This window comes from Vicia villosa, unplaced genomic scaffold (genome assembly GCF_029867415.1).
Source record: "Vicia villosa cultivar HV-30 ecotype Madison, WI unplaced genomic scaffold, Vvil1.0 ctg.005364F_1_1, whole genome shotgun sequence".
In the NCBI taxonomy this organism is placed as follows: domain Eukaryota; kingdom Viridiplantae; phylum Streptophyta; class Magnoliopsida; order Fabales; family Fabaceae; genus Vicia; species Vicia villosa.
The window spans coordinates 16332-88420 of NW_026706610.1; the positions used below are offsets into that span (position 1 = coordinate 16332).

The window sequence follows — 72089 nt, forward strand, 5'->3', positions numbered from 1 at the left end:
CATCAAAGAATGAAGTTTTAACATTGTAACCATCTCTTTCATGAGTGTAAGCAGCAGCAACCATAGAAGTTTTCTCACACTTGACCTTTCTACACGGTTAAGTGTTTGATATGAAAATCAACAATAGAACCAGGCTCTGATGCCAATCGAAGTTAGATAAAAACACAAGAAAGGGGGGCTTGAATTTGGTTTTCTAAAAAATTTTTCTTTTAGAAACATTATTCATCACAATCAATGAGATAGATTAGAAATGAAGAGAGATTGACACGTTTGGTTTATACAAGTTCACCCTAGAAAAGGTTAATCTTGTCCACCCTCCAAGGTGATTTGGACTAAGAAAAGAACTTAACCTACTAATATTGAAAGATTACAAACAATCTCTAAGAGTCTAAAAAGAAACCTTAGCCTCTCAAGTATACAGACTAACAACCTAGTCACTTGAGAAATACAAATCTCAACAGATTTACAAATGAAGTTGTTTACAAGATATTGCTTCTAAATAAGTAGATTGAAACAAAAGCTTAAGAATAAATGATAACACAATCTAATGAGCAATAACTCATGTGTTCTAAATATTCTTAGAAAATAGACTTCTCACAATGGAGTGTTTAGAACAATTTCTCTAAGATATTTCCTTCTCTTTTTGTCTTTGAAGTTTGTTTAGTGAGTTTGAAACTTTAACTTGAGTAGCGTATATTAGCTTCAGTAGTGAATTCGCTTCTTCGTAAAATCTGTAGCTTCTTCAAAGGATAGTGTCTCATATGTATAGTCCTATAAAAAGACTATTGAGAAGGACAAGTTGAAACTTTCCTTGCAGCTTGATGTAACGGCTCCAAAATGGTCGTGGGAGACAAAGAGCACACCAAAGGTGGATTCGTACAATATGTCCTTGCAGTAGTGGAAAAGATGATGTATTATTGTCCCATATTACTTCTAGTGCTAGTTTTCAGATCATTCTTCTTTTTAAAAGTACTCATGTTCTGAAGTAACGAAAGCATGGAAAAGATCAGGTAACGTAGACGTTCCAAGAGAATTAAGTCTTCACAGTTAGAATGAAGTCTTCGGAGTTGTAGCAGCAGCTTATCTGAATGATGCATCTTGATTTCTGAGCTAGAAGTAAAAGCTTATTTGAGCCATGAAATCTTAATTTCTGATCTGATAGAATTGCTTAGATTTAGAAACATTTGCAAATCCTTTATGTGATGAGTCATTCAACATTCATCAAAACTGCTGATGTTACTTCAGAAAAAGATGAATAGTTCTTCAAATGTGTGTTGACATTGATTCTAATGATCTTCTGGACAACAGTCCTTAAGCAATCAAAATAGTGAATCTTCACACTTAAGAAACTATTAGAGTACAAAATTGTTACATAAAAAATAAATGTATTATTATCATCAAAACTTTAAGATTAAATGCATAACCAAATCTTGTTCTAACATGTCATTGTGTTCGACTAGGTGTGCCTGGAGACCGGGGAGATGGAGAAATGGTGGGACTTGAAGAGACAACGATTCGTCTTTTTGAGCCACACATGATGGATTTTAAATGATTCATCATTAGGGTCTACGCATAGGAGTAATTATGAGCCACAACGGAGAAACCTTACCCCAAGCTGTAATGCCTGATTTTAATTAAATTGTTGTTCATATTTTAATTATGTGTTGATGTGCATCATATGTTTTTTGGGTGTTTTGAAGTGTTGCAATATCCTTAGAGTAGGGTAGTTGCAATATCCTTAGAGTAGGGTAGTTGCCTTAGAAAAAGAAAGATTTAGACGTTGAGGAGACTAAGTGATTATTAGCATTATTTAATCAAAATTAGATAAATTAAATAAATGTTAGTAGTAGTAAAATATTAGTAGAATATTTAATTAATTGGTAGAAAGACATTATTATTATAGAGTAATAATAATTCAAATAGAATAATATTTGTGTAGATATGTGGAGGGCTTAATAGTAATCTTAAGCGGTTAAGTGAGAGCATAATGAGAAGATCATATTAGAGGTCTAAGGGCCATATTTGGGAAAAAAAGGAAAAGTGAAAACATGATTTTGCTGAACCGATCGTACAAGTGAGAAGAGGAGAGAAGAGGCTAGGGCATAGAGAGGAAGATGATCAATCAGTAGAACACGGAGAAGCAGAGTTTTCGCTGAAATTACTAAGGTAAGGGTGGAGTTCCAACCTTCTAATAGGTGGTATAATTATGGGTATGTGGGGATAATTATAGGTTAGGTTTTAGTGAGGATTGTTAATGGGAATTTGCCCAAATAGTAATTGAAATCTGAAGGTTTGATGTGATGATATTGTTGTGAATGTTGAATTATACGTATCAATGCATAAAAAATATTTTTGAATGACTTTATGATGGAAAAAAGATTGAATTTTGGGGTAAAAGGGAAGGATTATCGTAGCAATGAAATCTGCAGAAGTTTTGGAACTGAAACAACATGAACCGGTTCTCAGATTTGGGAAACCGGGTATCTGAAACCTTTGTTGCGTGAAAAATTGATTTTTGAATAGGGGAACCGGTTCCCAGATTTGGGGAACCGAGTTCCCAAACCCTCTGCCATGTTGAATCTTGAAAATTATTGATGGGAACCAATTCCCATATTTGGGGAACCGGGTTCCCAAACCCTCTACCACGTGAAAAATTGAAGTTTTAATATGGGAACCGGTTCCCATATTTGGGGAGCCGGGTTCCACTTAGTGAATTTTCCAAAAATTTTCTAAAAACCATATCTTGAGATCTGGGTATCCGTTTGACGCGCCGTTACGAACCAAAAGTTAAGTGTGATGAACTGATTAACGTAGTGTTTGACGATGTTGATGATATATACATATGATGAATGAATGTTTCTACATTATAACAATTGTTGTTAGCCTTTATTGGCATTTGATGAAGGCTTATGCCTTGCTGTTTTATGATGATGATGTTGTTGGCCCGATTCGGCACATTGTAGAGGGCTTATGCCTTGGAAAATATGTAAGTTGTTGTTGCATTTTCGACATTGCATGCATTCATGGTTGAAGGTGTATGCCTTGTTGTTGGCCTGCATTGGCACATTGTTAAGGGCTTATGCCCTATTGTTGAAGGCTTATGCCTTGTTATTACCCATTATTGGCACTTTGGAGAGGGCTTATTCCCTGATGGTACCACATGCATGAAGTCGAGTCAGCTTCATGACATGAAAGTGTTTGTTGCATAATGATTGAATGTGCTGGTGTATGTTGTTGTATATGTGGATTAACGAGTATAATATGAACAGTGGAAGTATAAATTTGATTAACTTATATGACATATCTGTGGCATATTTACCATTATATGATTTATTAGATTGTTGTGATATCTCACCCCTTCTGTTTGAATGTTACCTCTACGTAGGTAACATGCAGGTGACAAGGATTAGAGTAGCTGAGGTATGGAGCGTCGCCTAGTATCGCGTAGATAGAGTCGGGTCTTGCTCTGATACGTAACACCGGGGATGAACGCTTGATTGACATAATGTTTTGAATTGTTTGTTTTGGATATTTTGGGGGCATTGAGTACTCTCTTGTAGTTGTTGAAAACTTATTATTTTTCTGAATTGCATGAGATGATAATTACCTTATGTTGAATTCATTTCCAGTGTTTTAATAAAGTGAAGTTGAAATTATATGATGCGTTTATTGTTAGAACAAGATTTGTTCTGATCAATATTCTTAGTTTTGATGATAACAAGGATATGAATTTTGTATGAGATAATGTGGTACTCTAATACTATGCAATTTCCATTTCAGGAATTATACAAAGAGTATGCACAAAATCAGCGCAAGAAGCAACTGACTCAGAAGGTTCAGCATGCAACATCAGAACATGGTCTGGCAAGACATCAGAAGATGGTAAAGCAGAATCAGAACATGGGTCTATGGAAGCATCAGAAGAACTTGAGATCAGAAGCAGAAGCACTGAAGTTCTCATGGTATCACGCTCAGAAGCTCTTCAAGGTCAAAAGACAAGAAGATGCTCTGCACCAAGCTGTTTGACTCTGATGACATTCAAACGTTGTTTACACAAACATCAGATCAGAAGCAAGTACTAGACTGGCAGGCTACGCTGACTGACAAAAGGAACGTTAGAAGCTATTAAAGGAAGCGTCAGTAGACACAATGGAAACAAGGCTCGAGGTAGTTGACAAAAGAGTGAAACATTAAATGCAATGCTGTACGGATTACGCAAAGCATTAAATGCTCCCAATGGTCATCTTCTCAAGTGCCTATATATATGAAGTTCTGATGAGAAGCTCCATACAACACTTGCGCATTAAACTGAAACGCTGTCAAATTCAAAAGCTCTCAAACTTCGTCATCAAGCTCACTACATTGCTGTTGTAATATCTTAGTGAGATTTAAGCTTAAACTTTAAGAGAAATATCACAGTTGTGATTAAAGCTTTTCAGAAGCATTGTAATACTCTTAGAATTTATTTACATTAAGTTGTAAGAACTAGAGTGATCAGGTAGATCAGAATACTCTAGAAAAGTCTTAGAGGTTGTCTAAGCAGTTTGTTCCTAGAGTGATCAGGTTGTGATCAGGATACTCTAGAAGACTTAGCAGTTGGCTAAGTGGAAAACCATTGTAATCAAGTGTGATTAGTGGATTAAATCCTCAGGTGAGGTAAATCACTCCAAGGGGGTGGACTGGAGTAGTTTAGTTAACAACGAACCAGGATAAAAATCATTGTGCAAATTGTTTTTATCTTACAAGTTTTAAAGCTACACTTATTCAAACCCCCCCCTTTCTAAGTGTTTTTCTATCCTTCAATTGGCATCAGAGCGCCGGTTCTAAGGTGCAAGCACTTAACCGTGTTTAGAAAAGATTCAGGAAGAGAAAAATGCTTCAGTAAGAGATGGCTGGTGAAATTCCAACAAACACATCTACATCTACATCTGGCTCTGCTGAGCAATACAATGGTAACAATGGTTATACTAGACCACCAGTATTTGACGGTGAAAACTTTGAATACTGGAAAGATAAACTGGAAAGTTACTTCCTTGGTCTAGACTGTGACTTATGGGATCTTCTGGTGGATGGTTACAAACATCCAGTAAAAGCTACAGGCGTAAGGCTTACCAGACAAGAAATGAATGATGATCAAAAGAAGCTTTTCAAAAATCATCATAAATGTAGGACTGTTTTGCTGAATGCTATCTCTCATGCTGAGTATGAGAAGATATCTAACAGGGAAACTGCCCATGATATATATGAGTCATTGAAAATGACCCATGAAGGAAATGCTCAAGTCAAGGAGACCAAAGCTCTTGCTCTAATCCAGAAATATGAAGCCTTCAAGATGGAGGACGATGAAGACATTGAGAAGATGTTCTCAAGATTTCAAACGCTAACTGCTGGATTAAGAGTTCTGGACAAAGGCTACACCAAGGCTGATCATGTAAAGAAAATCATCAGAAGCTTACCCAGAAGATGGGGTCCAATGGTGACTTCATTCAAGATTGCAAAGAATCTGAATGAGGTTTCTTTGGAAGAGCTAATCAGTGCCTTGAGAAGCCATGAGATAGAGCTGGATGCAAATGAGCCTCAGAAGAAAGGTAAGTCTATTGCATTAAAATCTAATATTAAAAAATGCACTAACGCTTTTCAGGCTGAAGAAGTAGATTCTGAAGAATCAGTATCAGAAGAAGAAGATGAACTCTCCATGATCTCCAGAAGGGTAAACCAACTCTTGAAAAGCAAACAAAGGAAGTTCAAAAGCTTCAGAAGTTCAAAGAAATTTGAACGAGGAGAATCTTCTGGTGGCAGAAGATCTGACAAGAAGAAAGTTGTCTGTTATGAGTGCAATGAGCCTGGACACTTCAAGAATGAATGTCCAAAACTTCAGAAGGAGAATCCCAAGAAGAAGTTTCCTAAGAAGAAAGGTCTTATGGCAACATGGGATGATTCTGAATCAGAATCAGAATCAGACTCTGAAGGAGAGCAAGCCAACTTTGCACTGATGGCCACAGTGGATGATGGATCAGAATCTACATCAGAATCAGATTCTGAAGAGGTATTTTCTGAACTATCTAGAGATGAATTAGTTTCCAGCTTGACTGAACTTTTGGAACTCAAGGCTCACCTTAGTATCAAATACAAAAAGCTGAAAAAGCAATTTGAATTTGAAACTAAGAAGCTGGAAGTGGAAAATTCTGAACTGAAGGAAAAAGTTTTAAAATTATCCAAAGATAGTGGATCTCCTTCTGAATCAGAAAAATCCATTCCTAGTCTCAATCATATTCTGAAAGAATATGACTCGAGCTTCAGAAAGTTCCTATCTAGAAGTATTGGCAGAAGTCATCTTGCTTCTATGATATTTGGTGTTTCTGGAAACAGAAGGTTTGGATTTGGCTATGAGGGTGATACCTCACATAAATTTGAACCTGTTGATGATCTAAAAATCACATACAAGCCATTGTATGATCAGTTCAAATATGGCCATGCACATGATATTAGGCTCACTTCACATGCACAGAGTTTTAACACTGTACACACCAAGAAGCATGTGACACAACCTAAGAAATATCATGCTGTCAAACCTAAAGAATATCATGCTGTTCCTCCTGTTAATTATCATGCTAAACCCAAGTTCAATCAGAACTTGAGGAAAACTAACAAGAAAGGACCCAAGAAATTGTGGGTACCTAAGGAGAAGATAATTTCTGTTACAGATATCCTTAGCTGCAAAGAGGACAAAGCACAAAATGTCATGGTACCTGGACTTTGGGTGCTCGCGACACATGACGGGAAGAAGGTCTACGTTCCAAAACCTGGTGCTTAAACCAGGTGGAGAAGTCAAGTTTGGAGGAGATCAGAAGAGCAAGATTATTGGCTCTGGAACCATAAGTTTTGGTAACTCTCCTTCCATAACTAATGTACTTCTTGTAGAAGGATTAACGCATAACTTATTGTCCATAAGTCAATTAAGTGACAATGGTTATGATATAATATTCAATCAAAAGTCTTGCAAGGCTGTAAGTCAGAAGTATTGCTCAATCCTATTTATAGGCAAGAGAAAGAACAACATCTATAAGATTGATCTTTCAAATCTTGAGAAGCAGAAGGTGACTTGCCTTATGTCTGTTTCTGAAGAGCAATGGGTCTGGCATAGAAGATTAGGACATGCTAGTTTGAGAAAGATTTCTCAGATTAACAAACTAAATCAGGTCAGAGGTCTCCCAAATCTGAAATATAAATCAGATGCTCTTTGTGAAGCATGTCAGAAGGGCAAGTTCTCCAAACCTGCATTCAAATCTAAGAATGTTGTCTCTTCCTCAAAGCCATTAGAACTTCTGCACATTGATCTATTTGGACCAGTCAAAACAGCATCTGTCAGAGGGAAGAAATATGGATTAGTCATCGTAGATGATTATAGCCGCTGGACATGGGTAAAGTTCTTAAAACACATGGGTATTGCCCATGATTTTTCTTGCCCTAGAACTCCACAACAAAATGGAGTTGTAGAGCGAAAGAATAGGACTCTGCAGGAAATGGCCAGAACCATGATCAATGAGACCAATATGGCTAAGCACTTCTGGGCAGAAGCAATAAACACTGCATGTTATATTCAGAATAGAATCTCTATAAGACCTATTCTAAATAAGACTCCTTATGAATTGTGGAAGAACAGAAATCCCAACATTTCATATTTTCATCCTTTTGGATGTGTGTGCTTTATTCTGAATACTAAAGATCATCTTGGTAAGTTTGATTCTAAGGCACAAAAATGTTTTCTTCTTGGATATTCTGAACGCTCTAAAGGCTACAGAGTATACAATACTGAAACATTGGTTGTAGAAGAATCAATCAATATCAGTTTTGATGATAAGCTTGGTCTTGGAAAACCAAACCAGTTTGAGAATTGTGCAGATATAGATATTGACATATCAGAAGCTGTAGAACCAAGAAGCAAAGCTCCAGAAGCTGAAAATCTCAGAAGCAATGGATCAGAAGATCAAGTTGCTGCATCTTTAGAGAATCTGAGGATTTCTGAAGAGCCAACAATCAGAAGATCTTCTAGACTCACCTCTGCTCACTCAGAAGATGTGATTCTTGGAAAGAAAGACGATCCCATCAGAACAAGAGCATTCCTTAAGAACAATGCAGAATGTCAATTAGGTCTTGTCTCTTTGATCGAGCCAACTTCTGTTGATCAAGCTCTAGAAGATCCAGACTAGATAATTTCCATGCAAGAAGAACTAAATCAGTTTACAAGGAATGATGTATGGGATTTGGTTCCTAGACCAAAAGGATTCAACATCATTGGTACTAAGTGGGTGTTCAGAAACAAGCTCAGTGAAAAGGGAGAAGTGGTAAGAAACAAAGCCAGACTGGTGGCTCAGGGATATAGTCAGCAAGAAGGGATTGACTATACAGAAACCTTTGCACCAGTGGCCAGGTTAGAATCTATTCGCTTACTGATCTCTTTTGCCACTCAACATAACATCACTCTGTATCAGATGGATGTTAAGAGCGCCTTCTTAAATGGTTATATAGATGAAGAAGTCTATGTCCACCAACCTCCTGGTTTTGAAGACTTTAAGTCTCCAGAACATGTTTTCAAACTTAAGAAATCATTGTATGGTTTGAAGCAAGATCCCAGAGCTTGGTATGAAAGATTAAGTTCTTTCCTTCTGGACAATGGTTTCACTAGAGGTCAAGTGGACACAACTCTTTTCTGTAAAACATCTAAGAAGGATATTTTAATTTGTCAAATTTATGTTGATGATATTATATTTGGAACATCTAATGCTTCACTTGGAAAGGAGTTTGCTAAGTCTATGCAGGCTGAATTTGAAATGAGCATGATGGGTGAACTCAAGTATTTCCTTGGGATTCAAATCAATCAAACTTCTGATGGAACCTATGTTCATCAAACGAAGTATGCGAAAGAACTCCTGAAGAAGTTTAATCTTTCTGAAAGCAAAGAATCCAAAACTCCTATGCATCCAACATGTGTTCTAGGTAAGGATGAGGTAAGTAAGAAGGTAGATCAGAAGTTGTACAGAGGTATGATTGGATCTCTTCTATACTTAACTGCTTCTAGACCTGACATTCTATTCAGTGTTTGTTTGTGTGCTAGATTCGAATCAGATCCTAGAGAATCTCACTTAACTACTGCTATGGATGAAGAGTCAGCTATAAGATTATCAGATATATGAGAGTAACATTCCTATTTTCTGTGATAATACTTCCGTTATATGTTTATCTAAGAATCCTATCTTACATTCCAAAGCTAAACATATTGAGATTAAACATCATTTTATGAGGGACTATGTTCAGAAGGATGTTCTTTCTTTGAACTTTGTGGATACAGACCATCAATGGGCTGACATCTTTACAAAACCCCTTGCTGAAGATAGGTTTAAGTACATTCTGAAGAATATCAGTATGGACTTATGCCCAGAATGAGAAGATGAGAAGATCTTTGTATGAATACCTTCTGAAATGTGTTAGGACTAGGCAGCTATAAGAAGTTCTGATACTAATCAATTAGAAGTTCTGATTCTGTTATTACTAACTTTTCGTTATCTAATTTGATTCAGAAGCTCTTTTAAAGCAAAACAGCTGTTACCAGTCTTTCCAGAAAATGAACACGTGTTCACTATTTTTGGACAAGCATGCGTGCAGTTGAGGAGACGCCGCCCTAGGTAACTGTGCAAATCATTTCACTTTGTCACATTATCTCTCCTAACGTCATTTCTCATTAAATGCATATTGATGTCATTTTTTTTGTAATCATTTCTTTTAAACAGTTTTCTTTTTACTTTATTTTATTTTCTTTTTCAAACCGTTTAAATAACCCGCTTCATCTTCATTTCATCTTTCTCTCTCTCTCTCTCTATTTGTGTATCTCTCTCTTTGCATTCGTCTCTTTCAAACTCTAGTTTGTGATATGAAACCAAGCAACATCATCATGAATTCTTCCTCTCAACTGGTATACAACAAGCACAGATACGCTCCTCTGAAGACTTGCTCCATTCCTCAGTCAGAACTGGAAGTTCTCTGTGAGTCCTCTGTGGACTTTGAAAATTTGAAAGCATATGGTTTCAAACCTGATGCTAAACTCATGGCACAGGGATGGTCAAACTATCTGGCTATATTGGCTAGACCAATTTACCCTGAACTAGTGAAAGATTTCTGGGTTCATGCAATTGTCACTCCAACCGCCATTATCTCCTTCGTACTAGGGCATGAAGTTGTGATAACTGAGAAGTTAATCAGGAAGCTGAACAACTTGGCCGATGAAGAAGGAGTCACTGGTCCCCTTCCTGGCAGAGTTGATTGGTTCCAGGTTGAGAAGCTGATTTCGTGTGTTACCGGTACTGATTCAAGTCTAACTGGTACCTTGAAGCCGTTTTATCAAGTTTGGGCTGAGATTATTCTGGGCTCTCTTCATCACAGAAAGAAATTCTTCTCTTCATCTTACATCAGTCCTGACCACAAGTACACTCTCTTCTGCGTCGGAAGAAGAATTGAAATCAACATCTCCAACATCATTTTTGAGAATCTGAAGTTGGCTATTGAAGAGTCAAGAGATGAAGAACGTGCAGAGTATCCTCATCTCCAAAGAAATGCTGTTCCTTTCACCAGAATGATCTTAGACATTCTGATTGAGAGTGACCTAATGGACTCCCTAAGGGCTATTGGAACACCTAACTTCTTTAGAGTCACCCGGGGTTCTATCTTCAATGGTCTTGACTTGCTGAGAATGGAACTTGTCAAGGAAATAACTGCTGTTCCCTTTGACATTGAACACAGAAGAATTCCTATTGCAGGTTTCTCTACTTTATTTCAAGCAGAACTTTGCCAGGCGGTTAAATTCTATTTGGAGGCTTCTGCGAGAAATAAATCTTCTATTGATTCTGCATGGATTCGTGGAAGAGTGCTTCCCTCTCAAGCTGACCTCAAGAAGGAGGATAAGAAGAAGCGAGACAAAAGGCTAAAGAGAAAGGCTGCAGAAGAAGCTCCCAAGAGAGAAACAAGGCAGAAGGTCACTTATGACCCTCTTAAGGTTGATTCCTTTGAGGCAATCAGAACAGGTAACTTCTCCAGGCAAGTGAACCAACCTCCACCTATCCAATCTTCTCCTTCTGAACCTCAAAACATCCTTACCTCTACAAATATTCCTCAATCACCTCCTTCTGCACAAACTCCTACCCCCATATCACCTTTACCTAATAGCTTGCAAACACCATCATCCTCTCAAGTTCTCAACCCTACCCCCTTAACTACCATCCTTTCCACACCCACAGATATACCTTCTTCATCAACCCCCTTCACTGATATTCCACCCTCTTCAAACACTGCACCTCCATCTTCTCTATCCCATCCCCTAACTACCAGAAAATCCAACCCTTACTGCCTTCTCTACCCAGACTACAAATTCACCTTCAACCCTCCTGAACCTGAACCTATCATTTGTCTGGAGTTGTTCAGAAGTGAAGTGATCAGTAGGCTGGACCTCTTGAGAGATGCTTTCCTCAATGGTCTTGATGATGTTTCTACGAGAAACCTCTGGAAAAGCTTTCGCCAGGATTTTCAAGTAGGAGCAATGGGAGTACAGAAGAGACTAGTGGCTGCTGCCCCTGGTTATGCTGGTTACCTTCTGGAGGGTGACAATGGTATCTACTATCATCCCCTCAGAAACAGGGTTGCTGTTGAGGAGAAGAAGTTTGTGGATGAGCTGGAAGAAGCAAGAATTGCTGCTGCCATGGAAGCTAACCCTTGCAGGGAAATTGTGGTCTGGAGACCTCAATATCCTGTTCTGCTTGGAGACTTCAGGATGCTCTTTGAATTTCTGAGGGAAATTCCTTCTAAGGAAGACCCAAGCTTGGTCATTCCAGAAGTTGTTGACCCACCAGAAGTTGAAGGTCCTTCTGCTCCTAGGAATCTTGCTGCCATTCTTCAGGCACTTGAGAATGGAGATTCTGAGGTTCCTGCTGCAGAGTATGGAGTTGCTTCTACGCAAGAAGCAGATGCTGATCATGTTGCTGAAACAATTCCTGTTGAGGAAAATCCTGCAAATGATCTGACCATGGAAGCTGCATATCAGAATGCCATCCCTTTGGAAAGAAGTTGTGAAGCTTCTTCTGATGAACCTTCCCGTCTTGCAAGGACTTTGGAAGTCATTCAGAAGAACCAGGATGAGCAGAGATCAATCAACGCTGAGTTTCGTGCTTTCATGGAAAGGCAGAATGAGAGCAACAGTGGGATTCATGATATGCTGGCCAAGATGATGTCGAAGCTAGGGTCATCTTAGATTGAGTCTTAGACTGTTTCCTTTTGCTTTGCTGCATCTGTTTTTCTTTGCATCTTCTCTTGCCCTTCCTCTTGTACTTCTGAACCTTTTCTTCGTGCTTAATGAAATTTATCCTTTTCTTCTATGTGTTTGTCGTGTTTTTCATCTGAATATTTTATGTTTTTGATGTTATGACAAAAAGGGGGAGAAAAATGTGATAAATGATCTGATTTACTTTATCAGTTGCTGGGAGAATGGCTCCACATTTCTAACAGAACTTGCAAAGTTCTATGCCTTTAAGTGTTGTCTTGCAGGAATTGGAGATCCTCTTTAAAGCTCAACATGAGAAGCAAAGAGATGGGGAAAAGCAATTCTATAAAGAATCAAGCTCTTGGAAACTGAAGCAAGCTGAGTGCTATAAAGCTTCAAGAATCAGAAGCAAGAAGGAAGAATGTTCTGATATTCTGATGATAGAATAAACTTTCATTCTTATTCTTTATATGTTCTGATGCATGTTTTAGTTATAAAATATGCTCTGAAACATTTTATGTTTGTATGCTCTGATACATAATTATATGTTCTGATACATATTTTATGTTCTGATTCATTCATGCTGACTTTTGTCGTTTAGTTTGTTCTGTAACATTTCAGGATGTAGAGATGCTCTGATGATGCTCTAGTACATTCAACAATGTTCTGATACAATCTAGCATGTAATGACTCGAGAAGATATTCAATCTCTGAAGCTGTCCAATGGAAGCAAGAATCAGAAGCTATGAATATTCTGAAGATCTAGGAAATTCAAGTTCTGAAGCTGTCCTGTGAAAGCAAGAATCAGAAGCTGTGAATGTTCTGAAGATCTAAGCATATGTGAAAGTCTCTACTGAAATACTCAGGGAAGTCTTTTATTTATAAAAAATTCTTCTAGTATTTATTTCAGGGGGAGATTATTTATCTCAGGGGGAGATTGTTAATCTCAGGGGGAGACATATTCACACATTGTCTATATGCTTGTGCTATAGCTGTGTAATTGTCTTTAGCTGTCTGATATTCTGATCGCAAATTCATATCATTTATGTATGTTTTTGTCATCATCAAAAAGGGGGAGATTGTTAGAACAAGATTTGTTCTGATCAATATTCTTAGTTTTGATGATAACATAGATATGAATTTTGTATGAGATAATGTGGTACTCTAATACTATGCAATTTCCATTTCAGGAATTATACAAAGAGTATGCACAAAATCAGCGCAAGAAGCAACTGACTCAGAAGGTTCAGCATGCAACATCAGAACATGGTCTGGCAAGACATCAGAAGATGGTCAAGCAGAATCAGAACATGGGTCTATGGAAGCATCAGAAGAACTTGAGATCAGAAGCAGAAGCACTGAAGTTCTCATAGTATCACGCTCAGAAGCTCTTCAAGGTCAGAAGACAAGAAGATGCTCTGCACCAAGCTGTTTGACTCTGATGACATTCAAACGTTGTTTACACAAACATCAGATCAGAAGCAAGTACTAGACTGGCAGGCTACGCTGACTGACAAAAGGAACGTTAGAAGCTATTAAAGGAAGCGTCAGTAGACACAATGGAAACAAGGCTCGAGGTAGTTGACAAAAGAGTGAAACATTAAATGCAATGCTGTACGGATTACGCAAAGCATTAAATGCTCCCAACGGTCATCTTCTCAAGTGCCTATATATATGAAGTTCTGATGAGAAGCTCCATACAACACTTGCGCATTAAACTGAAACGCTGTCAAATTCAAAAGCTCTCAAACTTCGTCATCAAGCTCACTACATTGCTGTTGTAATATCTTAGTGAGATTTAAGCTTAAACTTTAAGAGAAATATCACAGTTGTGATTAAAGCTTTTCAGAATCATTATAATACTCTTATAATTTATTTACATTAAGTTGTAAGAACTAGAGTGATCAGGTAGATCAGAATACTCTAGAAAAGTCTTAGAGGTTGTCTAAGCAGTTTGTTCCTAGAGTGATCAGGTTGTGATCGGGATACTCTAGAAGACTTAGCAGTTGGCTAAGTGGAAAACCGTTGTAATCAAGTGTGATTAGTGGATTAAATCCTCAGGTGAGGTAAATCACTCCAAGGGGGTGGACTGGAGTAGTTTAGTTAACAACGAACCAGGATAAAAATCATTGTGCAAATTGTTTTTATCTTACAAGTTTTAAAGCTACACTTATTCAACCCCCCCCCCCCTTTCTAAGTGTTTTTCTATCCTTCATTTATGTCGGTTCATCCGAATATCTGTGTTATGTATCTTTGATTATAAATCTGAGAAAACTTGTATGATGTTTCGATGTAGCATCCCATTTGTTAATGATTGGCATGCTTTATTTACTCTGATTATTTATGTAAATTCACGATGGGGAAATAGGGTGTTACAGAGGCAACATCTCAATTCCCGCGCTGGGACTTAAATTATAAATGAGACAAAGATGGAGTCATTTGTAATTTTCGCCATCCCCTCCATCACCATTTCTTTCTCTGAGTTGCACAGTATTCCCCTTGTCCTTTTGTTTTTGTTACTTTCTTACCAGAGTTCTTTACTTCCTCGAGACAATCAAGTAGGTTCTCATTTACTTATTTCTTTTTGGTTTTTTTTTCTCCAACTAGTTTGTACGTGGAACTCCGAGGAATATTGGTATTTGGCGGTGGCCTAGCCACTTCCACATACCGACGCCAATATGTAGAGTTAGTTTTTTACGATAGTTTTTGGTTTGGCGCCACCGATGTGAAGGTGAAATAGATTTTGCACCATTAGGATTTATGAATTTGCGATGAAGTTCTTCGGCCGAGGAGCATGTTATCTGTGAAACTCATGAATTTAAGATGAAGTTCATGTGTCGGGGAGCATTCTCTCCTTGATATTCATGAATTTAAGATGAGGTTCATGTGTCAGGGAGCATTTTCTCTGTGATATTCATGAATTTAATATGAACTTCATGCGTCGGGGAGGTACTCTCCGCGGGGTTCGTGAAATGCATCACAAATTTTATGGAATGAGGAAACTCTCCTCGCGGTACCTATGAATTTTAATCATGAGTCCTCCGCCGAGGACAATGTTCCCGTGAGTATCTCTCTTGTCATTGAGTAAGGGCTTTGGCCGGGGAAATGTCCCCGTGCCTTTCTTCGCACTTTCACATGATTTGCAGTGTAAAGGTGGATTTGATTTGAGCGTCGAATTCACTATTGTCCTCTGTATTTTAGGTACGATGGCTCACAATGCTGAAGGTCTTAATCTGGTAGACACGATCACCGATTCAAAGATGGATTCGGTCGGGCCAAAACCCCTAGGAATAACGTCACCTTACGCCGATTCCCCGAGGGAGGTATTTACGATCATCGAGGGAAGTCCCTAGGAATTGGGTAGTTTACCAACCTACCCAGGAAGATTAGATTTGTTCGCATTTCCCGATGAATCATTTCCTTATGTACGAATACATTTTCAAAGATATGGGCCTTCGGTTTCCATTCAACAATTTTAAAATCGGCGCCTTTACTCGGCCGGAGCCGACGCCCTCCCAATTACACCTGAATTTGACTGCCTTCATCCAGGCGTTTGAGATTGTATGCTAATACCTCCAAATCAACGCTACTCTCCCCCTTTTCTTTCGTTGTTTCCACCTCCAACGACAATCCCCCAACTGGAAACATAGATAGGTGTCCCTTAAGCATCCAAAGAAGTTGTTTTAAGCGTTCACGTGCTCCGGTCGCACCTTCATAAATAGGTATTATTTGGTCGTTCCCGTGAGCCAAGCACATACTGACTCCTTGTTTGAGTCGAGGGTTGTGATCAAGGAGGACGAGAGTGTACATCAAAATGAGGGTGTGATCTAAGTAACGAAATTGGTCGCGAAAATCCCACTTCGCTGAAGTAGGGCACATTTTGATCAGAGCACAAATTTCTACAACACCAAGCCTGGCGAGTTGGAACCCGAGGACCAACGTAGCTATGATAAGTTGGTGAAGTTTATCGACGGTTTTACCATTTCTCAGTGGGTAAATAGGACCGGGGAGGATATCCTTGACGATCAGGGCCAAGCCATCTATGAGACTCAGTTTATCAACACCAAAGGCCTCCCCGTGTGTAGTATCTTCGAGGACGCTAAACTGCTTTTAGGTAGTTGTTTTTCTTTTAACATCTCTATATGCTTTTCTTCCTCGGTATACTAAATTTTGCTCGTTATTTGTTACGGAGAACATGTCGAGTCTTCAAGATCGTATTATGAAGATGGCTTCTAGTCAAGGGAAGGTTGGAAAGAAGCACCCAAAAACTGAGTAGTGTAGCTCTAGAACGAGCCCATGGATGATGGCTCAAGTGGCTCCAGCAATCAATTATCTTCTTCTCTGATGGGAAACAACTCTCCTCCTCAACACGAAAGCCCGAGGAAGAAAAGGAAACACATAAAGGGAGACGTGAATGTACATGTAGATCTTATGAGAGAAGCCCCACAGGTCCAGTTTTTGCTGCAGACTTGCTTTCTCAACCGGGGCTCTTTGAGGGAAGCACTTATCTGTCTGTGCCTCAGGCGGAGTCATTGGCCATCGCGAACCTCGACATGGAAGGCAGGAGGAAGGTGCTTGTAACACCCCTTTTCTAACCCCAAATATATCATACAATCAAACAGAGTAAGCATGCATAAAGGAAAAGGGCGTCACATGTTATTTTCATTGCAATGAAAACCTAAAACAAAACATCCAACATTCTTGATATGCAAAGATCATTTTTTTTTGTAACACAATGTAAATCTCATGCTTTCATACATTATGCATAAACGCTTGCGGAAAACAATTGAATTGCTATTAAAGATTTCAATGAATATATCCCATACTATATTCATCTACCAAATTCAACCAACATCTATATCTTTGTTACTTGAAAATCACAATCATAGGCTACAACGACCTTTAAATAAACATATCCAAATGTTATCACATACATCCAGTGTTCAACAAACCATATAAAATAGCAATATTCAAACATGAACATAAGTCTAAGAAAACCCCCAAGTGTTACATGATCAGAGCATATGACTCTCTACCTAATCAAAACGAAACCTCGGAGCTCTCTGGCTAAGTCACGAATCAAGCAACTACTCTTCTGAACCTGCACGTTACCAACCAAGGGTAACATTCAAACAGAAGGGTGAGAATTCAAATTCTAAATAGAAAATATAATAATGGGAAATGCAACATAAGTAAGCATACATTTCAGGAATTCATCACTCTTCACAAAACATGTATTTATCTTCGATATAAAGTTAACATGTTCCATACCATTAAGCATCGCAATCAAATTCACAACCTCACATATTGACGATTCTACATATATACACATATATCACTCACACATATAAATATATTCCACATTTCACATCAAATATGTATTAATCACATATATCTCATTCTCATCACATTCTCTAATTCATATAAAATGATTCATCATTCCACATATATGCATATCAATCAAACTCACATCCACACATTCATACCACATAATTGTAGCGGGGAAAATCTGAGATCGAAGCCATTAAATTGACTCGACTCAATATTTCAGTGAAAGTCGCCACCGCGCTTTATTATTTCCAAAGGAAAAGGGAAAAGAACGAAAAAAACCCAAAGTTTAAAACAAGAAAGAGATCTTAGGTACGGGTGTTGATTATACAAGGGGAAGGTTTTAAGCACCCCTCATATCTGTGGTACTCCACAGGAACCTTTTTTAAAATCTGTGTTTTATAAAAGATATCGTGTGCAAAAGAGACGGTTTGTTTGATTTTTAAAATAAGCTCGGCAAGACATTAAGCCTTGTGCCTACATACCTCCTCGGTGCAATGGAGAAGTCAGAGCTAATGTAGTTCCGCTTTTAAAATGGGAAAAAAACGTTTAAAAGGAATAAACACGTTTACCATCGTCGGGGCAAATACTCAGCCATTGATTTTAAATATGAGAACGAACAAATTCTTTGCGTCACTAATGAGAGAAGGGCGCCAACTCGGATAAAATCGACAAGTATGCCACTAGCTCTCTCACATGGAAAAGATTTCGTCGTACCAATCAATATTAAAATCGTGGGGTATCGCAACTAATGACAATGATTAATCGTGCTTACTTTTGAAAGAAAATGCCAACAAGGGCTAAGTATAGTTTTAAAGAAGATTTTAAAAGGGATTTCAAACATAAGAAGGTTTTGGAAAAAAGGGAGAAGATTTTGAAAATTTAAGAAGTGGGAGGAGATGAAGAGGCTATCCTAGTGCGGGAAAATATAAGTTTAGGGAAAAAACAATCTGACCAAAATAAGAAGTCGACACTTGACACGTTGAGTCAAGGAAGAATTCCCATCCTTTGGATTACCAACACAAAACCAAAATTACCACTTAGGGAGCCAAATGAACTTGCAAATCTTCGAAGAATCACATAAGTTTCTGATGGAAATCGGGCAGAGTAACGGTTGCAAATGGGCGAAATCCTTATCTTAGTGCTTTTGAGTTAACCTTCAAAGACTTTTCGAGGACATACCTACACACATCACAACAGCAATCCGACCAGACAAAAATAGCGGGCAAAATAACAGTAAAATAGTAATCCACAGTCCATTTGTCCTTAAGCGTTTTTTAGGTTTCATCTTGTTTATTAATGTTTTAGCATAAAATTAAAGCACGGTCCAAGTGGACAAAAGAAAAATAGCGGAGAATAAATATGACGTCCAAATGGACAAAATAAAAATAGCAGAAAGTAAATATGATGATATGATAAATATAAGAGCGGTAAATATAAAGGACCATATAATTAAATGCGGAAATTATAATTAGTCGTTAGTTGTTAAAGATAACCATCTTGAAAACTTGTCAAGTATGTTATCAAAGTTAGTAAATAAAGATTAATAATGGAGGAAGGATGAATTCGGATTCAAATCAACCGCATACGACTTCCTCTCATTTTTAATCTTTTATTGATTCAGGACAAAGAAAAAAAAAAGAAGGATAGATGAAGAAGAAAGAGTAAAATTAAAAGAAAACACAAGGTATAAAATAATAAGACATATAATAATAATGGAGGAAGGATGAATTCGGATTCAAATCAACCACATACAACTTCCTCTCATTTTTTTGCTCTTTTATCGATTCGGGTCAAAGAAAGAAAAGGAAAGATAGATGAAGAAAAAGAGAAAAAATAACATAATAAACTAATAAAAAATACAAGGTGTAAAATAATAAGACATATTTTTGTGAATTTTTTTCATAATTTTTGGACTAAAAATAGAATTAATATAAATTTCTAAAGTTAGAAACTAATTAAAATAAAATAGTAACATAAAATAAAGCAGAATAAATTCCATCCATCTGATTTAGTCCATTGACTAATTTTATGTAGGATCTAAGATCCAGAACTAAAGTGCATAATAAAAATAAAAGCTAGTGTGTAGAGAATCCCATTTCTGGTTATCTTCTCAGATGAAGACAAGTGGCTCCGATGGCCACTTGTCACACAGTCACCAACTGGCTCAAATCACTAGGAGATAAGGAAGGAAAAAATAAAAAATAAAAACAAGATGTTGTTGGCCACTGTTTCACGTGGGGAAAGAGAGATAGCTAAGCAAACATCATCATCATTACTAATTACTGATATTATTAAAGAAAACATTCATTTCCTTTTTCATTTTATGAACCAAGAGAATAAAAACAAAATAAAGGGCTTAGGATCCTCTCGATTTTTCTCTTTCTCCATTATTATAGTTTTATATATAAATAACACGTATTTTCATGACATGTGACATTTATTTCATATTTATTTAATTTTATATACTCAAAACTATAGTAATGGAGTCTTCAATTTCTTTTAAGAAATGGAGAGGATCTCTACCCAAAATAAAGTATCATTAAAGCAAAACAGAAACTGTGAATCATCAAGCAATTCGCGGCGGAGAGGATGAAGACTCGTGGTGGCGCATGTATCACCCCAAATTCTACCCGAAAATATCATGCGTGAAATCAGAGTATTTTAAAAACTATCAACAAGTATTTGGGATATCACATTTACTTCATATTAACAACTCATAAACAGATACATAGCACTTTAATCTCAGATAAGCACAAAACAACTTATAACAGCTCTTAGACAAACCAACTTCATTTTAATATGCAGTGGAATCATAACATTTAGCTTTATAAACAAATCATCTTATTTAATCGGAAACAAATTCAAACATCATAGTACTTCTCATTATCCAATTTGGAAATCAACAACTAAAACATGAACAACATAGAAACAACAATATAGACAACCCCCGAGTGCTACGTATCAGAGCGACACACCAACCAGATACGATGAATCTACAAACTTCCACAGTTATACTTGAGTACCTGCCCATTTCCCATGGTAGGGGAAACATCAGCAGAAGGGGTGAGATATCAAACATTATAAAGGAAAGTATGATAATACATATAGCAAAGATAAAATCATACACAATTCACCACTTCTCAATATAAGCAATTTGCATCACAACAATAATGTTAACTATCAACTATAACAATGTATTCAAGTTTACAAGTATGTCATTCAAGCACATAATAATATATACTTCATAATCACAACGTAAATTAATACAACTATCAACAATGGCAAAACATGGTTCATATATTCCACATATATACATATATCATTAATACATATATATATTTGCATTCTCATCATATACGTTTCATTTACATATATCACCAAAATCATGTATCAAATATCACCAAATTTAATTATCACATCTCATGCACACATAACAATCACCTAATCACATAATTACATATATTCAAACATCACATAACTCCAATGTAACTCAATGCAAGACATGTGACTCTATGCATGTGGTACCCAATATGGACCCAAAGTTCCACCGCTTCCGATTCATATAGAATCTAGCCACGCTTCAGATCCGGACAAGACCAAAGCCACCAAATGTAAACATATAGTTTACCGCTTTCCGATTCACTCTAGAATCCAAGCCACGCTTGTGTTTCAAAGCAATTCCACCTATGTTTCAAGGCACACTATGATATGAATGTATGTACAATCTCACAAATATATGCAATTAAGATCATCTCTACCATCTTAACTTTCCACATATCACAATAATTCAACTCTATGAATTATCCACCAATTGTACACAACATTCACAACACAAACACATCATTCACATATGAGAGGCCAATTAATCAATTACGAGTCACACAATCCAATTAACACTAGTAATCATACTACCTCATGTTAATTCTCATTTTTGTCAATTATACATGAACACACATTTTCAACATCAAGCAATTAATCATTAGAATTAATGCTAACCAACTAACCATAAAGAATCAATATCAAAACAACATCATTGGCATGACAATATATATTTCTCAACATACATATTCAAGCCAAAACACAATTACAAACAATTTCTCAAAATACCGTAATTTACCGATAAACCGAATAATTGGTCCAAGTCCAAGTATATTCCAATCACATAGACTTATTGGAATCAATTCAACTAATAATTTAAATATCCAATTAATAATTAAACTATATTAATTTCAATTCAACTATTATATTTCTATTCCATTATTTTCCAATTCTATAACAAAACCCATTATTTCACTATCAATGGTTTACTCACAACAAACATAACAATCTAATACACATAGATTATCAATTGCACACAACTTATCACATTTATATCATCACATTCCAACAAATCATCAAATACCCAAAATTGCAACATAGAAGAACATGGATATCAAAGTATAGAATTAAACCCACTATAACATACTATCATACAACCCTTTAGCATGAAAGAACCCCACCCTTACCTTGGCAAATATGAACTCTTTCACCATAGCTCTAAGCTTTTCTCCAAAATAAATCCTTCAAACATAATTTGGAGACACACCTAAAAACCAGTTCGGAAATCAGCTTATCAGACGAACTTAAAATCCTCAAAATCAAAATCGCTCCGGTCAGAACTTACCTCTATGAGTCAGGAACGTTGTGTCAAAACCACGCGACGATCCAACGGTTGGATTGAGAGATACATCCGTTTTGCTAAGGTGACTCAATGCTGAAACTTGCTGCGAAAATGAGGTTTCTTCTAGCTTTTCTCTTCCACCATTGTTCTCTTCCCTTTTGCCTCTTTTCTCTTCTTCCTATTTTTTCCCCCAAATGAAAATAGTAACCTCTAAAACCCTAACCTTCTCTTACTATTTCACTTATGTCAATTGGGCTTAACCCATCAATCCATCCATTATGTTTCTATCACTTAGGCCCATTTAGTTATATCTCTCTAATAACTCAATTAAGTCAAACAACACAAACACTCACATAATTAAATACTTAAATAATTATTATATCACATAATAACTAAATAAATAAGTTATTATTAAAAACACCAAACAATATAATTACTAATATAATTAATAAAAATATTAATAAAAATCGGGATGTTACAACTCTCCCCCACTTAGAATATTTTCGTCCTCGAAAATACCATCGACGCAACCATCTCATCTCCAAAACTACACTTACTCTCCCCAGAACCACACGAACACAAAGGCGTTCCACACCTTCGACCATACAAAGCTTCAAAATACAAGCTCTCAAAAGATCCTCAAGTTACTGAATCGTCTTCTCCGTTTGACCATCAGCTTGCAGATGATAAACAAAACTCAAACACAACTTAATAATCAAAGTACTCTACAAAACTTTCCAAAATCTAGAAGTAAACTTCGGATCTCTATCAGAAACAACACTCGATGGAATACCATGCCAACTCACAATCTTTTCAAAATACAACTTTGCAAGTCTCTCCATCGGATAATCCCTGCTTATCGAAATAGAGTGAGCAAAATTCGTCAATCCATCTACAATGACCCAAATTGCCTCACAATTAATCGATTTCCTAGAAAAACCCAAAACAAATCCATAGAAATGCTATCTCACTTCCACTCAGGAATGGACAACGGTTGCATCAAACCAGACGGTTTCTGATGTTCAATCTTTGACTTCTGACAAGTCAAACACGAATGCACAAATTCCGCAATATCCTTCTTCATATCGCGCCACCAAAATAACTTTCTCAAGTCTTGATACATCTTAGTAGCACCAGGATAATTACTCAACCACTTTGATGCCCTTCATCCCAAAAATTCTCTTTTTCAAATCCGAAACATCAGGAATACAAATTCAATCACGACATCTCATGACACCGTTCTCATCAATCCGAAAATTATCACCTTATCCTCGATCAATCAATTTCATCTCGTCAACCAATTTCAAATCCGATTTCTGACCTTCTCTAATCTCATCAAGAATACCACAAGTAAGCTTCAACATACCAAACTCAAATCTCGAAATTATTCCAACAATTCCAATTCTTGAATCATCAACATAGACATATGCAATTATTTCCTACTCAATTCATTTGCTACAAAGTTCGCTTTTCCCGGATGGTTATTCAAACCAAAATCATAGTCCTTCAAGAATTACAACCATATTCTTTTCCTCATTATCAACTCATTCTGATCAAACAACTACTTCAAACTCTTGTGTTCCCTATATACCTCGAATCTCGATCCAAACAAGTAGTGCCTTCAAAGTTTCAAAACAAAAACAACGGCGGCCAACTCTAAATCTTGCGTCAGATAATTCCTCTCATGAATCTTAAGTTGCCTTGAAGCATAAGCTACAACTTTTCCTTTTTGCTTCAACACAAAGCCTTGCGAAACCTTCCTTCTTCTTAACCAACAAAACAGATGCACCTCTAGACGACACACTCGAACGAATCAACCTCTCCTCAAACAAATCTTCAAGTTGACTCTTCAACTCTTTCAACATCATAAGCAGACATCCTATATGGAGCCCTCGATACAAGACTAGTTCCAGGAACTAAATCGATCGAAAACTCAACTTTTCTTTCTGACGGTAAATCACTTACATCTTCAGGAAACACTTATGCAAATGCGCCAACTATCAATAATCCTCCAATCGTTATTTCCTCACGAACATCCAAAGTTGCAAACAACCTAAACAACATCGCACCATCTTGCACAGACTTATTCACTTCCAATATTATCAAGCTGGTAAGACAAGTCTATCTCATTCCAATACGATTCCGTCTACTATCAACAAGAGATTAAGGGTGATCAGTTCCTCAATTTGTCAATAGATAGCCGACAACCATAATGGTAGCGTAAACCATCGTTACTTAACTGCAATAGAATCCTTTACGTCACCAAAAATACCATACTTCATTAACTCCCAAAATCATCTGAACATGCTAACACACACCTTGTGATAACATTAGAACATAATTCCTTTACACCACTATCAACACTTTTTATTCTTGGAATCATACTCGTCCCTTCACATTTCTAACTCCGACTTGAACGTTCCAACAACTTCGACAACTTTTCCAATCTCTTGCCAAGGATCCCTTGACAAGGTCTGCCGTAATCCGTCGCTTAATCATTATTCTTAAGTCAACATCCTACGCAACGATTACTTAAATTGATAACTTCACTGTCCACTAATAATGCTGAATATGGCAACTTCCTAAATTCCATCTTATAACAATTGTCCTTATTCCAAGACGTTCCGACTTGTTAAACAAACAAAATCTTAAATCCATGTTACCTTCGAATTCGGAACCAACAAACTTCTACATTGATTGTTCTGTCTCCTTAAGCAATATATTACACCAATAACTTACAACTGAAACATATCCGAGAAGCACAGCTTCTCCCCTACTTCGCTTAAACTAACCCTGCAACAAAACGAACAAGTACCAACAGTGTTTCACACACATGTCGCGTACTAAGGAATAAAACACTGACAGCATTCAACTATCACACAACTCAACTGACTCGACAACTTGGCCGGACGGACCGACCTGCTATGATACCACTAATGTAACACCCCAAATTCTACCCGAAAATATCATGCGTGAAATCAGAGTATTTTAAAAACTATCAACAAGTATTTGGGATATCACATTTACTTCATATTAACAACTCATAAACAGATACATAGCACTTTAATCTCAGATAAGCACAAAACAACTTATAACAGCTCTTAGACAAACCAACTTCATTTTAATATGCAGCGGAATCATAACATTTAGCTTTATAAACAAATCATCTTATTTAATCGGAAACAAATTCAAACATCATAGTACTTCTCATTATCCAATTTGGAACTCAACAACTAAAACATGAACAACATAGAAACAACAATATAGACAACCCCCGAGTGCTACGTATCAGAGCGACACACCAACCAGATACGATGAATCTACAAACTTCCACAGTTATACTTGAGTACCTGCCCATTTCCCATGGTAGGGGAAACATCAGCAGAAGGGGTGAGATATCAAACATTATAAAGGAAAGTATGATAATACATATAGCAAAGATAAAATCATACACAATTCACCACTTTTCAATATAAGCAATTTGCATCACAACAATAATGTTAACTATCAACTATAACAATGTATTCAAGTTTACAAGTATGTCATTCAAGCACATAATAATATATACTTCATAATCACAACGTAAATTAATACAACTATCAACAATGGCAAAACATGGTTCATATATTCCACATATATACATATATCATTAATACATATATATATTTGCATTCTCATCATATACGTTTCATTTACATATATCACCAAAATCATGTATCAAATATCACCAAATTTAATTATCACATCTCATGCACACATAACAATCACCTAATCACATAATTACATATATTCAAACATCACATAACTCCAATGTAACTCAATGCAAGACATGTGACTCTATGCATGTGGTACCCAATATGGACCCAAAGTTCCACCGCTTCCGATTCATATAGAATCTAGCCACGCTTCAGATCCGGACAAGACCAAAGCCACCAAATGTAAACATATAGTTTACCGCTTTCCGATTCACTCTAGAATCCAAGCCACGCTTGTGTTTCAAAGCAATTCCACCTATGTTTCAAGGCACACTATGATATGAATGTATGTACAATCTCACAAATATATGCAATTAAGATCATCTCTACCATCTTAACTTTCCACATATCACAATAATTCAACTCTATGAATTATCCACCAATTGTACACAACATTCACAACACAAACACATCATTCACATATGAGAGGCCAATTAATCAATTACGATTCACACAATCCAATTAACACTAGTAATCATACTACCTCATGTTAATTCTCATTTTTGTCAATTATACATGAACACACATTTTCAACATCAAGCAATTAATCATTAGAATTAATGCTAACCAACTAACCATAAAGAATCAATATCAAAACAACATCATTGGCATGACAATATATATTTCTCAACATACATATTCAAGCCAAAACACAATTACAAACAATTTCTCAAAATACCGTAATTTACCGATAAACCGAATAATTGGTCCAAGTCCAAGTATATTCCAATCACATAGACTTATTGGAATCAATTCAACTAATAATTTAAATATCCAATTAATAATTAAACTATATTAATTTCAATTCAACTATTATATTTCTATTCCATTATTTTCCAATTCTATAACAAAACCCATTATTTCACTATCAATGGTTTACTCACAACAAACATAACAATCTAATACACATAGATTATCAATTGCACACAACTTATCACATTTATATCATCACATTCCAACAAATCATCAAATACCCAAAATTGCAACATAGAAGAACATGGATATCAAAGTATAGAATTAAACCCACTATAACATACTATCATACAACCCTTTAGCATGAAAGAACCCCACCCTTACCTTGGCAAATATGAACTCTTTCACCATAGCTCTAAGCTTTTCTCCAAAATAAATCCTTCAAACATAATTTGGAGACACACCTAAAAACCAGTTGGGAAATCAGCTTATCAGACGAACTTAAAATCCTCAAAATCAAAATCGCTCCGGTCAGAACTTACCTCTATGAGTCAGGAACGTTGTGTCAAAACCACGCGACGATCCAACGGTTGGATTGAAAGATACATCCGTTTTGCTAAGGTGACTCAATGCTGAAACTTGCTGCGAAAATGAGGTTTCTTCTAGCTTTTCTCTTCCACCATTGTTCTCTTCCCTTTTGCCTCTTTTCTCTTCTTCCTATTTTTCCCCCAAATGAAAATAGTAACCTCTAAAACCCTAACCTTCTCTTACTATTTCACTTATGTCAATTGGGCTTAACCCATCAATCCATCCATTATGTTTCTATCACTTAGGCCCATTTAGTTATATCTCTCTAATAACTCAATTAAGTCAAACAACACAAACACTCACATAATTAAATACTTAAATAATTATTATATCACATAATAACTAAATAAATAAGTTATTATTAAAAACACCAAACAATATAATTACTAATATAATTAATAAAAATATTAATAAAAATCGGGATGTTACAGCGCACGGCGGCCTGAGGTGGTCCGACACGACGGCCACCACGAAACTTTTCCAGAATTAATTTTTTTTACGTGATTCTACTCGGTTACTTCTCCTTTCCACGAATCCAAGGTTAGTTTTCTAAAAAAGGTTACCACAATTTGTAGATCTTGAAAATAAGTATAGAAACAAAAAGTCTAATATCAACTCTACATCACAAAAAACTCAAGAAATGAAGACGGATTCGGTATCAGAGAGGTATTATCAACCTTCAGGCGCAAAGAAGTCAAGGAACGGTGGCAGTTTGGAACTCCGGTGCGGCGGTTTTGGAATTCCGGCGGTGGTTTTCGGTCAAGCTCGGTTCAGGTGAGTTTTTTCTGATTTTTGTTTTGAGTAAGTCTGAAAAGTTCTGAGCAAAAGGTCCCTGTGTCAGTGAAAATGAATGTTTATATACTGCTCAGATTCAGGGTTTTGGATGAACAAAATGGGCTCAGAAATGATTTTGATGAAATGTTGCATTCTTCTATCAAGCCCAATCCGAAAATGATTTATTGTTGCTCCGAAATATCATTTTTGTTTGCAATGTGTGGTGTGAATTCATGATAAATGGGCCTGAATTGTTTCATGTATTTGGACTGATCTTGTAGAATTTGAAACAGATTTGTTATTGTTGCTTTTGGAATAAATATTTCTAACTTTCTTTTTCTTCTCTTTTCATGTATTGATGGAGAATGAGATAATTGTGAGATAAAGTTTTGTATCTTGAAAGAAACTTGCAACATGATGTGAACTCAAGAATTTGGAGCTTACTTTCTTAGAAAGAAATTCTACGGATTGCACTTGAATGATGGATCTTGAAGTTTAGATATAGGACTTTAATTAATCATGATGAACATCTCACAACCTTCCTTGTAATAATGTCTTGAATAATATTATTGAGATTTGAACTTTGAAAAAGTCTTGCCAACCTTTTAAAACTTAGACTTGAATTCCAAACAATTCCATTTTCACGATCTCTTTATCTTGAATCAAATTCTTGAACAAAATAAATGTTCAAAAATTCAATATCATTTAATTGAACATGAACACATCACCATAATAAGAAATTCTTGATTCAAACCTCTGAACCCTGATTAGAAACATCACCTGAACTTCTTGATCCTTAAACCCTATCTAATAAAGAAACAAAAAATAAAAAAATACATATTTTTTGAATTTTGATTAATGGTTAGTGAAACATAATAACTAAAAATGAATAGAAATATGAACAAAGATGCGCCTGGTGATTCCCCTGTAGGTGAGCTCAAAATAAGAGAAGCGCAAGAGAACCTCACACATGATCTTGATGTGATTTAAACAAAGCCTGAGATGTGGGATCTTAGGGTCAAAAATTGGGGTATGACATTAATCACACATAACAACATTTCACACCGACACGTGCGACTCAAGTGTGACTCTATGCGATATGCATGTGGATCCCTCTGTTATCATTTCCGGTCATGCCGATTGTCATTCTCTCAAGACTAGATAACCACCTCAAAGCCCCATACTCGTTAAGCTTTCAAACCCCGTACTCCTTAGGTTTGGGACAAGTAAATAACCTCTGCGAGATTACCCAACATTGCCACTTTCAAAGACTCATGCTTGTGTACGTGTGCAACAAAACAAGACTCATGCATTTAAGACGATCTCTCTATCTCTTAAACTACACAATCACATCTTTCCAACTTTGCACAACATTACTCAACATGTAATTCAATCCAATCTCAACATAATTATCATTTAGCACTCCATTACATAATACATTCAATTACACCTCACACATGTTATTTAATCAATTAATAACACATAATGAACATATAGAAGTAATAGGTATGCAAGTCAAGTCTTAAGCAAACAAGAAAATATTTTTGAATACAGTTCGCGCCGCCAACCCTTGGTCGCGCCGCGAAGTAACAAATAGAAACAATATATTTCAAAATGCATTCAGTTCGCGCCGCATCCACGTGTGCGTGCCACGAAGTACGAGGCAGAACCAATCATTCTAGAATTCATTCAGTTCGCGCCGCCACCTTTCGCTCGCGTCGCGAACACAACGCAGAAGTGAATTTTCTGTGTAAAATCAGCACAGTTTCCTCTTTTCATTTCATAACTCAATTCACAGTTCAGTTCATTATTTGCACACGAATTTCACATACATATCATACTCATAACCCATATGTATCCTTAGATTCATCAAAGTTTCATTAATTATGCAAGTCTATGAATTTCACCCAAATCCCAAAGTTAGGTTTTTACATTCTTTTCATCCAACATGTTACAAATCAAAACCCACTCATAGAATCAAGTAAAGAATCAGGAGTTACATATTATTTCTACCCATTCCAAGCATAAACAACATCAAACAACACAAATCTCATGGATTATGAAAATACTCAAAGTGAAATCCCATGTTTTAGCACATACAACATTACCCAATCATAGATTCTACAAGAATTTGTATTCAAACCCTTACCTCTTGAATTTCTCCTTCTAACTTCAAGAAATCTACAATCCTCTCCTCTTCTCTCTTATACTCTTTCGCCTCTTTCCTCTTCTCTACTTTTCTTTCTATCTTTCTATCTCATTTAGGTTAACTCATAAAATTCTCTTCTAACTCTCATTATTTCATTGGGCTTAACCCACCTAATACTCTTTCTCACTCAACTAAGCCCATTTAACTAATTTCAAATAAAATTCTACCATTTATTAATTAGCTAAATAACATATTACCACCCAATTAAATAATTATCACACAAACAATAATTAAATAAAACACAAACAATTATCAAATATCAAATACTCATAATTAAATAAGATCTAATAAAAATAGGATGTTACAACTCTCCCCCACTTAAAAGATTTTCGGCCTCGAAAATTACCTCAAACAAACAACTCCGGATACGATTCCTTCATCTTATCCTCGAGTTCCCAAGTGATATTACCATCGGCGACTCCACCCCATATCACTTTCACCAAAGCAATCTCCTTACCACGAAGCTTCTTCACCTCTCAATCTTCGATTCACATTGGTGATGTATCAACCGTCAAATTATCTCTCACTTGAACATCTTCTAATTAAACCACATGCGATGGATCCGGAATGTACCTCCTCAATTGAGACACATGGAACACTTCGTGAAGATTAGAAAGAGACGGTGGCAATGCAATCTGATATGCCATTTCACCTACTCTCTCTGAAATCTGATAAGGACCAATGAAACGCGGCGTCAACTTACGTGACTTCAACGCTCTACCAACACCCGTTATTGGCGTAACTCAAAGAAACACATGTTCATCCTTCTCAAACTCAAGAGCCTTCCTCCTCTTATCATGGTAACTCTTCTGACGACTTTGAGAAGCCTTCATCTTCTCTTGAATCATCTTAATCTTATCCGTAGTCTCTTGAATTAACTCGGGTTCAACCACAACTCTCTCTCCCGATTCATACCAACACAAAGGAGTTCTACACCTTCTACCATAAAGAGCCTCAAAAGGTGTCATTCCAATACTAGAATGGAAACTGTTGTTATTGTTGCACCCCAAAATTTGCCCTCTTTATTTGAGCTATAAGTTAATAATGACGTTTATTTCGTCATTCAAAAATTGAAGAAAAATAATAAAGAGTTTTCATGGGTTTAAGAAGATACGGTGTAAAAAATGGTTTAAACAGTGTAAGTACGAGAAAATTCACAAATACTATCTGGAAGATGATATGGACTGAGTTCCCGCGTGACCCCGACTGTTTCGACGATATCTACAACTTTCGTGTTCGGCTCAAAAGCCAATTCTTTGAGGAAGGTTGTCAGATTTATAAATTTATGGAGATTTCACAGTAAGAAATGGTGCTGAACCGCAGGTTTTCGGACAATAAAAAATTCATATCTCCTAATCCACCAGTCGGATTCGCTTGAAAATTTAACTGGAGCTCCGAGTCATCATTACCAAGATTTTATATGTTCGGACCGAAGACCAATTATGCACCAAAAATTCCCAGCATTTTGAAGAACGCCTTGATTTTTCAGTGAAAAGTGTGCTTTCGGGTATGTCGCGGCGAGTTTGAAAATTCATAACTTCTTCGATTTTTATCGTATGAGGTCCATTCCGGCGGCATTCACTCGGAAATTTCGTTATCTTCGATTCTTCGTCACACGTGCTAAGTCAGATTTCGAGCCGAAGTTTGAGTTTTATCACGTTCTTTGAGCGGTACTCGCAAAATTCTGCACAGTCGTACCAGATGAACCGATTTTTCTCGTCATTCAAACACGCATAATTTTCTCACCGTTTGTCGGATTGAGACGATTCTCGCGGCCACGAGTCACAAATTTGGTCACCTTCACAGTGATGTTCGTTTTATTTTCGAATTTCGCACCGATTCACGTTTCCCCGAAAATAAGCAAAAAGAGATACGTCGGGGGCGTTTTTGACATTTCACCACTTACACTATATAAACAATTTTCCCTCCTTTTCTCTTAATAATTCCAATTCACCAAAAAAATTTCTCAAAAAACATTTTCTCTCATCTTCTCACAATTTTCTCAAAATCAAAAACTACAAAAATCCGGAAAAATTCCAACAACTTCAAGAACTCTATCAAGCTTCAAGAACAATGAACACCTCATGGCTCTCGGATGAATCTTCCTACGCGAGTTCACTCTGATCGCAGCCTCCCTCCGTCGCGTCAATCTTATTCTGGTCCTATTTCTGCCGGTGACCGCCACGTATAGCCGCAAGTCCAAGCCAAGCCACTGTCGCGCCTTCTCCGATCACCGTAATTTCGCCAACACTGCTCCTTGCTGTAGCGATTCCGGAGCTGCAACTTTTTTCCATCTTCGCATCACGTTCGAGTTTCAATCGGTAAGTTCGCTTGTTCTTGATGCTTGCTACTTAGATTTGTTAATTGATAACAGTTATCTGTGGTTCAAATTGAGTTGCGGTAATTGTTTGAGAAGGATATTGTTGAATGCCTAAGTGATAATGTTGCTGGGAATTGATAAGAGTTATAGTTTGTATGGAGATTTGAGTTTTTGATTAGGATTATTCTCGTAAGAAAGTGATATTCGAATTGTGCACGTTAGATGTTCGAATTTATGCTTATGCTGTGAAGTTTTGTTGACATATAGTTGTTGTTGAGGATTGTTGTGGAAAATGTGACGAAGAGTATTTGTTTGTTCAAGAAGTGGCTTCATGAATAATGGTTGTTTGAGTCATGTTGTTGTTAATTGAAGATTGACAATAAAATTGGTGTGCTTGCTAAGGTGATGGCGCTGATGATTTCTTGTAGTGGTGTCTATGCTTGTAGAACTAATTGTAGTGAATTCCGAAGCTTAATATGAATTGTTGATAATAGTATGTTGCTAAACCATAATTGTTGGAATTACTTATTTGTTGAGATTTTTCATTGAAGACATGAGTTGGATCGAGTTCGTGAAGGATGGATTATATGAATCATGAATAATTGTTTTGGTTTCATTTTCATGACAATATATATGCTGTCCCATGTGAATTTACACTTTAGATATCTCTTTTTATGGTGAGCATGTTTTGTTCTTGCATAGTTTTGGATATTAAAGAATTGCGAGAGTTAATTTGTGAATTCTGAAATCAATTCGGTGAGACTTTTTTTGATGTTTTGTTGCTGTACTGAAAGTTAAAATACATGTTAATTGGCTCGCCTAATTTCATTCAATGTTCATTCATGCTTGCTTGAGTGTTAAAGGTTGAATCGTATGCTTAAATTCCAATTTCGGTGCGTGTTTCCATGAGTTCTAACATGAGTGTGTGTTGCTGTCCCATTTAGTCTCTAACATGTGAATTGTGCTTTAATTTTCCTATCATGCATGTTTGCATATAATTGCTCGATGGTGAACCACTCGGTATTGTGTTTGTGCGTTTTTAAGCCAATTCTCTTGAGATTTCGCAAGTTGTGACGTTGCTGTCCCGTGAGGTTCATAACACACAATTTTCGAAACAATGCTGAAAGTTAGATGAATAATTGATAATTGTGTTGTTTTGTGTGACTTGTTAAAGCATGAAAATTAGAAATGATTTTGGTTGTTTTGTGGCTGTTTGAACAAAGGGATAGGGCTGGAAAATTTCATGAGGTATTGCTATTGATAGTGTATGTTAATAACGTTGTTCCTTTAATCAAGTTTGGTGTCGGAAGTTAATGGTTAACATGTTGCAGCTTTTGTTGTTGTTCAAGAAAAACTACAAGAAGTGTGTTGATGTGAATAGAGTGATGCTGGATTCTATTTGGTGACAATGCTTTAGGTTGTTAAGAATGGCCTCATTTTGTTTGTTTGAAAGAAATTGCTTGAATATAAGTGTTGTAACTTGCTGTTAGATGAGAATAAGAGTATAGACAGTACACTGTTGTTAATGGTTGCACTAACATGAAGTTAGAAACATGAGTCACTGTTGTTGTTTTTGTATGAGAGGGATGATCCAAGTATGCTTCATGAGATGCCATTGATGTTGATATTCAAAAATTGAAGTTTTTTTTTATATACTTATTGCTGATGCTAAAATGTTTACATGAAACTTGAAGTTTGAAGTGTATAATTCTTGAGGGAATAATTCTTAGTTATTGATATGATGTTGTGTTGTGTGCTGGATCCTGATTGTTACTTGCTGCATATGACATGATTTTAGTGTACTCGGGGCTGTTTCGAACTTTAAAGATGCAGAATTTTAATTGAGTGATTGTTGTGGTTTTCTTCTTTTGACTTGTAGAAATTTAGTTTTTGAGGAGAAGTTTACACTAGCATTTGATGTTTTAATTGTGGATTGTTTCTAAGTGATAATAAGTCTTGCTTGTAAGATAATTGATGCTCCTAAGTGCTGAATGTTTCTCTTCGTTTTTTTTTTCTTAACTTTGCACAGGGAAGCGGTACATCGGGTTAAATGAAAATACCATATCTTTTGATTTAGGAAAAGTTTTTGAGCGTGTGAATAATGTTTTTCATACGTAATAATATTTTCGGAGCTATTTAAACAGTATTTTCGGTTTCGGCTGAATTTTTTTACCGTTTTCGCTACTGCCCCTGTTCCGAAAGTCGTGCCTCCGGACCGATTTTGTAAATTCTAATCGCATATTTGACTTCTTTAGCATGTTTTAACCTTGCAATAAAATTTTGGTTTAACTCTGACGAGTTTAGTTTTCACTGTTTTTACCCGGTTTTGCCGTTTCGGTGTACCGTTGTGCATGTAAATACTTGTGTTGGCTTCCGTAGTTTTAGTGTACATATTTGATTTGCTTTTGAATACTATCCCATGTTTCTTTTTATTCGCTTTTGTTATGTTTTCACTTTCTATTCCGTTATCCATTTCCGATTCAGCTTATAATGCAATAACGCAATTCCGATTGCGGTGTCTTGTTATCTCTAACGTGTGTGCTAGTATGCAAGGCAACATGGAGGCTCTGGTCGATGCCCGCTCTCGTGTTCCGCTTTATTTGCGGGACACGACATTTATCCTCTCTCTGATTCGCGTTTCTACACGCATCCTTTATCATTATTCTTGCTTGTCCGGATTTCTGTTTCCCTTGCAGGTGTATGGTATTCGTTGTGCCCGATGCACACGTTGGCGCGTGATTTACTTTCATCGCGCCGATTCTTGATTGCTTATGCGGATTTTAATCGGAGTGCTGACATGTTTGCTGTTGCTTTTGCTAGCTCGCTCGCGGGATCCTAGTTTACTCGCTCTCTTCGCTTCAGTTTACGGATCATCATCCGTTTGGTATTGATTCCGTTTCATTTTACTTCTTTCTGTACTTTATCGCTTTCTCGCATCATCCCTTAACATGAGAAGTAGGACCTAGACATGCATCTGGCCAAGCCCTCGAAAGAGGCTCTGTTTTTGTTGGTGTGTTTATATTTGTGCTTTGCGGCAGGGAGTCACGGTGTAATAAGTCCTATATGGCACTCCGTTAAGTCCTCATAGAAGGCATGCGGAAAGGGTTAGCAATCAACCCCCGCCTAGTCTCATCGAGTCTATTCAGTATGCGCACGCTACGTGTTGCTCGCTTCTGAACCTGCACAAGATCTTGTTATCGAGTATGTCAGGAAAAGGGTTCATGCAGCCGGACCCCCGCCTTTCCTATAGCCCGCGTCGCTCGACGTTGATGCTCGGTGTACGCACGCACCGTTTTCCTTTATGATCCGTGACGGCTTGGTTGCTGAGAGGGGTCCGCCCTCTTGTCTATGGCCCGATCATTTTCACGAGGTCTAATGCTTGGTTGACTTGGGTTGAGCTGCTCCCCTTGGCTATGGCGGGACCGCTTTTCTACCATTCGGTCAGTACCGTTGGTTTGTTTGCTTTACGAGCGGATGCTCGTTTGTGTGCTCATTGTTTGCTTCCCTTTTCCCTCCTAGGTTGATTAGTTTAGTTTAGACTGATATCCTTTGTATGATAACATTAGGTAGCAAGCTTTCCCCCTTAGCTTAGGTCTTCCTCATGCATTCTTTAAAACACAAACCACACTCTTTGATTTTCTTTTCTTAAGAGCTTGTTATTTCCGCTCCATTCCCAAGCATAAGTCTCCAAAGGTCGAGCAGCGGAACAGATACGTAGGCAGCGGGGTAGGGCCCGTGCGAGCATAATCCTTTCTTTTCCCTACATTCTGCATTCATTTTAGTCCAGATTAGCATAGATTTGTTACACACCCATAGTTTTAGACACAAGTGTGGATACCATCGAGTACGATGGGCGCGAGGGGTGCTAATACCTTCCCCTCGCGTAACCGACTCCCTTACCCTTTTCTCTGGTCGTGAGACCGTTGTTTTGTTTTGTGGTTTGCTGGCATTCCCTTCCTTTTCAGGATAAATATGTTAGTGGCGACTCTGTTAATTTTCGCGGTAGCGACTGCTGGCGACTCTGCTGGGGACGTCTCGACCTGTTGCTGGTCCGGACCTAGCGAGTCGATCCTAGCGCTTGTGTGTTTATCTTTGGGTGTTTTTATCGCTTTGCATATTTATCTGTTTGCATTGCATTCTATGTGCGCTTTTACTTTTCTGCATCATATTCTGGACTGTCTGGATTTCTATCTGTGGGTGGGTGTTTCAAGAGGTAAAAGGCCCAATACCCAGCTATGAGTGATACCATAGGAACTAGGAATAGAGTGGCCGTGACGGACAGAAGGCGTATGCCTGATTGATCTGATCACGTATCCACGGGCAGAGCTTGGTGGAATGAGGCAATATCGTATGATAGCGCCTACATTCGATCCTCTGTTGGCTTTTCGACCTACCTTGGCCTAGATTTTACCCGTGAGTGGGGCGGGAATCAATGATCATATTAACAGGTACATTGTTGGTGACCGCTGTTCTCGTTCGTGGGTTACCGCTGTTCTTGTTCGTGGGTTACCGCTGTTCTTGTTCGAGGGTTACCGCTGTTCTTGTTCGAGTGTACTGTTGGTTCCTGTTCGTGGGGTACTATGGTTCTTGTTCGAGTGGTAGTCTGTGTTCTGTTCCAGTGTGTTGTTGACTACGGGCTTTGGTTCTGTAGATTGACATTCCGTGTTCCGTATGGTATACCATTTGGGGGCCGAACCTTTGGCTCTGTATCATGTGTGTGTTACCGGCAGTCCAGGATGCCTGGTGGGCGGCAACGAGTCCCACCACTTTGCATCATAGCATATTTATTTCCAAAAGAAACGCAAAAAAAAAAAAAGAAGTATAATAATAAGCATTTGCATGTCATATTTTCAGGGATATTCAGGAGTTCACCCAAGTTGAAGATGGACATTCCCACTGATACTGTCAAGGAGCGTACAAGGCACACCAGAGCTTATAAGATTCCGGATATTGATGTTTCGGGGTTGATTGGTTTGAGTTCTCGGTTGGAAGGGGAGGTTCTTCGTGACTTCAATCATGATTATGGCAATTTGCTCTCTATCCTCAAGACATCTTTCGATCCAATGGCTTTGATCACCCTGTTTCAGTTCTATGATCCACAGTTGAGGTGTTTTACATTTCAGGATTATCAACTGGTGCCAACACTCGAGGAGTTTTCTTACATACTCAATATCCGAATCACTGATGATGTACCTTTCATTCGAGTTCCCGAGGTTGTGAGATTTGAAAAAATAGCTGAAGCTCTTCACATGGGTATAAAGGAGGTGGAAAGAAATTGGAAGTCATCGGGCGGTGTTTCTGGTTTCTATCTTTGCTTTTTGATCGGTAGGGCTGAGGATGCGGCGAAGAAGGAGCAGTGGGTTGATTTTAGTCGTTTGCTTGCTATCATGATTTATGGTATTGTTTTATTCCCTTCAATAGAAAACTTTGTGAGTTTGGCGGCAATTTGTGTCTTTATGAACAAAAACCCCGTGCCAACGTTGCTTGCAGACGCTTATTTTTCGATCCATTCGAGAAGTAAGAAGGGAGGATATGTTGTTGGTTCTTGTCTTCCGTTGTTGTATCAGTGGTTCATGTTGCATTTGCCGGTGAGAGGACCTTTTGTGCTCAAGAAGAGTTCTCTTAAGTGGTCAGATAGGATTGTTAACCTCACATCTTATGACATCAGGTGGAACTATTGTGTGGGGAAGATTTGGAACATCATCACTAGTTGCGGTCAATATCCCAACGTTCCTCTCATGGGAACCAGAGGTTGCATTAGTTACAATCCCACACTCGCCTATCGTCAATTGGGATATGCAATGGAAAGGGCTCAGAATGATGTAGAAGCGTTTGAATCAGTGTACTTTGCTGATGGTAAAGATCCTCTGGAGCTAGAAAAGATAGCGTATGCTTGGACCAAAGTTCACAGGAGAGATCAGAATACTTTGAGCAAGAAAGTTCCTATTGCTATGGGTCCTTACCGAAAGTGGGTTGAAGCAAGAGTGGCAAATCTGTTGTTACCATTTGCTAGGTCATGTCCATTGTATGAGCAACCTCCCGTGGTTTTATCTGATACCGTTGCGGCTGAACTCTATATTCAAACTGAAGCGGACAACATCAAACTAAGAGCAAAGGACAATGAGGTTGGCTTGGAGAGGTATTTTCAAGATCGCGAAAAGGCGGAATTGGCTCGTAAGCTCAAGCATGCGCAAGGTGAAGGTTCAAGCATGACACGTGCCCAAAGGCGATCTCATGATTTGATGGAAGAAAGCTTGTACCAAAAACAGCAGGAATGTGCGAAGTTGCGAAGGTCCGAAAGCAATAGCAAGAGAAGGATGCAGGATTCAGAACAACAGTTGATGGAAGAGAAAGCCAAGTCAGCTAGACTTGAAGAAGAGCTTGCAAGCTTCCGGTCCCAGCGGAGAGGAGATGGAGGAGCTCATTCTGTTGTCAGACGATCCTAGTGCTGCTGTGGTTTGGATTTGTTTGGTCTAGGGGTTTGATTTGATGTGTATTCTTGATGTTTGTCGCCCATGTCCAGGATTGTTGGATGGGGTCGCATTTTGATGTTCTGGATTTCTTTTGTATGCCTTATAAGCACTTTGTGACACGGTTATGTGTTTTGTTTGTATGAACTCAAATTCTCGGTTATGTTTGAATGGAATATGCTCAGTTTGTTGAATTATTCTCGTGCGTGGATTATTGTTCGAATATATTCTGTATCAGGGTTTCTATGTCCTATCTGAGAGTGGGATGAACTCTTGGATACCTGAAAATTGACAAACATTTCATGCATATCATTCATATGTCATACATGTCATATATTTGCAGGTTTTGCAGGTCTTATATCTCATGTCTTGCTGTTTTGTTACCAGAAGGAGTTCTAAGACGGCTAATCACCCGTATCCGACTAGGAGCAATCAGAGAAGGCAGATGGAACAGATTCAGGAACAAATGGCTGAGATGAGAGCTCAACTGACGGAGCAGATGAACGCGCAGATGGCGCAGTTTATGGAAGCATTGACTAATGTGACCAAGGGGCAGGATGACTTGCGAGTTCTCGTCGAGAATTCTAGAAGGAATGAGAATGAAGGACGCCAAGGGCTGTTTGAGGATGTATCTGGTAGGATTGATGATCACCATGATCCGAATGAGTTTGCTCGTATGGGAGGACACTATAATCCTTTCAATCAGCATCACGGGTTTCCACCTCCACCTCCGTCTCGTCTGTTGGGAAGGAGAGATACTCAGAACCGTGGTAATCTGGATTTCGATGTTGAGAACTTTGATCAGCTATCAAGGCACAGTGCTGAGGGTGCGCATGATGAAGTTGAAAGGTTTCGTCTGATTGAAGAACGTCTCAGAGCTGTTGAAGGCAAAGGGGTGTTAGGCATGGATATCAATGACTTGGGGTTGGTTCCTGGTGTGAGGATCCCGCCAAAATTCAAAGTTCCATCTTTTGACAAATACAATGGGGCGACTTGTCCTATGACTCATGTTAAGGCGTATTATCGAAAGATGTCGGTATACTCTGAGGATGAAGGTTTCCTGATGCACTTCTTCCAGGATAGTCTTGCTGGGGCTTCTTTGGAGTGGTATGTTCAGCTGGAGCGTACTCATATCCATTCCTGGAGAGATCTTGTGGAGGCTTTCATTAAGCATTATCAGTATAATGTTGACATGGCGCCGAATCGAACTCAACTTCAGAGTTTGGTTCAAGGTCCTAAAGATTCCTTCAAGGAGTATGCTCAGAAATGGCGTGAGTTAGCTGCGAGGGTTCAGCCACCAATGACTGAACGTGAGATGATTGACATGTTTGCCAGTACTTTGTCTGGACACTACTACTTGGCTTGTAGTGCTTCAGCAAACTTTTCTGAAATGGTGAGATATGGCGAGCGTGTTGAAATGGGCCTCAAGATGGGGAAAATTCAGTTGGGAGCTTCTTCTAACTCCACTGGTGGTAAGAAGCAAACTGAAGGTTATGCCAGAAGGAAAGAAGGCAATGCAGATGCCATATATGGAAGAAGAGGTTCAGGGAGAAATAATTCACAGGTTAATGCTGTCATGATCCCAGTACCACAACAACAACATCAGCAGGGACAGCGTTCCAGTAATGATCGCTATCCTCCCAGGACTAGGCCTCACAGAAAGATTGATCCGATTCCTATGACCTATGCTCAGGTGCTGCAACATTTGCTTAAGATTGAAAAGATTACTTTGAGAGATGCTCCGAATGCTCCGGACACACAATCTCCGAATTACAATGCGAATGCACGATGTGCTTTTCATTCAGGTGCTGCTGGGCATGATACCGAGAGGTGTATTGCGTTAAAGAACAAAGTCCAAAATTTGTTGGACCAAAAGATTATTCAGTTCACTCCTACACCCAATATTGTCAATAATCCGATGCCTGCTCACGGAGGTTCGGGTGTGAATGCCATTGAGAGTGAAGAGATAAGGGTTGTATCTGAAGTGAGCTGTTTGAATTTTCCTCTTGTATCTGTGAAGCAACATCTGATTAATAGCGGTATCTTCCCGGGCTGTGGTGTTGATTGTGAGAATTGCAAAAGTCAACCTGAAGGTTGTGCTGATTTGAAAGGTATGGTACAAAAGCTGATTGACGAGGGTCCTCTTCAGTTCTATCGAAGATTGAGAGGTGCGAAGAGTGAGGATGGTGAAGTGTCTGTGATCTCAATTCCTTATGATCCAGTTGTTCCAATATGTATTCAGGTGCCTATTCAGATACCTGTCAGTATCCCGTATGAGGAACAACCAGCGGCGTTGATGATTACGGTGCCAGGGCCTATTCCATATGAGAGTGAGAAGGCCATCCCTTGGCATTATGGTTCAGACGTATATTACTATGGCACGAAGGAAGAAGGCGAGCCATCTAAAGAGAAGTTTGTTGAGGCCTCAGTTGCAAACACTGATAACTTCGCCGGTACTGGTAGGATCACTCGCAGTGGTAGGGTGTTCTCCCCTCAGCTTGTTCAAAACAATGCAGATGCTTTGGCTAAGGCCAAAGGAAAACAAGTAGTGCCCGATGTCCAGAACTCTCCGATTCAGAGTGGGGCACCTGATAGTGCTGTGTCTTCCAAGGATGTGGAGGAATTATTGAGAATCATCAGGAAGTCTGATTACAAAGTTGTTGAGCAGTTGGGTCAGACCCAGTCAAAGATTTCCATCTTGCAACTGCTGATGTGTTCAGAAGGTCATAGAGATGCTCTCTTGAGAATCCTGAATGGTGCTTACGTCCCGCATGAAATATCTGTGAATCAGTTAGAGGCGGTGGCCAATAATATCTCCGCTGGGAACGGTTTGGGATTTACGGATCGTGATCTTCCTCCAGAAGGGAGAAACCATAACAAGGCTTTGCATATTTCGATTGAGTGTAAGGGGACGACTTTGTCCCGTGTTCTGGTTGATACTGGGTCTTCTTTGAACGTGCTTCCCAAATCAGCTCTAATGAGAATTGACTATGCCGGTGTGGAGTTAAGGCCTAGTGAGTTGGTAGTGCGCGCCTTTGATGGTTCAAGGAGGTCTGTTTTCGGAGAGGTAGATCTACCAATCCAGATTGGTCCTCAGATCTTTACTACAACCTTTTATGTGATGGATATTCAACCTGCTTACTGTTGTCTGTTGGGACGACCGTGGATTCACAAGGCTGGTGCTGTGACATCCACTCTTCATCAGAAGTTGAAGTATCCGGTTGACGGTAAAGTGGTGACGGTTTGTGGTGAGGAGGATTACATCGTGAGTCACTTGTCTTCTTTCCGGTATGTGGAGATCGAAGGTGAAATACATGAGACGCCATTCCAAGCGTTTGAAGCTGTAAATGCTGTGAGAACTCCTCCTTATGAGATAACGAAGCCAGAAACGATTATGTCTTCTCTGAAAGACGCTCAGGTTGTTGTTGAGACTGGAAAGGTGGAAGGCTGGGGGCAAGTAATTGACGTGCGTCCCAAATTTGACAAGAATGGTCTTGGTTTCAGTCCTGGAAAGCATATTGCATCGCCAAAGCCTAATATCCTTAGCCCGATCAAGTTTGTGAGTGGTGGTGTCATTCAAGATGGCCAGGTTAATGCCATTGTCAATGGTGAAGAGGTGGATAGTGATTGTGACTTTGATAGCTGGATTCGTCCAAGTATTCCTGGGGAGATGCCTCGCAACTGGACAATTGAAGATGTCATCCAAGTTACACAAGCTCAGGAGTAAATTCCTTGTTTTTACTTTTCTTATCATGCAATAATTCCTATGCTCTGCCCAAGGCGTAGTGAATCATTTGTAGGGCCATGCAGTTCGCATTTTCAAAGTTAATCATGAAATAAAAGGACGTTTTTGCATTCAAATGTTTTGCTCTTTGTCTTTCTTTTAACTTTTTCCTTTAAATGGCAATGTTTTTGCACACACTCGCACATAGCTTAATAAAAATAAAACTAAAATAAAAACATCAATCATGCAGATGTTCCACTACCACGGATTTCATTGGTAACAGTTCCGCTATTGCTTATTATGATTTTGACAATCCGATCTACCAAGCCGAGGAGGAAGCTTATGAAGATTGTGATCTCCCCGATGAGTTGGCCAGATTGTTGAAACAAGAAAAGAAAGCGATTCAGCCGCATCAGGAGGAAATTGAGATGGTAAATGTTGGCACTAAAGAGCAAGTCCGAGAAGTCAAGATAGGGGCTGCGCTTGAGAATAGTGTGAAGCAGAGGCTTATTACTATGTTGAAAGAGTATGCGGATATCTTTGCTTGGTCCTATGAGGATATGCCTGGTCTCGATACAGATATTGTGGTACATCGTCTACCTCTCAAGGAAGATAGTCCTCCTGTCAAACAGAAGCTTCGAAGGACTCGCCCAGATATGTCTGAGAAGATTAAGAAAGAGGTTGAGAAACAATTTGATGCTGGCTTTCTGCAAGTTGTGAATTACCCGCCATGGGTTGCGAATATTGTTCCTGTGCCTAAGAAGGACGGAAAGGTCAGGATGTGTGTGGACTACAGAGATCTTAATAGGGCGAGTCCAAAGGATGATTTTCCTCTTCCTCACATTGATGTGTTGGTGGATAATACTGCTCCTTTCAAAGTGTTTTCCTTCATGGATGGCTTCTCTGGGTACAATCAGATCAAGATGGCACCAGAAGACATGGAGAAAACAACGTTTATCACACCGTGGGGAACTTTCTGCTATAAAGTTATGCCTTTTGGGTTGAAAAACGCAGGGGCAACGTATCAGCGCGCCATGGTGACTCTTTTTCACGACATGATTCACAAAGAGATTGAAGTGTATGTTGACGACATGATTGCAAAGTCTCACACTGAAGAGGAGCACTTGGTTCACTTGCAGAAATTGTTTGAAAGGCTTCGGGAATTCAGACTGAGGTTGAATCCGAACAAATGCACTTTCGGAGTGCGATCCGGAAAGTTGTTGGGCTTTGTTGTTAGTGGAAAAGGTATTGAGGTCGATCCTGCCAAAATAAAAGCTATACAAGAGATGCCTGAGCCGAGAACAGAAAAAGAGGTTCGTGGTTTCTTAGGGAGATTGAACTACATTGCTAGATTCATCTCTCATCTTACGGCCACTTGTGAACCAATATTCAAGTTGCTAAGAAAAGATCAGACGGCCAGGTGGAATAATGATTGTCAAAAAGCATTCGAAAAAGTGAAAGAGTATCTGCAGGAACCTCCGATACTAATGCCTCCAGTTCCATGAAGACCTTTGATTATGTACCTCACAGTTCTTGAAAATTCAATGGGATGTGTGCTGGGTCAACATGACGAGTCTGGCCGAAAAGAGCATGCAATATACTACCTTAGCCAAAAGTTTACCGACTGTGAATCCCGATACTCACTGCTCGAGAAAACTTGCTGTGCTTTGGTGTGGGCTGCTCGCCGGCTGAGGCAGTATATGTTGGTTCACACCACCTTACTGATTTCCAGGATGGATCCTATCAAGTATGTTTTTGAGAAGCCCGCTCTTTCCGGAAGAGTAGCCAGGTGGCAAATGATCTTGACTGAATATGATATCCAGTATACTACCCAGAAAGCCATCAAAGGTAGTGTGTTGGCGGATTATCTTGCGCACCAGCCGGTCGAAGATTATGAACCGATGAAGTTTGAATTCCCCGATGAGGATGTCTTGTACATCAGAGATTGTAACATTCCCGGACCAGAGGAAGGACCCGAACCAGGATCGCGATGGACGCTCGTGTTCGATGGTGCCTCTAATGCACTCGGGAATGGTGTTGGAGCTGTAATTACTTCTCCTTCAGGTTTTCATATTCCATTTACAGCTAGAATCTGTTTTGATTGCACTAATAATATGGCTGAGTATGAAGCCTGCATTTATGGTATCGAAGCTGCGATCGATTTGCGAATCAAATACTTGAAAGTTTATGGGGATTCCAATCTTGTCATTAGCCAGATCAATGGAGATTGGGAAACTCGCCATCAGAATCTGATTCCATACAGGGAGCATGTGATGAGACTCATTCCGTACTTTGATGAGATCACATTCGAGCATATTTCTAGAGAAGAGAACAATCTTGCTGATGCTCTCGCTACTTTGGCTTCCATGTTCAAAGTGAAATGGGCCAATGAAGCGCCTAACATCACCATCAACAGATTGGACGAACCAGCATTTTGCTTTGAGGCTGATGTTGAGTTGGATGGTAATCCCTGGTATCATGATATCAAAAAGTTCCTCCAAACTCAAGAGTATCCTCCCGAAGCGTCGGTGAATGATAAGAAGTTTCTGAGAAGGTTTGCAGCTAAGTTTTACCTCAACGGTGGTGTATTGTACAAGAGGCATCATGACGGTCTGTTGCTCCGATGTGTTGTGAAGGAAGAAGCTTCAAAAATCATAGAGGAAATGCACGAAGGCGAGTTTGGTACCCATTCTAGTGGGCATACAATGGCTAAGAAGATCTTGAGGGCTGGTTACTATTGGTCCACTATGGAAATTGATTGTCATAACCATGTCAGAATTTGTCACAAGTGCCAGATCTATGCTGATAAAGTGCACGTGCCGCCTGTGCCGTTGAATGTCTTGACTTCTCCGTGGCCTTTTGCAATGTGGGGCATTGACATGATTGGAGAGATTAAGCCTACTGCCTCTAATGGACATCGATTCATTTTGGTTGCCATCGATTACTTCACCAAGTGGGTTGAAGCCGCATCTTATGCGAATGTTACCAAACAAGTGATTACTCGCTTTATCAAACACAACATAATCTGTCGTTATGGGATTCCTGAGAAGATCATTACTGATAATGGATCGAATCTCAATAACAAGATGATGAAGGAGCTTTGTGAGTCCTTCAAGATTAAGCATCACAATTCTTCTCCGTATCGTCCAAAGATGAATGGCGCTGTTGAAGCGGCCAACAAAAACATTAAGAAGATTGTGCAGAAGATGGTAGTGACGTACCGAGATTGGCACGAGATGTTACCTTTCGCTTTGCATGGTTATCGTACCTCTGTGCGTACATCGACTGGGGCAACTCCTTTCTCACTGGTTTATGGTATGGAAGCAGTATTGCCAGTTGAAGTTGAGATCCCTTCCTTGAGGATTATGAAAGACGTCGAGCTTGACGAGTCAGAATGGGTACAAAATCGTTTGGATCAGTTAAACCTCATTGATGAGAAGCGCTTAGCGGCTATTGGTCATGGTCAGGTATACCAAAAGAAGATGAGAAAAGCTTTTGACAAGCGGGTGCGACCCCAAAGCTACAAACCAGGTGACCTGGTACTCAAAAGAATCATTCTCCCTCAAGGCGATCCTCGAGGCAAGTGGACTCCGACGTATGAAGGCCCCTTTGTTGTGCAGAAAGTATTCTCTGGCGGCGCCATGATGCTTGCAACGATGGATGGCGAGAACTTTCCGCACCCTGTGAACGCAGATGTAGTCAAAAAATACTTCGCATAGACCTGATAAAAAAAAAGAGAAGAAAAAAAAAGAAAAAAAAAAGAAGAAAAAAAAGAGAAAAGAAAATGAATCAGGCAAAAGAATGAAAAAGAAACAAATATACCCGCTAAGTTGAAAACCCGAAAGGGCGGCTTAGGTAAAAAAGGGACAAAAGCGAATGACTACATCTCGCATGCCACCATGGCAATCACTCTTCATACATGCTTAGGGCTCCCGACCGAGGGATAAGCAAGACTCCGTGTTCTTGAGTTTGCACCTGGCAGCTCAAATCCCTAAAGCATTTTCTAATTCCAATCGTCGTGTTTAGGGCTCCCGACCGAGGGATAAGCAAGACTCCGTGTTCTTGAGTTTGCACCGGGCAGCTCAAATCCCTAAAGCATGCACAACATCCACTCACTTTGTTTAGGGCTCCCGACCGAGGGATAAGCAAGACTCCGTGTTCTTGAGTTTGCATCGCTGGCAACTCAAATCCCTAAAGGCGCTCACAAACCCCGTCGGGTCCACAAGTTTGGTGATGTCATCGGGCAGTGATCAATCCTAATGAGTACGGTCTTCCAAAGCAAGGAGATGAGAGCGTCGGAGTTATAAAAGTGATAGCGGGATCGAAATCAATGGATATCCGTTTCACATTGCCATTTCTCTCGTACTCAATAAATGTGTGGTTACCTCTTACTAGGAACTACTTCTGAAAAGTGTTCGCTCTTTTATGAGCATTCCTTTTGCAATTAATAAAGATCCTTTTTATCTTAAACAACTGTTTTCTTTTACCGTTTTGTTTGCATAAAACGTCCTAAGTTTGTGTTAAACTTTGCATATGAAAACTGCATTGCTTTTACAATACATGATTAGAAATGAAACCTTTGAATCTACTTCGGAGTTTTGTGTAACTGGGATGGCAGGCTAAGATACCATGCTATATCCTGGGGCATTTGCATTTGTTTGTCTCGCAGGTACATGTTTGCAAGCGCTTCGTATCAGCATATCGGCGGACTTAATCATGAGAGATTCTCACTCCCCAGCCGAGTGTTTCTTAATGAAAGATTCTCATTCCCCAGCTGAGTACTTTCAGATGGGACTTTCTTTGCTCCAGGATTCTCATATCCTCAGTAAAGCACATCTTAATGCATTCTCTATGCTCCAGAAGCCTTATTCCCGACGGAATGCTTTCTCCCCAGTTGAATCATGATGGAATGGTGTCTGATTCCCCAGCTAGCTCTTAATGAGGTTCCTTGCCCGAGTTCCTCGTTCTTCCCAGTAGAGCGTTTCTCTCCCCAACGGATTGACCCGTTTTCCCCAGGAGAGTCATCTTATTCCCCAGTGGAGTGATCTTAGCAAAAGATTCTTATGTCGGATTCCTTATCCCCAACGGATTCCTCATCTCATCAGTGGATCTTTGTGCAGAAGTATTCATCTTCCCCACCGAGTCTTTCCTCAGCAGAGATTCGCATGCATCCTCAGCAGAATCTGTGTCCTTCAAGGACTTCCCCAGCGGAATGCATTCTACACAAGCAAGTTGGTCACTCCCCATCAGAGTTGTCTTCATGACTTGCTCTTATCTCTTCATCCCCAGTATGTCGAGAATTTGCTTCTCTAATGAAGTTGCAAGGGTATTCCCCAAGCAGTCAATCGGGATGTTCCTATCTCCAAGCAGGATTTATTCCTCCAGCAGAGCTCACACCTAGATCTGATCGTCTCTAGCAGATTTCTGATTCATCTCTGTCAGCTCGCAGTTTGTGACTTTTGGTCACTCGTCTTGTCCTCCCCGTAGAGTTCCATACTCTCTCCAGGACTTCTTCAGCAATTCAGTGCTCCTCCGTTGTTTCCTTAAGCAACGTTCGAATCATGCATCATTCGTATTGCATTCTCTAAGCGTGTAGCGTATTCCTTCTCAGAAACGTTAGTCCATACACATTCATACATGCATCATGCATAAATCACATCATATCAGTTTCTTTCTGCAGGAAAGTTATGAAGATTCAAATGCTCCCTAGAGAGCAATATTCGCCTAGTCATTACAGGCGCTTATCCTGATGTTTTGAATCAGAAGAGGATTGTTCTACTTATTTTCTGGCACAGCTCAGATCAGTTCAAAGACATTCCTATTCCCGATGCCCCCAGATCGGTGGAAGATATTTGTTCCTATTCCTGATAAATCAGACTTTCAGTTGAAGGAACCGCCTCCGGATCTCCCAAGATCTTCCGAAGGAGCAAGCCCTCTGATACATCAGATCAGTTGGAAATATCTACTCCCTGACGATTTAGTTCGTTCAGAAGAAGAAACTCGTTTGCCCAGTCCTGATACCTTACTATCAGTTGAGGACGTTTTCTTTACCCGGCGTACACAGTTCGGAAGAAACATCTGTTCCTATCCTAATATTCAGATTCAGATTAGTTGAAGGAACCGCCTCCGAATCTCCCGTGATCTTACTAAGGAGCAAGCCACTGATATCATCAGATCAGATGGAGATGTTTGCCTGATCGACTTTGTCTTTCAGATGAAGATTGTCCTACTTATTTTCTGGCATCATGTCCAGATCAGTTTAAAGGCATTCTTTCCCCGGCGTACACAGTTCGGAAGAGATATTGTTCCTATCCTGATAAACCAGACTTTCAGTTGAGGGAACCGCCTCCGGATCTCGTCGATCTTACGAAGGAGCTAGCCGCTAATTCCCAGATTAGTAGGAATATCTACCTGATGATTTAATTGCATCAGAAGAGATGTCTGCCCAGATTCCCAGATCATGATTCCCAGATCAGAGATACTTATTATCCGTTGATATTCAGATCAACCGATGTATCTCCTTCGATTCCCAGATCGACCTAAGACATCTATCCCGATGCAAGTTCGGAGACATCTGCTACGTCTGATATTCAGATCAGTCGAGATGTTCCTTCTCTTGATGCCCAGATCATTTGAAGTGTTTCCCCTGCCTGTGGGTGCCCGTTCCTTCTTATCACAAGTTGGAGCTTATTTAATTATCCAGGTCAATTGAAGTTTTTTCTCCCTGCTTGCGGGGTGGTACATTCCTTCTTATCACCAGACGGAATCTTCTATTGATCAAGAGCGCAAATTTTCGAGTTCATTCTGGTATTCAATCTCCTTCCACCTCAACGATTCGAAACTTTCGTTTCTCACTCGTCAGGTTCAAGAAGTTTGAATAGGGGCAGCTGTTGCACCCCAAAATTTGCCCTCTTTATTTGAGCTATAAGTTAATAATGACGTTTATTTCGTCATTCAAAAATTGAAGAAAAATAATAAAGAGTTTTCATGGGTTTAAGAAGATACGGTGTGAAAAATGGTTTAAACAGTGTAAGTACGAGAAAATTCACAAATACTATCTGGAAGATGATATGGACTGAGTTCCCGCGTGACCCCGACTGTTTCGACGATATCTACAACTTTCGTGTTCGGCTCAAAAGCCAATTCTTTGAGGAAGGTTGTCAGATTTATAAATTTATGGAGATTTCACAGTAAGAAATGGTGCTGAACCGCAGGTTTTCGGACAATAAAAAATTCATATCTCCTAATCCACCAGTCGGATTCGCTTGAAAATTTAACTGGAGCTCCGAGTCATCATTACCAAGATTTTATATGTTCGGACCGAAGACCAATTATGCACCAAAAATTCCCAGCATTTTGAAGAACGCCTTGATTTTTCAGTGAAAAGTGTGCTTTCGGGTATGTCGCGGCGAGTTTGAAAATTCATAACTTCTTCGATTTTTATCGTATGAGGTCCATTCCGGCGGCATTCACTCGGAAATTTCGTTATCTTCGATTCTTCGTCACACGTGCTAAGTCAGATTTCGAGCCGAAGTTTGAGTTTTATCACGTTCTTTGAGCGGTACTCGCAAAATTCTGCACAGTCGTACCAGATGAACCGATTTTTCTCGTCATTCAAACACGCATAATTTTCTCACCGTTTGTCGGATTGAGACGATTCTCGCGGCCACGAGTCACAAATTTGGTCACCTTCACAGTGATGTTCGTTTTATTTTCGAATTTCGCACCGATTCACGTTTCCCCGAAAATAAGCAAAAAGAGATACGTCGGGGGCGTTTTTGACATTTCACCACTTACACTATATAAACAATTTTCCCTCCTTTTCTCTTAATAATTCCAATTCACCAAAAAAAATTCTCAAAAAACATTTTCTCTCATCTTCTCACAATTTTCTCAAAATCAAAAACTACAAAAATCCGGAAAAATTCCAACAACTTCAAGAACTCTATCAAGCTTCAAGAACAATGAACACCTCATGGCTCTCGGATGAATCTTCCTACGCGAGTTCACTCTGATCGCAGCCTCCCTCCGTCGCGTCAATCTTATTCTGGTCCTATTTCTGCCGGTGACCGCCACGTATAGCCGCAAGTCCAAGCCAAGCCACTGTCGCGCCTTCTCCGATCACCGTAATTTCGCCAACACTGCTCCTTGCTGTAGCGATTCCGGAGCTGCAACTTTTTTCCATCTTCGCATCACGTTCGAGTTTCAATCGGTAAGTTCGCTTGTTCTTGATGCTTGCTACTTAGATTTGTTAATTGATAACAGTTATCTGTGGTTCAAATTGAGTTGCGGTAATTGTTTGAGAAGGATATTGTTGAATGCCTAAGTGATAATGTTGCTGGGAATTGATAAGAGTTATAGTTTATATGGAGATTTGAGTTTTTGATTAGGATTATTCTCGTAAGAAAGTGATATTCGAATTGTGCACGTTAGATGTTCGAATTTATGCTTATGCTGTGAAGTTTTGTTGACATATAGTTGTTGTTGAGGATTGTTGTGGAAAATGTGACGAAGAGTATTTGTTTGTTCAAGAAGTGGCTTCATGAATAATGGTTGTTTGAGTCATGTTGTTGTTAATTGAAGATTGACAATAAAATTGGTGTGCTTGCTAAGGTGATGGCGCTGATGATTTCTTGTAGTGGTGTCTATGCTTGTAGAACTAATTGTAGTGAATTCCGAAGCTTAATATGAATTGTTGATAATAGTATGTTGCTAAACCATAATTGTTGGAATTACTTATTTGTTGAGATTTTTCATTGAAGACATGAGTTGGATCGAGTTCGTGAAGGATGGATTATATGAATCATGAATAATTGTTTTGGTTTCATTTTCATGACAATATATATGCTGTCCCATGTGAATTTACACTTTAGATATCTCTTTTTATGGTGAGCATGTTTTGTTCTTGCATAGTTTTGGATATTAAAGAATTGCGAGAGTTAATTTGTGAATTCTGAAATCAATTCGGTGAGACTTTTTTTGATGTTTTGTTGCTGTACTGAAAGTTAAAATACATGTTAATTGGCTCGCCTAATTTCATTCAATGTTCATTCATGCTTGCTTGAGTGTTAAAGGTTGAATCGTATGCTTAAATTCCAATTTCGGTGCGTGTTTCCATGAGTTCTAACATGAGTGTGTGTTGCTGTCCCATTTAGTCTCTAACATGTGAATTGTGCTTTAATTTTCCTATCATGCATGTTTGCATATAATTGCTCGATGGTGAACCACTCGGTATTGTGTTTGTGCGTTTTTAAGCCAATTCTCTTGAGATTTCGCAAGTTGTGACGTTGCTGTCCCGTGAGGTTCATAACACACAATTTTCGAAACAATGCTGAAAGTTAGATGAATAATTGATAATTGTGTTGTTTTGTGTGACTTGTTAAAGCATGAAAATTAGAAATGATTTTGGTTGTTTTGTGGCTGTTTGAACAAAGGGATAGGGCTGGAAAATTTCATGAGGTATTGCTATTGATAGTGTATGTTAATAACGTTGTTCCTTTAATCAAGTTTGGTGTCGGAAGTTAATGGTTAACATGTTGCAGCTTTTGTTGTTGTTCAAGAAAAACTACAAGAAGTGTGTTGATGTGAATAGAGTGATGCTGGATTCTATTTGGTGACAATGCTTTAGGTTGTTAAGAATGGCCTCATTTTGTTTGTTTGAAAGAAATTGCTTGAATATAAGTGTTGTAACTTGCTGTTAGATGAGAATAAGAGTATAGACAGTACACTGTTGTTAATGGTTGCACTAACATGAAGTTAGAAACATGAGTCACTGTTGTTGTTTTTGTATGAGAGGGATGATCCAAGTATGCTTCATGAGATGCCATTGATGTTGATATTCAAAAATTGAAGTTTTTTTTTATATACTTATTGCTGATGCTAAAATGTTTACATGAAACTTGAAGTTTGAAGTGTATAATTCTTGAGGGAATAATTCTTAGTTATTGATATGATGTTGTGTTGTGTGCTGGATCCTGATTGTTACTTGCTGCATATGACATGATTTTAGTGTACTCGGGGCTGTTTCGAACTTTAAAGATGCAGAATTTTAATTGAGTGATTGTTGTGGTTTTCTTCTTTTGACTTGTAGAAATTTAGTTTTTGAGGAGAAGTTTACACTAGCATTTGATGTTTTAATTGTGGATTGTTTCTAAGTGATAATAAGTCTTGCTTGTAAGATAATTGATGCTCCTAAGTGCTGAATGTTTCTCTTCGTTTTTTTCTTTCTTAACTTTGCACAGGGAAGCGGTACATCGGGTTAAATGAAAATACCATATCTTTTGATTTAGGAAAAGTTTTTGAGCGTGTGAATAATGTTTTTCATACGTAATAATATTTTCGGAGCTATTTAAACAGTATTTTCGGTTTCGGCTGAATTTTTTTACCGTTTTCGCTACTGCCCCTGTTCCGAAAGTCGTGCCTCCGGACCGATTTTGTAAATTCTAATCGCATATTTGACTTCTTTAGCATGTTTTAACCTTGCAATAAAATTTTGGTTTAACTCTGACGAGTTTAGTTTTCACTGTTTTTACCCGGTTTTGCCGTTTCGGTGTACCGTTGTGCATGTAAATACTTGTGTTGGCTTCCGTAGTTTTAGTGTACATATTTGATTTGCTTTTGAATACTATCCCATGTTTCTTTTTATTCGCTTTTGTTATGTTTTCACTTTCTATTCCGTTATCCATTTCCGATTCAGCTTATAATGCAATAACGCAATTCCGATTGCGGTGTCTTGTTATCTCTAACGTGTGTGCTAGTATGCAAGGCAACATGGAGGCTCTGGTCGATGCCCGCTCTCGTGTTCCGCTTTATTTGCGGGACACGACATTTATCCTCTCTCTGATTCGCGTTTCTACACGCATCCTTTATCATTATTCTTGCTTGTCCGGATTTCTGTTTCCCTTGCAGGTGTATGGTATTCGTTGTGCCCGATGCACACGTTGGCGCGTGATTTACTTTCATCGCGCCGATTCTTGATTGCTTATGCGGATTTTAATCGGAGTGCTGACATGTTTGCTGTTGCTTTTGCTAGCTCGCTCGCGGGATCCTAGTTTACTCGCTCTCTTCGCTTCAGTTTACGGATCATCATCCGTTTGGTATTGATTCCGTTTCATTTTACTTCTTTCTGTACTTTATCGCTTTCTCGCATCATCCCTTAACATGAGAAGTAGGACTTAGACATGCATCTGGCCAAGCCCTCGAAAGAGGCTCTGTTTTTGTTGGTGTGTTTATATTTGTGCTTTGCGGCAGGGAGTCACGGTGTAATAAGTCCTATATGGCACTCCGTTAAGTCCTCATAGAAGGCATGCGGAAAGGGTTAGCAATCAACCTCCGCCTAGTCTCATCGAGTCTATTCAGTATGCGCACGCTACGTGTTGCTCGCTTCTGAACCTGCACAAGATCTTGTTATCGAGTATGTCAGGAAAAGGGTTCATGCAGCCGGACCCCCGCCTTTCCTATAGCCCGCGTCGCTCGACGTTGATGCTCGGTGTACGCACGCACCGTTTTCCTTTATGATCCGTGATGGCTTGGTTGCTGAGAGGGGTCCGCCCTCTTGTCTATGGCCCGATCATTTTCACGAGGTCTAATGCTTGGTTGACTTGGGTTGAGCTGCTCCCCTTGGCTATGGCGGGACCGCTTTTCTACCATTCGGTCAGTACCGTTGGTTTGTTTGCTTTACGAGCGGATGCTCGTTTGTGTGCTCATTGTTTGCTTCCCTTTTCCCTCCTAGGTTGATTAGTTTAGTTTAGACTGATATCCTTTGTATGATAACATTAGGTAGCAAGCTTTCCCCCTTATCTTAGGTCTTCCTCATGCATTCTTTAAAACACAAACCACACTCTTTGATTTTCTTTTCTTAAGAGCTTGTTATTTTCGCTCCATTCCCAAGCATAAGTCTCCAAAGGTCGAGCAGCGGAGTGCGAATGTAACTCGTTCACCTAAAAAACACAAAACAAATAAAAACTAGTTAGCCGAGCTACGGTAGCTCTGATTCTGCAAAACAGATACGTAGGCAGCGGGGTAGGGCCCGTGCGAGCATAATCCTTTCTTTTCCCTACATTCTGCATTCATTTTAGTCCAGATTAGCATAGATTTGTTACACACCCATAGTTTTAGACACAAGTGTGGATACCATCGAGTACGATGGGCGCGAGGGGTGCTAATACCTTCCCCTCGCGTAACCGACTCCCTTACCCTTTTCTCTGGTCGTGAGACCGTTGTTTTGTTTTGTGGTTTGCTGGCATTCCCTTCCTTTTCAGGATAAATATGTTAGTGGCGACTCTGTTAATTTTCGCGGTAGCGACTGCTATACGTAAACTCAATCAAAGGTTAGAAACTATCCCAATTTCCTCCTTGTTCCAAAACACAAGACCTTAAAAGATCTTCGAGTGACTGAATAGTCCTCTCTTATTGACCATCAGTTTGCGGATGATACGCCAAACTCAAACGCAACTTCGTACCCAAAGCACTTTGCAAACCTTCCCAAAATCTAGAAGTGAACCTTGGATCTCTATCTGAAACGATACTTGACGGAATACCATGCAAACACACAATCTTCTCAATGTATAACTTAGCAAGTATTTCCATCGAATAATGCATCCTCATCGGAATAAAATGAGCACATTTCGTCAATCTATCCACAACGACCCAAATTGCCTCACAATTACTCGATGTCCTTGGCAAACCCGAAATAAAATCCATAGAGATATTATCCCACTTCCACTCGGGAATAGATAACGGTTGCATCAAACCAAATGGCTTTTGATGTTCAATCTTTGACTTTTGACAAGTCAAACATGAATAAACAAACTCCGCTATATCCTTCTTCATACCTTGCCACCAAAATAATTTCCTCAAATCTTGATACATTTTAGTAGCATCGGGATGAATGCTCAAACCACTTCTATGCCCTTCCTCAGGAATTCTTTTTCTCAAATCCGCAACATCCGGAATACAAACTCGATCACGACATCTCATAACACCATTCTCGTCAATCCAAAAATCACCACCTTTACCTTGGTTAATCAATGTCATATTGTCCACCAATTTCAAATCTGATTTCTGACCTTCTCTAATCTCATCAAGAATACCACTCGTAAGCTTCAACATACCAAGCTTAACACACGAAGACGTCGCTTCACAAACCAAACTCAAATCTCTAAATTGTTCCAACAATTCCAAATCTCGAATCATCAACATAGACATATGCAATGATTTCCTACTCAATGCATCGGCTACAACATTCGCTTTTCCAGGATGATAGTTCAAACTAAAATCATAATCCTTCAAGAATTCCAACCATCTTCGTTGCCTCATATTCAATTCTTTCTGATCAAACAAATACTTTAAACTCTTGTGATCACTAAAAACGTCAAATCTTGATCCAAACAAAGAATGCCTCCAAAGTTTCGAAACAAACACAACGGCGGCCAACTCTAAATCATGCGTCGGATAATTCCTCTCATGAATTTTAAGTTGCCTTGAAGCATAAGCTACCACTTGTCCTTTTTGCATCAAAACGCCTCCCAAACCAAACAATGAAGCATCACAATACACCACAAACGGTTCAAACGGATCCGGCAAAATCAAAATAGGAGCTGAAGTCAACCTTCTCTTAAGCTCTTGCAAATTCGCTTCACATTGCGAAGTCCAAATGAAAGCTTGACCCTTTCTAGTCAACAACGTCAACGACAAAGATAACTTAGAAAATCCCTCAATGAACTTCCTATAATAACCAGCCAAACCAAGAAAACTTCTAATCTCAGAAACAGACTTAGGAGCTTCCCATTGAGATATAGCTTCAATCTTCGACGGGTCAACAGAAATACCTCCACTAGAGATCACATGGCCAAGAAAACTCACCTCCTTTAACCAAAATTCGCACTTAGAAAGCTTAGCAAACAACCTCTTCTCTTTCAACACCGATAACACAATTCTCAAATGCTCAGCATGATCATCTTCACTCTTGGAATAGATCAAAATATCATCAATGAACACAACCACAAACTTATCCAAATAATCATGGAAAGTCCTATTCATATACTCCATGAATACACCATGTGCATTAGTCACACCAAACGGCATAACAGAATACTCATAGTGACCATACCTTGTCCTAAAAGCAGTCTTCTGAATATCCTTCGCCTTCACACGAATCTGATGATACCCAGACCTCAAATCAATCTTGCTAAACACACACGCTCCAACCAACTGATCCATCAAATTATCAATCCTCGGAAGTGGATACTTGTTCTTAACTGTCACTTTGTTCAATTGCCTATAATCAACACAAAGCCTCATAGAACCTTCCTTCTTCTTAACCAACAAAACAGGTGCACCCCACGGCGATACACTAGAACAAATAAAATTCTTTTCCAACAAATCCTCAAGTTGACTCTTCAACTCTTTCAACTCAGAAGCAAACATTCTATACGGAGCCATCGATACAGGACTAGTTCCAGGAACTAAATCAATCGAAAACTCAACTTCACGTTCCGGCGGTAAATCACTTACATCTTAAGGAAATACCTCCGCAAAATCACAAACTATTGGCAATTCCCCAATGGTTCTCTTCTCATGCACATCTAAGGTTGCCAATAACATAAACAACTCAGCACCATCTTGAACAGATTCACCAACTTGCTTAGCGGACAAAAACAAATCTTCCTTAACACCAATCTCAGGAAAAATAACAGTCTTATCAAAGCAGTTGATATACACATGATTAAATTTCAACCAATTCATACCCAAAATCACATCAAGTTGCTCTAACGGAAGACAAAATAAATCAATCCCAAAATCTCTACCAAAAATACTCAAAGGACAATTCAAACACACAAAAGAAGTAGAAACAGAACCCATAGCAGGTGTATCAATAACCATACTTCTACGCATATCAGATAATACAAGATTCAATCTCTTAGCACAATCCAAAGAAATGAAAGAATGTGTCGCACCGGTATCAATAATAGCAATCAAAGGTGTACCATTAATGAAGCACGTACCTTGGATTAGCCTATCATCGGTAGAAGCCTCTGCACCATACAATACAAACACTTTCCCTTTCGCTTGTTCCTTCTTTGGCTTATCACATTTGGGGCTAATGTGACCTTGCTCCCCACAATTGTAACAAGTCACCTTCGAACCACCTTTACACTCATTTGCCTTGTGACCACTCTTGCCACACTTGAAACATGTTACCTCAACTTTGGAACAATTAACAGCACGATGTCCCTCAACACCACATTTGAAGCACTTGATCGGAGCACTAGATCCTCCCCCACTTGGCTTTCCGCCAAAAACAGCTTTCTTCTTATAATCGTATGGTTTCCCACGATATTGACCTTCTTCTCATTCATAGCCTTGTAGTGAGAAGCACTCTCCCTACTATCCTCATCATAAATCCGACTCTTATTGATCAACTCAATAAAACGGGTAATCTGTTGGTAACCAATCGCCTTCTTGATATCCGGTCTCAAACCATTGACAAACTTCAAACACTTTGACCTCTCCGCATTCATAGTATTGTAGTGAGGACAATACTTGATAAGCTCTTGAAATCTAGCAGAATACTCCGCCACGGTACCATTTCCTTGCTTCAACTCAAGGAATTCCACTTCTTTCTTTCCACGGCAATCTTCCGGAAAATAGTTTTCCAAAAATGCATCGCGGAAACGATCCCAAGTAACCTGAATACCTTCCTCATCAAATCTCTGAGCCATATTGCCCCACCAATCCTTAGCTTCCTTTTCCAGCATGTGAGTACCAAACTGCACTCTCTGAGCATCGGTACAATTCATGACTCGAAAAATCTTCTCAATCGCCTTCAACCAAGCTTGAGCTTTATCCGGTTCATGCTCACCCTCAAAGATAGGAGGATTGTTCCTCTGGAAATTCCCTAAAGCACGGTACTCATCATCATCACCATTCCAATTTCCAGCATTAGCTTGAGGCATTTGGCCAAGAGATCCAGCCAACATCCTCAATGCATCAGCAATGGCATCATCATTCCTTCCAGCAACCATCGTCCTACGACAACCAACAACCAAAGCAAACAAAACAATATCGATCGTGTCAGATACACAAATCTAATACAACGAAATTAAAGACATTAACGACTCTGACCAACTGGTCGACCATGCTCTGATACCACTAATGTAACACCCCTTTTCTAACCCCTAATATATCATACAATCAAACAGAGTAAGCATGCCTAAAGGAAAAGGGCGTCACATGTTATTTTCATTGCAATGAAAACCTAAAACAAAACATCCAACATTCTTGATATGCAAAGATCATTTTTTTTTGTAACACAATGTAAATCTCATGGTTTCATACATTATGCATAAACGCTTGCGGAAAACAATTGAATTGCTATTAAAGATTTCAATGAATATATCCCATACTATATTCATCTACCAAATTCAAACAACATCTATATCTTTGTTACTTGAAAATCATAATCATAGGCTACATCGGCCTTTAAATCAACATATCCAAATGTTATCACATACATCCAATGTTCAACAAACCATATAAAATAGCAATATTCAAACATGAACATAAGTCTAAGAAAACCCCCAAGTGTTATATGATCAGAGCATATGACTCTCTACCTAATCAAAATGAAACCTCGGAGCTCTCCGGCTAAGTCACGAATCAAGCAACTACTCTTCTGAACCTGCACGTTACCAACCAAGGGTAACATTCAAACAGAAGGGTGAGAAATCAAATTCTAAATAGAAAATATAATAATGGGAAATGCAACATAAGTAATCATACATTTCAGGAATTCATCACTCTTCACAAAACATGTATTTATCTTTGATATAAAGTTAACATGTTCCATACCATTAAGCATCGCAATCAAATTCATAACCTCACATATTGAAGATTCTACATATATACACATATATCACTCACACATATACATATATTCCACATTTCACATCAAATATGTATTAATCACATATATCTCATTCTCATCACATTCTTTAATTCATATAAAATGATTCATCATTCCACATATATGCATATCAATCAAACTCACATCCACACATTCACACCCCATAATCACACATAACAACAATTCACACCGACACGTGCGACTCAAGTGTGACTCTATGCGATATGCATGTGGATCCCTCCGTTATCATTTCCGGTCATGCCGATTGTCATTCTCTCAAGACTAGATAACCACCTCAAAGCCCCATACTCGTTAAGCTTTCAAACCTCGTACTCGTTAGGTTTGGGACAAGTAACTAACCTTCGCGAGATTACCCAACATTGCACTTTCAAAGACTCATGCTTGTGTACGTGTGCATTCATTACACAATCACATCTTTCCAACTTTGCACAACGTTACACAACATGTAATTCAATCCAATCTCAACACAATTATCATTTAGCACTCCATTACATAATACATTCAATTACACCTCACACATGTTATTTAATCAATTAATAAAACATAATGAACATATAGAAGTAATAGGTATGCAAGTCAAGTCTTAAACAAACAAGAAAATATTTTTGAATACAGTTCGCGCCGCCAACCCTTAGTCGCGCCGCGAAGTAACAGACAGAAACAATATATTTCAAAATGCATTCAGTTTGCACCGCATCCACGTGTGCGCGCTGTGAAGTACGAGGCAGAACCAATCATTCAAGAATTCATTCAGTTCGCGCCGCCACCTTTCATTCGCGTCGCGAACACAGCGCAGAAGTGAATTTTCTGTGTAAACTCAACACAGTTTCCTCTTTTCATTTCATCACTCAATTCACAATTCAGTTCATTATTTGCACACGAATTTCACATACATATCTCATAACCCATATGTATCCTTAGATTCATCAAAGTTTCATTAATTATGCAGGTCTATGAATTTCACCCAAATCCCAAAGTTAGGTTTTTACATTCTTTTCATCCAACATGTTACAAATCAAAACCCACCCATAGAATCAAGTAAAGAATCAGGAGTTACATATTATTTCTACCCATTCCAAGCATAAACAACATCAAACAACACAAATCTCATGGATTATGAAAATACTCAAAGTGAAATCCCATGTTTTAGCACATACAACATTACCCAATCATATATTCTACAAGATTTTGTATTCAAACCCTTACCTCTTGAATTTCTCCTTCTAACTTCAAGAAATCTACAATCCTCTCCTCTTCTCTATTCTACTCTTTTGCCTCTTTTCTCTTCTCTACTTTTCTTTCTATCTTTCTATCTCATTTAGGTTAACTCATAAAATTCTCTTCTAACTCTCATTATTTCATTGGGCTTAACCCACCTAATACTCTTTCTCACTCAACTAAACCCATTTAACTAATTTCAAATAAAATTCTACCATTTATTAATTAGCTAAATAACATATTACCACCCAATTAAATAATTATCACACAAACAATAATTAAATAAAACACAAACAATTATCAAATATCAAATACTCATAATTAAATAAGATCTAATAAAAATAGGATGTTACAGTGCTAACCCAAGATGTTGCTGTTCTACTAAGGATGTTATATATTCCTTGCTCAAAAGAAACTTATTTTCATTCAACATATGAATTTGATTATATGTTTCTGAATTCAATGAAGCTATCTTAGAATTAATATTTATCAAGAATAGAAAATTACATTTCTAAAGTCTGAATAGTAGTTGCTCTACTTTTGAATATGAACCTTATGTAAAGTAAAGTTCTCATATTTCATAAGTAATCAATGTTGGAACGCATGCCTGTTACTGAATGCTGTCATACCCCAATTTTTGACCCTAAGATCATACATCATTTGCATCTCGATCATTAATCTAGAGTTCCATCTTGAAGATTCGTTTTCGGTATTGTGCTTACTCCATCTCTGAGGGGAACCATCAAACACCTATATTTGTTTACAGGTAACAGATCGAACAAGAACCAAAGCAGTTCAAAAAAAAAGAAATTTTTGAAAATTTTGCTGAGGACATCGATTTACCCATACGGGAAATCGATTTCCATGGACGAAATTTGAAAAAAAAAAAAAGAGAGAGAAGCATGACATCATTTTGGCACCAATCACATTCCCTTGATTATTCAGTGTCATTATCAATATTCCACTTCATCACCATAATTAATTTCTTTCATTAACCTCATTTTAACCCCATATTCGCAATTAAATTCAAATTAATCTCCAAAAGACAATTACCAAATTTCCACTACCCTCACTTCCAATTCTATAAATAGAGGCCTCTACCTCTTCATTTTGCAAGCTTGGAAAGCCAAAAAACTCTTGCAATTTCTCATCCCATTCTCTCCCAAATCACTCAAAGCTCATCTTCCATAAAAAGTTAGTGAGATTCACATTGAATCTCACTAATCTTTGAGCTAAGCCTCCATCCAAACATTCTTTCGTCATACATTTTTGGTAGATCAAAGCATTTGGTGTTTGTTCTTGAAGTTGATTCAAAGTTTATGCAAGAATGGGTAAATTCCTAGATCCATATCCATTCTTCTAGATGTGATCCTTTGTTGATTATGTGTGCTACATCTATGGTGTTATTTTGATGTTATTTGATGGTGAATTGATGGAAATTTCGTGCACATTCATATCCAAGATCTTAAGGTGTTTGTTGATATGTTTAACAAAGGTTTTGTGCTTCCTAATGCTGTTTTTTTGAAAACTGTGCTCAGGAATTCGATTTCCTACAGAGGTAAATCGATTTCCACACTCTGTTTTGCGCCAGATTTTGAAAAATTGCATTCAGGAAATCGATTTCCTACAGGGATAAACCGATTTCCTGCAGGAAGAATGTGTTTTTTTTTTGCCTTTTTTAACTTGTTTTTGGTTCTAATTCTTCTCCTACTCCATTCTCTTGTTTTTTCTTTGAATTACAAGTTTAGAGGTCTAATTCCTCTTCAAAGTCAATGGACTTAGGGCGTTGATGGGATGAGAATCCTAATCCACAATATTAAGTGATTGAACTTGAAGATGGAAGGAACCTTTGAATGTGATTCCATCTTTTATTTCTTTTTATTTTGGTTGATGAAAATCTTCTATATCATTGTAATTCTTTTGGATTCTTGATGAAGATGAGACCGCTGCCTATTTTCTTTTCGTGCGGTATTGCTTTCGGAGAACTATCTATATATTGTTTCTCTCACATGCATTAGCACAAAAATTGTTGACCGGCCTTGTTGTAGGGTAACTTCTACATAAGTTACTTGGCAATCTGCTTAACATAGCGCATCATTCATTGTCCCGAATCGGAAAAAAGATCAAATATGGCAGAGATTGTATGCGGTTGGTTTAAGACTTATGGAAGTTTATCGTGTAGTCGCTATGGTTCTATCAAGGTTCTAATGAACTTTCATTGAATTTAAACCCGAGATCATCATTCACTCACCATCATCTTTATTACTAACATCAATGATATACTTGACAAGTTTCAAGATGGTCTTCTTGCTAACAATTAACAATTGACTTTAAATTCCGCACTTTATTATATTGCTCTTTATATTTCTCGCTTTATTCTTCATTTTATCATTCATCATGTTTATGTTTCCGCTATTTTCTCTTTGTCCATTTGGACGTATGTTTATATTTCCGCTATTTTCCCTTTGTTCATTTGGACGTATGTTTATGTTTCCGCCATTTTCCTTTTGTCCATTTGGACCATATTCTATTTTTGTGCTAAAACACTAATAAACAACTAAAAATAAAAATAAAAATACTTAAGGCTCTTTATGGACTATTGGTTACTATCCCGAGCATTTTGGAGACCTGGACCTTTTTGGACTTAGCACCTCTGGACCTTTTTATCCTGTTGTTATTCTGTCTGGAAGTCCTTGGAGTTTACTCCAAGGCGTTGGTTTGTTTTCTGTTTGTGTATGCAAGTATTTCCTCGAAAGTCCTTGATGGTTAATTCCAAAGCATTGTGATAAGGAATTCATCTGTACGCAGCTATTACTCTGCCCGATTTTTGTCAAGATTTTATGATGTATTTCAAAGGCTTGGTGCAAGTTGTGCTAAAGATAATCAAGTTCATCTGGATCCCCAAGTGGTAATGTGTTAGTTTAGTGTTGGTAGGCCAAAGGATGGGAAATCTACCTTGACTCTTAATGTCAAGTGTTGGCTTCTTATTTTGGTTAGATCATTCTTTTCCTTAGCTTTTATTTTATGCTCTAGGATAATCCCTTCATCTCTCCCTTTTTAGATTTTCAAAATATTCTCCATTTTTCCAAAACCTTCTTATGTTTGCAAACTCTTTCAAAAAATATTTGTTTAAAAATATCTTTTGCCCTTGTTGGCATTTTTTTAAGTCTAGACACGATTAATTGTTGTCGCGAGTTGCGATACCCGACGATTTTGATATTGATTGATATGATGGAATTTTTTCCACTTGAAGGAGCTAGTGGCATACTTGTTGATTTTATCCAAGTTGGAGCCCTTCTTTCATTTGTGATGCAAAGAATCCATCTGTTCTCATGTTTAAGATCAATGGCTGGGTATTCTCTCAGACGTTGATAAAGTGTTTATTCCTTTTTAAAAATTTTCCCTTTTAAGTGGAACTACATTAGCTCTGACTTCTCCATTGCACCGAGGAGGTATGTAGGCACAAGATGTAAAGTCTTGCCGAGCTTATTTTAAAAAAATCAAACAAACCTTTCTTTAGCGCATAATATCTTTTTTAATAAACACAGATTTTCAAAAAGGTTCCTGTGAAGTACCACAAATATGAGGGGTGCTTAAAACCTTCCCCTTGTATAATCAACACCCGTACCTAAGATCTACTTTTTGTATTAAAAACAAACTTTGGGTTTATTTCGCTCTTTTCCCATTTCCTTTGAAAACAATAAAGCGCAGTGGCGACTTTCACTAAAATAATGATTCAAGTCAATCTAATGGCTTTGATCTCAGATTTTCCCCGCTTCAGAAAATTGGCGACTTCATTGGGGATCCAGTTTAAGTGTGTTAAGCATATTTTTGTTTATCTGTGTGTTTTTATCTGTATATATTATTGTGTGCTTTGTTTGATTTTTCTTTTTCTTTTATTTTGTGCTTGATGGTTCCTATGTGATGAGATAAGTCCTAACCCGGACTTGTGAGTAACTTGAGATAGGAGGTGGTAAGACCAATAGTTGCATGTCATGAGCGATCCTAAACATGAGCATCATATTGTTGCACCCCAATTTTTGACCACTTAGATCCCACCATAGCCTAAATATTAGGATCATCATTGTCATCATTATCATCATGCATTTATCTTTATTAACCCAAAAATACAAAAAATTGTTGTTTGTTGCTTGTGTCCCAAGACAGGAGACTGATCAAGAGGAAGCTGAGCAAATTAAGGTTTTAAGGCCCACAAATGAATTCAACATTCTTCCATGATTCAAAGGGTTCTCCAATCAATACCAAGGTCCAAAGATGGGTCAATGCAAGATCAATCACCATCAAGTTCATCAGAAGCTCCAATTAGGGTTTTTGACCTAATTTCTATGGAGGGTTGACTTTTAATTAGGAGATGGTTCCAAGACTCAAAATATGATTCAAGGGCATCCAAATCAACATTATAGTCCTTTCATATCGTTCATTTGAAGATGATAGCTTGATTCATTGGGAAATCACAAAATTGCAGTTAATTTGGAAAAAGTCAACTGTGTAAGTCAACCTTTGACTTTTGAGAAAAATAGTCAACCATGGACATTTAAAGATCTAAATCATCATCATATGGATATTGAAGACATTTGATCAAAGAAAATTCAAATAATTCATCAAGAGTCAAAAAATGATTATTTTGAGAGATATGGAATTAAAAAGATAATTTTTCAAAGACTTAAAATTTTTTTCAAGTGTTTTACTTGGATTTTTTCTTAAATTTATGGCCATTTTTCTCAATGATCCAAAAAGAGTTTGAGGAAACTTTCAACTACTCATTTGAAGTATGTAGCAAGGGCTTTCCAAAGAGCTAAGTAGCATGAAAATCTATGGCCCCATTCATGAGATATGATTTTGTCAATATGGCACCATGAACACTTGAAAATGAAGAAGAACATGAAGAAGCTATCCAAACATCTGTTTTGGATCTGTAACATTATTTCCATAGCTTGCTAACCATAACTTTTTTCAGTTTCAAGTGAAGTTCGAGTTTCCAGTTGCAGATATAATCAAGGAGTTTTGAGCATCCCAAAAGCTTCCCTGAGGTTCATAGAAGCTTTCTGAATACTTGAAGCAATCCCAGGTCCTCTACATTGTGCTACACAAGTCCATTTCAGAGGTATATTTTCTAAACTCGATCTTAGCGTTAAGGGCATCAATTGTTGTATTTATTGTTACCATTCTATTTAGAATTATGTAGGGAAGAAAAGCCCCAACCTTTTAGGGCTTGATCATATGTTTTGAGAGTTTAATTTTAGAATCAATTTTTAGGTTTCATAGCTTAATCTTAGAAATTCTCAAATTTGATTATGTTTTAGTTTATGTTAATTCTGAGTTTGTGATCGTGGTTGAATTCTAAGCATTCCAGTATTTTACATTTCTAAAATTGATGGAGTTTTGAGAAATTCATGTTGAGGCTGTAATACGGTGGGAGAACTGACTTTAATTTTATTTCGCAAACAATGTTGCGGTGAGCAAGAGTCGTCACCGAATTTTATTTTGTCCAATTTTAGGAAAGGTAAAAAGTACAGAAAAAAACCTTTTAAAAAAGAAAGTGGGCTCGGGGGGTAGGTTATGAAAAGGGAAGGTGCAAGCACCCTTTTCATCCGTAGTTATCTACGGGCTCTTAGTTTGCTTAGCTCATTTTTGTTTTGAAGTTTGTTTGAAAAGAGTTTTTTTTAAAAAGGACTTTAGCTTAAAAGCGTAGCCTTTATTTTTGAAAGGAGTGTGAAAATAGTTTTGGATTTGAGCAAGCAATCTAAGAGTACTACCCTAATAGTTGGTCTTTTCTATGCTTTTTAAAGTTCCTAGGACTATCCATACTATATAGAAGTAGGTAGTCCTTGTTTATATTGGACGTGTTTGGGACAATCGAAGGGTCATCGGAGGTCGTTGAAGGCAACATGTAGAGGTACCTTTAGCGATATCGAAGGGAAAAATCATCTTTCGTTAGGCAACCACTCGAGGGACAAGATCATATTTTTGTAGGCAGCAACTCGAGGGACTATGATCTTTTGATGATTTTTTTGTTTATCGAGGGACGTTCGCTTTAGATACCTCTATATTCGAGGGACACGACCTTTATTCTTAAGGCAACCAAGAGGGGTGTACCCTAGAGGTGAGAGTGTGCGAAGTGTGTTGTATTCACATATTTATCTTGAATTAAGTTAGCTAGCGTTTGATTTCATTATCTTGCCATACAATCCTATTAATCTAGCAGTTAAATATGTACAAAAATTTAAAGTGCGGAATGTGAAGTCCTACGCTATTACATGGCTACGGGATGGTGATTACATTTTACAATTATTACAATAAACTCGAATGGAGATTAAACCGGAAATAAAAAGTATGAAATATTGAGTATGAATTTGCGAATATCCATGAGAATAGTTCAATAGCTCGAATGTGCCTCGCGACAAACAAAAAAATGTTAGGAATAAAACACCAAAATAATGTATGAGAAAATGGTAAAAATACGAAAATAGATTAAAATTATCGAAAAAATATAAATAATGATCGTATTAAATTCGAATTTAAAGAAAATGTTTTTGTATTTTTAATTTATTAGTTAATCAATTAGTAATTTATGTACATATGATTTTATTTACAAGACTTAAATACATATTTTGGATTTTTGTTAAACTAATAAAAACTAATTAAAAAGAACATCTTTTTAGGATTTTATGTATGGACTAATTAAAGTAGATTAATTCAAATAATATAGCAATAAAACAAAGATTAGTAACCAACAGTAAACAGACATTCAATTTCACACGTTTCCACCCCATTATCTTTGACTTTTTAAAATTGGACAAGAGCCACTTAGTGACTGACACGTGGCAATTTGATTAAAAAAAAAGGCATAACACAAGCATGAACAACTAATCGTGAAACAAAAGGTGTAATTTTTCTAGATCTTTCTTCTTCTCTCTCACAACTTTTCTTTCTCAAATCACACATAACCATTTCCTACCTATCAAAAACAAATAAAACTCATGGCACTGGTTTATTGAAAAAATGGAAAGAGTATTACCGGTGTTTTCATGGTGGCTTGGACCGGAGATCGGCAATGAGTTGTTTGGTAGCTGCTGATGATTTCGATTCTCGCCGGAGCGGACTGATTTGCAGCGGAGGAGGCGGTTTCAAATCTGCCTGTGTTTGGTGCGGCTTATGGGGGCGTATTCGCGATCTCGTCGGAGAGTGGCCCGCGTGGATGTCAGAAACGGAGGCTGTTATGTGGTGGTGGCTCCGATGAGGTTTCCGATTTGCTCGGTGACGATTGAAGTCGTCTGAGGATTCGTCGGAGGGCTTCTTCCCGATCTTTTTCCTGTAAAACAAAATCCACTTGAAATTGAATTAGTGATGTATGATACAGAGTTAGTTATCTGCTTACTGTGTTGAAAAAAAATGGAGAGTATTGTTTGAATTTTAAAAAAAGTGGTATTTTTTGTTAGGTGATGTTCGTTGCTTCCACTTCGTTTGTGTGGAGGTTGACGGAGGAGTGTCGGCTTGTCGCGATTGGAGTGAAGGAGTACGTTGCGCCTTGAGTAAACCCGATGTGGTGTTCGTTGAGGACGCCGCCCATGGTGGTGATTTCGATTTCTCTCCACTTGTTCTTCTTCTCTTTTCTGTAAAAAAAACAAACTACCAAAATGTTATACAAATAATTAAAGTCATGATTATGTAGTTTTGATGATGATGATGGACGGGCGTCGACGAGATTTGATCCTTCCGTATTCCATTTTTTGGAGTAATCCTTTTGTCACTATAGCTGTTGAACCTGGCATAAAAAAAACACAAAATCTAACTGTTAGTGTTTGTTAGTATTGATGTGTGATGATATTGTTTAATGGATGGAATTGACTTTTGGTTGGTTGTGTTATGTGAATGATTTTGAAGCAAATGGTGATGATAATGGTTATCTTATTGAGTTTTTTTTTTGGTTTGACTCAAAGGATTATACTAAGATCAAAAGAAAGCTTTGGTGTCAGAAATTTGTACAAAGGTTTTTGTGGTTATGTGTGGTATGTACATGAATGAGTGAAAAAAGCAGTGTAATTGTTAATATAAAAAAACCTTCACAGAGGTTTTGACTCAAAGAAGAAATATATTTTGTGGTACGGGAATGGTTCTCCCCGAATAAGGGTTACTTGTTAGTCTATTTATAACTTAGAAAATTAGGTTAAATATAAATAGAATATAATTATATAAATCAAAGTTAAAAAGTAAGATTAAAATCAAAGATTAATTTAATTTAATTCTGGCTAAAAATAGAAGAATCAAATCAAAATAATCTCATGAAATTAACTTGTTGGTAAAGTTTAAATAAAAAACTACCTTATATAATTTTTTGTGATTTTTGGACTAAAAATGCATAAAAATTTGAAAAAAAGTAAAAAATAATTTTTTTTAAAAATACTTAATTAAATAATACGAAAAATCAAAATTAAATGATTAAAAAACATGTTTTTGTGATTTTTGAATATAAATAAAAATAAAATTAAAACTAAAGTTAGTACAAATAAAAAGGAAAAATGTTAGAAGTGAGATTCGAGCCCGAGACCTCTCGCTCTTATGTCTTTTAACCTCAAATGCTTACCAACTGCGTCATGTCACTTATTCAAAATAAAATGACATTTGCAAATATATGAGGGCAAATTTTGAGGTACGACAGAGGTCATTGATGTTGTTGTTACTGTGTTCATGGCGCGAGGAAGAAGATGAAGTTTTTCAAATTTCATTTTTGGTGCGTTTTAAAGTATAATGAATTGTGTGTATTGGCTTATGACTACATCGTACACAGCTCACTTGTTTACACACTTCCCTCTTAAAACGCTCATGACCCACAGGTCTGGGGTTCGATTGTGAGGACCATTTCTTATTTTTTTCCACTTGTTTTTTTAATTTCTTCATAAACTTTGAAAAATCACCAAAAATAGGTAAATTAGCCTCGTTAATCCCTTTCTTTTTTTTTGTGTGTTTATTTAATTAGTGTATTTTAATACCATGTTCAAAAACCCCAAATATATTTTATTTATCATTGTTTAAAAATTAATCAAAAACATGTTCTTTTATGTTTAAAAAAATCAACTAAAAATTGTTTTATTTTGATTGTTTCTTTTATAGAACTTTATGAATGTTTATTAATATTTATTTAGGGATAGGCTAGAGTGTCTTTCACTTATCTATGTACCCTTAGACCATTTCTCTTAAAGAAATTGGTATTTAACAAATTAAAATTAATTAGGTTTAGGTGTATGTTACAAAACCCTAACTTCTAAAACCCTAACCAAAAGATTTGCAACATGTTGATCTTTGTTTATACATGTTTAACTTTGTACACAATTGTTGATTTTATAATCCATGCTTTGTACATAAATGTTAAACCTTACCTTTGTACATAATTGTTGATTTTATATCCATGTGATTTGGTACTTGTTATTATTTTGTTTATCTAACCCAATGTTTAATCATCACATTAATCATTCATACATGATTTGAATCCAAGGGCTTAGATTTAAATATCCATTATCTTTGTTGGTCTTTATACTCATATGTTTGTTTGCTTGTGCCACATGATATCACCCACACACTTGAGGTATTCATTGTTAATTGCTTGAGTTTGTTGTTTTGTCCAAAAGGGTGGGAATGATATTGACTAAATTGTCAAGGTACTTAAATTCTTTTCCAATCTCTTTTACTTTTCTGTTAAGTATTTTAAAGCTTTTCACTTGTTTATGGTTTAGTATTGTTAAAGCTCAACCAAACCCTGGTGAAACTATTCTTGATCCATTGATCTTGTTTTTAAACCTTGGTGTTAAGAGATGAATTATTCCTAGTGAAACTTCTCTTAACCCATTAACCTTGTATTTTAAAGCTTGGTCTTTTTGATTTGTTTTAAAATTTGTTAAGTATTTTAAAGATTAGCCTTTTAAAACTTATTAGGTATTTTAAAGCCTAACTCCCTTTTCAAAATTGTTAAGTATTTTAAAGCTTAACCTTTTAAACTTATTAGGTATTTTAAAGCCTAATCTTCTTTTAAACTTGTTAAGTATTTTAAAGCTTAACCCTCTTTTAAAACTTGTGAGTATTTTAAAGCTCACACCCAAAAAGATTTTGGCCACTTTGGCCCCTTTTTTTCCTTTTTTAAAAGAGTAACTACAGAAGCTCTGACTTCCCTATTGCACTTAGGGGTATGTAGGCCTAAGATGCCATATCTTATCGAGCTCACTTTCAAAAACTTCTCTTCCCATCCCCACCCTATATTTCAAACAAGATTTTCACATAGGTTTTTCACAAAAAAGGTTATTTATAAACAAAAGATAATAACAAAAAAACAAAGAGGTTCCCATGGAGTACCATGGATATGAGGGGTGCTTAAAACCTTCCCATTGTATAACAAACCCTCCGTAGTCAAAACTCTGATAAGTTTATTAGTTTTGATTTTAAAAACTTCTGTGGGTTTTATTCGCTCTTTCACCCATTACTTTTTGAAAACAATAAAGCGCAGTGGCGACTCCGTTTAAAATGAGCCAAGTCTTCCCATGACTCTAGTCTCACCAATTTCACCGCTACAAAAAATTGGCGACTCTGCTGGGGATACTGATCAAACTATTGGTGTATCTTTGGAAGGGTCGACCCAATCTTTGTTTTTATTATTTTTTGTTATTATCTTTTTTTTTTATACTTAACCTTTCATTTTGTCTTTTATTTTCCTATGTGTATACTTGTTATTTTATTGGGTTGTATTGGGAAAGGGAGTCATGCCCCTTGTGGTGAGACAAATCCTAACCTGGATTTAGAGTGTACACTTATTATAGGAGACGGGTATAGTCATTTTGATCTCGTGGGAGTAGTCCCAAAGAAGTCAATTTGAGATCCATCGCTCAGTGGAGGCCTCTTTGGAAGTAACTTTGTTGACCATGTAGTTGGGAATACATCTTTGCATTCAACTAGGCTGTAGAAGCTGGGGACCTAGAAACCCTTAACCAATCTTGGCCATTAACATGTAGTGTGGAAACTATGTCTGATTCATTTTCAGAATAGTTGTTACACGAGGCTACTCTCAGATGAGGTTCTCTTGGATTTTGTTCAAATGAGTATGTTGATA

General features: G+C 37.9%; 2 protein-coding genes and 1 long non-coding RNA gene across 3 annotated transcripts; 2 read left to right on the top strand and 1 right to left on the bottom strand.

Moving 5' to 3' along the window:
* Positions 1 to 20534: 20534 nt before the first annotated feature.
* LOC131642586 (uncharacterized) lies at positions 20535 to 22519 on the bottom strand. The gene is made up of 3 exons (XR_009295943.1): positions 22299 to 22519; positions 22141 to 22220; positions 20535 to 20658 (listed from the first exon to the last, which is right to left on the bottom strand). It is a non-coding gene; the product is annotated as an uncharacterized LOC131642586 (long non-coding RNA).
* Positions 22520 to 32414: 9895 nt separating this feature from the next.
* Positions 32415 to 39304, top strand: LOC131642585 (uncharacterized). The gene is made up of 3 exons (XM_058912821.1): positions 32415 to 32635; positions 35455 to 35518; positions 37489 to 39304. The coding sequence occupies exon 3, from the start codon at positions 37518 to 37520 to the stop codon at positions 39078 to 39080; it is 1563 nt and encodes a 520-aa protein (XP_058768804.1). The 5' UTR covers positions 32415 to 32635; positions 35455 to 35518; positions 37489 to 37517; the 3' UTR covers positions 39081 to 39304.
* Positions 39305 to 39570: 266 nt separating this feature from the next.
* LOC131642587 (uncharacterized) lies at positions 39571 to 47542 on the top strand. The gene is made up of 3 exons (XM_058912822.1): positions 39571 to 39778; positions 40160 to 41718; positions 47498 to 47542. The coding sequence occupies exons 1-3, from the start codon at positions 39571 to 39573 to the stop codon at positions 47540 to 47542; spliced, it is 1812 nt and encodes a 603-aa protein (XP_058768805.1).
* The last annotated feature ends 24547 nt before the right edge of the window (positions 47543 to 72089 follow it).

What these genes read in the sequence shown, in the direction of transcription:
- LOC131642587 (XM_058912822.1), top strand. Translation starts at nt 39,571, where the DNA reads ATGGCTGAGATGAGAGCTCAACTGACGGAGCAGATGAACGCGCAGATG. An exon ending in TGATCCGAATGAGTTTGCTC is followed by an intron (nt 39,779 to 40,159) that starts GTATGGGAGGAC and finishes CTGAGGATGAAG; the next exon opens with GTTTCCTGATGCACTTCTTC. An exon ending in GTGCTGTGTCTTCCAAGGAT is followed by an intron (nt 41,719 to 47,497) that starts GTGGAGGAATTA and finishes TTTGTCTCGCAG; the next exon opens with GTACATGTTTGCAAGCGCTT.
- LOC131642585 (XM_058912821.1), top strand. Translation starts at nt 37,518, where the DNA reads ATGGACATTCCCACTGATACTGTCAAGGAGCGTACAAGGCACACCAGA.